This window comes from Zingiber officinale, chromosome 5A (assembly GCF_018446385.1).
Source record: "Zingiber officinale cultivar Zhangliang chromosome 5A, Zo_v1.1, whole genome shotgun sequence".
Taxonomy (NCBI): domain Eukaryota; kingdom Viridiplantae; phylum Streptophyta; class Magnoliopsida; order Zingiberales; family Zingiberaceae; genus Zingiber; species Zingiber officinale.
This window is the reverse complement of record NC_055994.1, coordinates 142,202,122-142,263,069: the sequence shown is the minus strand read 5'-3', so window position 1 is coordinate 142,263,069 and position 60,948 is coordinate 142,202,122. Positions and strand designations below refer to the sequence as shown.

Below are 60,948 nucleotides of genomic sequence, written 5' to 3'. Positions count from 1 at the left end.
AACCAGTCAACTACAGACCAAACCTTCATCAACTTCTTAAAACCACACCTAAACCTTCATCCAATGACACTTGTGATTGGCTGGTCTTGCATGTCACTTGAACCCTCATCAAGCTCACCATAACGCCACTCAGGCCATTATTGATAAGCCCCATGGCCAAGTTCAACAACCACAAATACACTCAATCAATACCCATATAGATAAGAGGAAAGGAAATTTCCCTGCAATTACATAGAGAAGTTGGCATCCTCTCAATTTTTGAAGCACAATTGACCACCAAAATCAATCCATCGAAGTGGAGGAATTCCACCTTAATTGTAACCTAGGTAAACAGTTCATCCGTTGAACTATCCATGCCCTACAAGTAGCACGTATTGAAGGACCTCCACAGGTGTTCTCTCAACTGTCTAAACTCTACTAAACGTCCATCAATTGCTCCTCCAAAGATGAATTGTACTTGGTTGTCAGAGAGGAGCAAGGGCGGCCAAGAAGATGAAACCGCACAAGAAGAGTTCAAGAGAGGATGAGCTGATACATCATGAAGGGAAAAAGACTGCACTCCCAGAAGTATGACTAGTACTCAACCAGAAATTCATTTTTTTTTTTTCATTTATCCTTCATTGTAATTGAGAATAAAATAAAATAAGTGAATTTTCAGTTTTCCAAAAAAGGCACGAAAACACCAATAAACCAAATTAACATTTCTCTAATGTTTTAAAGGAACCATCCCTGAAATTTGTTGCCGATCATACAAGTTGATGGCAGTAGGATGTTCCACTCACAGGAAATACGATCCGATCATATGAACTGGTGAATTTCCAATGCATAAATTTACTTCAGACCGGCACCGATATGCCCTTACTTGTCAAATCATCAAGAATGTCATTAAATGCTTGGCATAATCCAGCAATCTGCCCAAAACAGACAAAAGTACAAAGCAAACGTCACAAATGCTAATCTCTTTTGACAATAATTGAAAAAAAAACCGACACAGATAGTAATAGAAAGCTTATAGTTTATCCATATGCAGTTGCAGTATCTAAACGTGTATATGCCTTTTCAAGGAGCAGATAAGTTGAGAATAACCTTAGTATCAAATAGAGAAATAGTATTTCACAACCATAAATATAGTTGAGGATAAACATACCGTGGTTAAGTAATATGAATAAAATTAGCCGATGTGCTTGTAAAGGATGAAAAGACATGTTGCAGAGAGCTACCTCCGCTTGAGACAGAAGAAACTAGACACCAGGCGCAACCAAGGGCCACACATGGACACTGGCTACAAAAACCAACCGGGGCCGACACCTACACCAGTGGCAGCAACCGAGGGACCAACACAGCATCACTGTTGGTACCATGCATCAGCTTATCCCACTATTACATGTCAATCACTTGGACGATGTCTTATCCCAGAGCCTAAAAATAGAGACCAGAGACCACATGCTTCCAACAATTTGGCCAACCTGGACTATATTCCAACTAAACTTGGTGCAGCCTCCAACAAGATCGTACATAAAATCTACATTCTGTTAGAAGGTCTCTAGATCTGGTAATCATACCATAACATATCGATGCGCTAAGTGTGGGGTGGTTAGACATCAAAAGACCTACAAAAGTAAGGTCTGAATTTTGAATATCCAGAATGGATGAAGATACCATGTCTTGGGGAAGTATCCAACTCCCCATTTTGTTTAGCATGGCAAACACTGAGCCTCCTAAAACGTTGGTAGTGGAAAACCAACTAGCTTATAAACTCACGGTTAAGATTTATGACAAGTTGATGAAAGAGATAATCTCTTGGTAGAAGGAAAAACTGGGGCATTGGATGATCTAATGGAATGTAAGAATCAGATGAAAAGAGAAAAACTACAAGAGCAAGAGATGGCGATAGAAGTTGGATCAAGGTGGACTGATGATAATGAACCACGGAAAGAACTACAAGCCAAAACACAAGTTTGAACCCCTTTTATCATAGAGATTCAAGATGAGTCAATCCCAATGAACTTCCAAGTGCCATATATTGTCTCTTACAACAAAGTTCAAACCAACTGGTGTTTTGCTTCTAGCATGTCCTTGTATATTCGATGCTATAACGTGTAAGGTATTCCCAACAATCTTAAGAGTCGCACACAAATCGTAAATGTATCTGCCTTCGCCCTTCGCCCTTAAGACTAGATTGGGAGTCGCAAAGAGTTGAATAAAGGTTTGAAGCTTATTTTGTACAGAGCAAACATAGAGAACAAATGGTCAATAGCTTGATGATCATAAAGCAGGAGGTCGATACACCACTATTAAATTCATGAAAAGGTCTCATTTAGAAAGAGCAGGTTGATATATAAAAGCTTCTGAATTAAAGCTGAGTAAAACAGAAGAACCGAGGGTATTTTGGTTAAAATAACTGACTTTACCAGAACCCCAGACAACCACAACAAAAGGAACTGATATCATAAGGAGCATGCATTCACCTGAAACAGGAGATCAAGTTTGAGAGAGAGAGAGAGAGAGAGAGAGGCAAAAACCTAAAAAAACAACTCGTCACTGTTTTGCCTTACATGTAGCGCCAAAATACAGTTGGTATCTGACTCTAATGAAGATGATGGGAGCATGCATCAGTTTGGACCATTAACATAGACTAGTGATTGAGCTACAAAATTCGAATTCTTTGGTGAAAAGGGTGTTGATTGATATGACTTTTACCACGACCTATATAAAGATAGGATATTCCAAACCTAGAAGAAGGTACAACCTTACAGGGTTCATGAGCAATGCCAGCCAAGCCATGGGGACAATGACCTCAACTGTGAAGGCCGAGGAGAAAATGGTTCTGAACAATTCAAATGCAGTTCCTGATGACGGACCTAGCTTCAACCTACAACGTGAGTATAGCAATCCTATTGTCAGCAAGATGAAGGTCATGGCGTCCATCTACCATTTGGCATTAAAGTTCCATACTCCAAAGGGGGTAGCTGTGGCAAAGCTCACAACAAAAATGTGAAAAAGAGAGCTGAATGTTCACTGATTTCAAAGGGTACATACCAAGGAAACTTAATTTCTCAACTCAACCACTCAAGGGTAGAATAAAGCCTACTCCAAGACAAGGGAAATGTGAAGATAAACTAGGAGGGACTCAGTACAGACTGAAGGCCAAAATATGCCAAGGCCTTTGAAGTTGGAAACCATAAGATGGAATGAAATGTTAGATTGTGTGATGTGGCTAGAGGGGCGAATAAACACTCTTCTTTTTTGGGCTTTCGTTCATGCTCGTCTCTACGATTTGTTATTACGGAACAGAAACAAATAAAAACAATAGAAGCATAGATCCCTAATTCCAACTCCACAATTTATAATCCATTAGTAGATCACTCTCGGATCACCGCTATCTTTTCTCTACAAACAAGAGAATTAGCAGGGTAATGAGATGTTGGAATGTTCAACAAAGAATGAACCTATGGACAAGCAACCGACAGGAGAATTAAAGGATGGATCATTTTTAAGGCTCATGAAATAGAAAAGAATCCACCATAACAAATTGCCACTTCAGCTTGACCAACTTAACCAGGGTGATAGTAGAAGGTTTCAGTGAGTTACCTCTCAAATCTGAAGATTAGCGTAAGCTTGTTCAACGAAGGGGCTGAGAATGAAGAACTGTAGGTTGAACTGCCCAAGGGCGACAAGTCAGTAGAAGCAGTGCAAGCAAGCTAAGATGCAACTTTGATGATCCTTAAATTGGACACGTCAAAAGAAGTAAAATAAAAATAGATCAGGGCTTACCAAACTAAGGAAAATTCATACAGGAAAGAGAAAGGCGGAATAGAATGGAATCCTCCACAACAAAGATTTGAGTTGGTTATCAACTTAATCAGGGTAATAGTAGAAGGATTTGAGTTGGTTACCTCTCCCATTTACAAAGATAAGCATAGGTTTGCTGTTCATAGATGAGGTTGAGGTTGAAGAGGTGTAGATTGGACTATCCTTGGGCCATGGAGGCACCCTCCTCCCTTCAAATCTGATCCCCCTGAGGGAGTATTGACATTGGTGTTTGCCTTGCCCAGGGCGGCTTGAACTGGCTTGACCTCTTGGCTGAAGAGGCTTAACCTTGGAGAGCTCCTGGCTTGACCTCGAGTGGGGTCTTGTTGGGGTGCAACTTTTGGAGTTGTGTGGGGGGTGTGTTGACATTGGTGATTGCCTTGTCGGTTGGAGAAAATCCCATTATTTACTCTAATGGAATTTGGGCACTGGGTGAGGCGGATGGTAAGGTCGCGCTGGCCATGGAGACACCCACCTCCCTTCAACTCTGATCCCCCACGGGGCATACTGACATTACTGTTTGCCTTGTCAGACCGGCTTGAAGTGGCTTGACCTCTTGGCCGAAGTGGCTTGACCTCGAGTGGGGTCTTGTTAAGGGTGCTACTTTTGGGGTTGTGTTGACATTGGTGTTTGTCTTGTGGGTTGATGAAAACCCATTATTTACTCTAATGGAGCCAGTAGAAACAGTTTGAGTGAGCTAAGACACAACAAGTGATCCTTGAATAGGGCACTTCAAAAGAAGTGAAATAAAAATAGATCATGGCCTTCGTGGAAAAATTGTATAAGAAAGAAGTCTAAATCAAAGAAAGAGCTGGTGATTTATAGCCTTGGAAAATTTATGAAGGATGCAAGGATGGGAGCCCACGCATCTTCTTGGAAAGAAGTGGAATCAATGAGTTGATTCTCGATTAATGACAAATATCAAGAAATCTTTTCACAGTGAATTCCACATAGAAATCAATGTAAGAGGGAGTATCTAACATGAGTAAAATTACCAAGTATACTTATGAGAGATTAAAGGACTCGTAGCAGTACCAGAGGACCACCATGACACCGGTGATGGAACCATGCGCATAACTGTCCCCACCATTACATATCAACTTCTCATGTAGGAGGTGCACATGCTAAGTCCTATGACCAGGGACCAGGGTTCCAGTTTGGTCAGAAACTAATTTCACTGATGGATATTCTCAATCGCAGCTAACCAGCTCCAACACTACTGCAGACTCAAAATCAACTCCACTTCAGACCCAAAGTCATCTCCTCTCCAAGCTGATGAACTTAGTACATCACAATTGTAGTCTTTCTAGGGCCTTCACACCTTATCTAGCTTTACACTTCAACTAAACTCCAGTTAATTAGGATGAACCACATATACTTCCAACAATATAGTGGACCTGGACTATAGTTCAATAAAAATTCTATTGCCTTCTCTAATCAGACCCTGTATGAGGTCGGCACTGACACATGTTACTAGGACTATATCTGTTGTAATCATATACCATTAAAAATTTACAGATAACAACAATCTAGAGATCAGTGAATTTGGAAATACCAGTTGTGTACATTATGGTTTTGAAAATACAATACATATGAAAGCTCAAGTTTCAAGTCGGGAAATTAACTACACTATTGATATTAGCATGAAGATCCTGGAATTGGATTAGCAATTTACAGCCAATGCTCACCTGTTGATCCCATTGTTGCAACTCCTCAGTATCATCCTCGAAATGAATGACGGCTTCTACCTGCAATAGAAAACATGGAATTCCATTTTTTTTATAGCAGCATTAAAAAATCTGGATAAACAAGACAACCTCATTTGATTTGATTATTCTACAAGTTGGTAGCTAATTCTATGTTAGCTTAGTTAATTGGGGTCACAAAAAATATTTCAGTGGAAAACTTCTTTCTGATTTTCCAATTTTTTGGCTTCACGAAAATCATGATCAACAAAAAAATGTGTTTGACCTCCAAAAAACATGATCAAAAGAACTGATCGAGGAGAGAACAAACTCTCCCCAATTGTATGCTCCTATCCACAATAGTAACTCATGGTTGCCCACTTGTCTGCTGAGACAGAGCTGAGATTGAGCGACGTAGCCCCCATGGAGAACATCACCCTTCATCACACATTAGGTCTATATTGCCCATTGTCCACCATTGCCTGGCAAAAGGGGTTGTCAGTCATGCATGATCTATGTTTGTGTCAATCTATCACGCAGATCTATCCCACCACCTTTAGTTCCATCATCACCATCGAATGAGCCAGCTAGCACCTACCGTCACCCTTTGAGACCATCACCCCATTGGTGGTTGCACCAAAATCAGGTCAAGCTCGGGAAGTAGGAGAGGAATGGAAAATATGTTACTTGTATATGCCAAGCAACAGAAAAGAAAATTTCTTTGTAAACATTTTTTTTCCAAAATTACATTTTTTTCTAAAGAAAGTTTTCCAACATAAAATGGGTTGTAGCTATTCTTCCCGGGCTATTCTTATCAGCATCGCATCATGGAATATTTGTCATAGTTTAACACTAATTGGTATCCTAATGCAACCCTCCTCCTTTATACGGACTTGAGACCGGCCATGACTGGTTCATCATGGGCAGAGCTCTTATCTACATTGCATCACGCTAATAAATCCCAGTGCTACTCCTAATATGCAGCTTATTCATGTGATGTTCTGGAGAAAGATTTTCACCTCATCCTCAAATTAAATGATAAAAGAGTTACATACTTGGTCGATTGATCCCTTCATCCTATCCTCATAGATCATCCTTGCTGCAATCTTTTCAGCCTATCAAAAATAAACAAATATGAGAACTAAATAACTAATTTACTAAATTACTCATACTTGTTGCTAACAGGAATTTGGCAACATGCAAGAATGAAGAAGCTAGTAGAAAGAAAACAAGACAAAAGAAAACTCCAAATGTAGAATCTCCTGAAGATTGCACAGCAAAGCCATACAGATCAAGGACAAAACAAAAAGATAAAGAATTCAAACATCATATAAAGATGTACACGACTTTACCAAGCCAATAAGGGACAGTGCTGGTTTGGGGTTGAGGATGTAAAGATTAGAGTTTCAATCTCCTCTTAGTTCAAGCATATGCCTTTTTTGAAAAGAATATAATAATTCCCCTAAATCCCATAATGGATCCTTGCCCTGGGCATTAACTTCATTTATTAAGCAAACACAGTTTTCATGACAATGGTTGTGAGAAACAATTTCATCCCTCTTCTTTCTAACGATAAAAATACCACCCTATAGATCTTAGATTGCTGCAAACTTCAGGAAAAATAAAAATAGCAAAGTATTACAAAGCACAGGACCTCATCACACTGCAATTGGGCATTAGGTTCATATAGTGACTACTCCATATATGAGAACACATTATCCAGCGAGGGATATCCAGAAGATAGTGTTCAATAGCAGCAAATGTACTCCAAATTCTTTCACATTAATGCAAGAGCCAAGAAATTCAGTAAGGGAGGAGAATATAATGTCAATATTTTTTCTAGGACTGTTTACATTGGAATATAAAGAAAGCAAAAGAAATAAAAAGATATTGCAAAAGGAAAAAAGATTGACTGGTATTTTTTGGTTGGGTTGAAGAGTGGAAGAAAACATATATTAGAAAGAAAATGAAACAAGAAAATATAGAAATCTGTTAGTTGCTCCAACCAACTCAAACTTCAGAAAATTTGACAAGAGAACAGATTGAGATAAATTCAGTAAGGTTGAGAGGAGTGATTGGTTCAATTCAATCAAAATTATCAGAGTTTAATTAGAGTGGGAAGAGGGTCTGGTTAGGCCCAGCGGCCACATGTCCATCCGAGTAAGTAGATTGAGATGGAGAATGATTGAAGTTGAGATTGTGTCATATGCGAACCTAGATATTTGTGAAACACTGTAGCAGGCCTTCAGATATTTTGCCTAAGTCCCCTTCCCATGGGACTTTGATATCTTTTGCATTCTCAAAGTGAGTGTTTGTCAAATAAAGATTCACCACGTGGCTAAGTTGTCCAGGTGGATCCAGTTCTCCTTGTACCCATTCCAATGGTTGGTTGGGCCTTGCTTTAGCACATGCCGACTTCTCTATGGTTAGGTTAAGAGCTCAAGGATTGAATTTCATTCTCAAGAAATTTTAATTTTCTTTTACTATGTGAGATCTCTCTCCCTAATGTTCTCCAGTTGGGCTCTCACCTACCAGTCATAGAAACTTCTATTGCCACTTAGTAAATGCTTATGTTTCTCAGTATTTACTCAAACTTGGTTCAATTTCTTTGTTTAAGTTCCTCTTGCCCTGATAGAACAGCTAGGACCCCTTTAGGGCTGTATACCACAACTAACCTAGGCTAAAACAATGAAGCTAGTAGAGAACAGGACTATTCCAAGTCTTGATGCAAAACTTAACAAAAATAAGATAATAGCAAATTTCTGGCTTTAGCACACATCTTCCCCAACTGAGAGAGCCTATGTTCCTCCAAGTAGCGAACTATTTTTGAAGGTTCCTAGATGCTTGAATTTGATTTCCACTTCATCAGCTTACATCCAACTAGTAAATACTTAGAACCTGACTATTGGCTAGTCTCTGTAAATTCATAGTATCATCACATAGTTCTAGATGAATACTATTCTGTAGATAAAAAAAGTCAATGATAAGATTTTCCAATAAGGATACCAAGTCAGATTCACCTGGTACATCGGGACATATTGCCCCCAAACTGGATAAGAAGTCAAGGGTATCTCAACTTCCATAAAAAAAGAAGAAAGTGTTTCTTTGTTACACCCATATTGGTTGACATCCACCTAGTGGGACTTATCTCGCACACTGCTCAACATCTCCCACAGATTTATTAAGAACAATACTATGCCAAAAAGTTAACCAATGGTATTAGTTCCTCGAAATAAGTGAGAAAAATTTGAAGTTATAGGTATTTGCTATGGTCACCTAATCAAGACTACCATACTTAACAAAAATCCAACCACAGGTGATTCAAACTCTAGAGCTTCTACAAGTTTAAATCTCATACCAAGATGCTTTTTATTTCTTTCCTTATTAATAACACGCCATCCGCTCCAAATATTATTAAACTATGTTGTTTACTTCTAGAGAGTTCTTTTGTACATTTCCCTGAGCATTCTCCTTAGACATTTGTGGTTTTTGAGACTCCTAAGGTGTTTTTCCATAGGATTAGGAAGTGACTCTAACCTTGATTTCCAAACTCCAAGATGAAAGACTTGTATCATTATATACCCAACAACTAGATGCGTCAAATGAGTCGAAGTGCCCATGGCACAACAAAGTTCAGCATGCTACAGGTCATGCCCAGCCCAACCCAACCCATAAGCACATGCCAAAATGCTGGGTTGTGGTCAAAGGACTCGAGCAAACTAGGTTATCTCCATCGTGGCACTCAATCAAACACAAACTAGGTGCCCTCCTTCCTCAAATTTCCCCATCTCTGATGCCCAGGTTCCTACATGCCTACTACCTTGGGCATGATATATGACATCGTGCCTTGACTTATGGCCCTTTTTAGGCTCTATTACGGACCTTGACTTGTTTGTGACATTGTGATTGGCTCTGATCTATCCTCCCTCAGAGAATGGTCCAACTTACCCTTTTGACATTGTGCTCTACCCTAACTTGCTTCTTCGGACTTGTGCAAATGTAGATGGGTCGTGTTAGGACAAGCCCTGTCACAAGTGTGGGTCCGTGTGTAAGGGTCATAGCCCACAAACTTAGGCGAAATAGGTTGTCCCAGGCATACTACGGGTAGAATTGTTACTTGAGCTCGATCATAAAGTCACTCTATTCCAAGTATTGATGTTGGCACCCACACACCTTACATCATCGCACCTTCACCTCCACCATATCATTACAATGTCATTTAGCTATAGTGTTGTAGTGCGTACCTTAGTTAGGTCGTCCATAACCTCATGCACTCGAAATATTGCTCCATGCCCCAAAGAAAATTATCAATGTCTTCAGCAACTCGCTTCCTGCATAGACCATCAACTTTAGCACATCCACCCTCATTGGTGTTTGGGCAATGGTCCCTCCTTGCCCCATGTTGCAAGCTCAAACTTAAGCTTGCTCACTTCAGTGCGTAATGCTTCAATCATGACTTCTAAAGCATCATCCCTCTTATGCAAGTTATCTGCGACAACATTAAGAGCCCTTTGTAGCTCCCTACACAATTCCTCTTGAATTGCCCCAGGGTCAAGCTTCTTCCCCTCGAAGCCACCAAAGGCCAACTCCAACTTGGCCAGGCAAGCATTGAAGGCACTGATGATGTCTCGACTTATCCTCGCGGTTCCTTGATTGCTCAGAGTTGTCTTCCTTGCGGCTCTTTGATTGCTAAGTGATGCTCGTGCTAAATTCTTTAGACGTGCAACACTTAAGACATTCCTCTTATAAAACGCCAAGTAAGCCTAACTTAAGCAAGCAAGAAACTTAGAAAAGCTTGGAAGGGAAAGATAGCACTAATGCTTTACAATACTGATAATTGGACGATTAATAAATGAAGAGTGCTAACCTATTTATAGTACTCAGCCTAGGAATGAACTGCTAAGATATAAGAAATCTAGTGGTGGAGACTCCAAACCATTTTTGAAGATATTTCTAATGGAGAATTCTAGAAACTATTCTACTACACATATCATATGCCTAGACTATTCTACAAGATTAGAGAAGAATTTTAGAGTATTCTAGAAAATCCCAAAACAATGAAGATACAGCTTGAAATGCTCCAGAACTTCTAGAGGTCACGAACCGTATCAGATAGCTCAACACTTTAAACATTGCTCTCAACTGCTTCCTCTTTCTACTAGAACCACATCTCTTTGGGAATTTTAAAAGTGAATCGATGTAATTAGGGCAAATCAGGCCACGACCAATGAAGTTTAAAACTCCAAAAAGCTACTAAAAACTAGCAATTACTCCTAACGATAACTTGGGAGACCATCATTCTACTCCAAATAATGTTGTTGGGAAAAATCAGCAATTTTCTACCAAGTTTTGAAAAGATTATGACCTCTCCAAAAACAATAAAAGTTGTTATTTCTCTTATAGGTACTCCCCATTTTCTTTTCTTTCTCTCAAAAGTAAAATAAATAGAAAGATTCATGGTTAAAGTTACATTTTACAACTCTTTTAACTAGAGTTTATGCATTTAGCAAATGTACACAGTTTGAGCTTTTCAATTTTGTAGGAAATGTCAATTCGTAAGGAAAAAGATAAGGAAAGAAATATTATTTGATTTCTCTTCTTCACACTAAACTCTCCCAGTATACAAATTGTCTATCACTAAGCTTAATAAGCAAAAAAATATAAAATTGAAAAATGGTTACTATGCTAGAAAATTTTCATGCGAGATTGAAGTATCATGACACTACACTAACAAAAGAATATATGCTATGGACCATACTAACAGAAGATACAAGAGAATATCTGCCGATGGAAGTGAGGAAAATGAGAAACAAGATATTCGTGAAAAGAAGCCCGAAAACATTGGCCATGAAAGTTAAGTACTAGCAAGATAAGTTCGTCAAAAGTTAATAAGGAAAAATATTCCTATAAAGTATAAAAGAAGATGAATGTTTATTATGAAATAGAACAAAGTTATCTAACAGCCAAAGGATCTACATCAAGAAAATTGAAAATACTAAATCTACAGAGACGCACCTTCTGTGGAGGAATTCCTAATAAAGCTCCTAATTCCTCAAAACTGTTCACAAAAGAAAAAAGACAACTGAAAAATAAACAATGAGAATAAGAAACTACAGAACACATGTGCCCTCTCCTTTTCAAACCTTATATTTGTATATAATTTGCTGGCACTCAGGAGATTGTGCTCAATCATTGCCCGATCTAACACAGTAAAGTTATCTGGTAAAAAAGCTTTCTGGTTGACAAGAAAGGCATCACCATATCAAGAAACTAGATGAGAAACATGACAGAAGCAAATGATGAGCAAAATATGATTTACCTGATGTGCTTTCAGCTCCTCAGCAAAAGCATCAATTTCTGGTTTCCTCAAAATTCTCTCAAGATTCACCTAAATATAATCACAAGAATGAAACTGTAAAACATTGAAACGCTGAGAGAGCATACCTAATATTGAGATTCACAAGAAAAAAAATAGACAAATTACCTTCTGGAGAATAGGATAAATTTTCAGCTTTGAGCACCTCTCATCCTGAAAAGGTAACAGAGAAATTATTTTTGCAACAACACATAACATTGATCCATAAGAGGCTGCCTTTGTTTAAAGCTTCTACTATGCCTGTAGAGTAAGATTGTCAACATGAAAGGTAAGAATCTCTTTGAATTATATTGCAAAACTTTATTTCTTCTTGAATTCTGATATATAGGAACTTTATTGGGTGTATAGTTAAAAATAACCAGATGAGATAATCAACTGGGTGAGGCTTCAAGTTCTTGGTTCCTTGGTCAAATAAGTGGGTCAATTGGATCAGCCAATGCAAATCAGTTTAATTATATACACTCTAACTTTTACATATTTATTCTTCACAAAAAACAAAACTAGATATTGCTAATTGTAAAAGTTGAAATTTTAAACATGTAATTATAAATATTTAAATAAAATATCAATTGATCGTTGCTTTAATGGTAATGATAAACAATAGTTCCAAATATATAAAAATTATGAATATGATAAAGAACTAATATTCATGAAATTAAAATTACAATACATTAATTTTAATACAAATTAAAATTTTAAAATACAAATACTAATTTCAACTTAAATAAAAATGTGAATACTGATTAAATCTACATTTCCCATGAAAATAAATTTCACATTTATATTAATCAATTAAAACTTACATTGATGAGAAATTAATCAATTAAAATGACATATTTCTGCATTTTTGAAATGACAAGTACCAAAATCAATGATTTTATAAAGCTAGCATAGCATCATTGCAATTAAATAAATTTTTTAATAGAGAAGAGAAATATTATAAAATAACACTAAAATCATTTTCCACAGACGATTCAAAAATTTAAAGAGAAAATAACATAAATAACAAAACTATTGAAGTGAACAAAAAATACCTCACTAATTCAACTAGACATCAAAAGTATTAAGTACAATAAATAAGGATTCATTAATTATCAATTATAATTTTAGGCTTCGATAATAATTAAAATTTTGTAATTAAATTTATTCAATTTTATAAATATAAAATTTATAAAAATATATTTATAAATATAAAATGAGTCAACATTGAAAATTTTATATTAATAATTTTTTAATAAAATTAAATTTGAACTTGAAAATTATTTATACTTTCAAATTGAACTTTATAGAGTTTAGAGATTGTTTTAAATAATCTAATTTGTTCAATGCACATATTTTAATAAAATAAATTAAAAGTAGTGAAGTAATTATTTAATTTAATTAAATAAATTTTATTTAATCAAAATGTCATATCAAATTCTAATTGTTTCTTGACATTTGAATTAACAATGAGAGAAAATACAAATGAATAAAATATTAATTTAATCTTAGTTTTCTTGTTGTTTGCTCGTGTAAAGACATTTTTAAAATCTTTATCAATGTTAGTTATCAAATTTTATATATATATATATATATATATATATATATATTATTTTTTATTTTTTTTTAAATCTCAAATTAGCTTTTAAAATTTTTAAAGCACTAAATAAGCTACGTTTAATTTATATTTTGAGTTTTTTTAGTAAAATTAGGGTTAGACGGAGCCAAACAAATAGACAAGGTGATTAAGATCAAGTGGGTCGGATTGTCATTCAAGTGGGTTGGATTATCATTCTCTCTCCATCCCTAACACTCTCTCCTGTAACTTCCCGCAGCCTGCTTGTTCCTCATCACCTGCCACCACTATCGGCCACACTCGCACCCCTCCCATAACGCTTACTTGTCATCACTGAAGTCTTCTCTCTCAGTTTCTTATTGGCTCCTATGCCAAATCCGATGCCTTGTCGGTCAGTGAGTGAAATAGCAAATTTTGCTCATGTCACAATCAGTACAACACAACACTTTAACCCATGACGTGAATCTTATTCCTCCATTAGGTTCTATTAATTATAGAACATAATTGGTGGTAAATAATAAAGATTAGGGCAGTCACTATATTAGTTTTTGGAGCAAACAAGGTATAGTTTTTAAGTAATAGGTGATATGTATTGCTAACAAGGTATTGAAGGAGGATTCCATGTGGTAAGCAATTAACCTACTACATAACACCTAAGCAATCAATATTAAAATAATGTCAAAATAAGAAAGAGAAGTATCTTACCTTAACAATGATGATGTGTATTTCTTACATGATTTTAGCATTGCATGGCATACATTCTGTTGCATTTCATGAGCATATTTCGTATTCTTGCATCTCCATTTTAGTTATTTTACTCTTTTAGTTGAGAGAATGCTCTCTGCTTGTTTTTATTGATAAGATGCATTTTTGGAGTAAAAACGTAATTATTCGAGCCTTGGAATGAGAAGTTGCAGCAAGGAACACGCTCGGGCCGTGTCGCATGGCACAGAGTGTTCCTACGGATGAAATTCATCAAAGAATGGAGTGAAAATGGAGTTTTCAGCATTAAGCACGGCCATGCTTCAGCCAGATCTCATTTCTCCCTAGCCGAAAGCAACACGTCCCGACCATGCTTCCCAGCTATAGAGCCAAACACAGCCAAGTCATGCTTCCAAAACATGGCCATGTTTGGTCCCGACGCAGCAACAGAGTCAAGCACAACCAGGTCGTGCTTTCAAAGCACGGCCATGTCTGGTCCCAGATCCAGCAACAGAACGTGACATGGCCAGGCCGTGCTTCCCAAGCACAGTCGTGTTGCATTCATCTCCCCTCAACGGTTTGAAATGTCCCAACCATTTTTAACGGTTGGGAGGGTTATAAAAAGACCAAGAAGCCTCTTAACTCGAGGAGGTTTTTCCCTTTCCAGGGAAACCTTAGAGCAACCGTCGCAATAATTCGTCTTGGAGACTCTTCCGAAGACACCGGCGACGCTTGGATAAAATTTCTCTTTTCTCTATTTCCCATTTTGAGTTGTAGAATGCTATTTTGGATATCTCTCAATTGTTTCCCATCTCTATGGAGTAGTTCTCCAAATTCTAGGATTATGAAGTAGCTCGATGTAATTGTTGACATTTAAATTAAGTATTTGTTTCTTTCTTGATTGCATGACATGTGTATTTCATGTTCTCACCTTGTTGAGCTTACACGATTGTGATACTAACTTGCACATTCGCATCTTATGAGACGTGAAGAGTCAGTAACAAAGTAGACGAGATAATCTAAGTGAACAATGGAGCCCTAGTGACATGGGTAGTCCTTCAAAGCGGACCCTAGCAATATTGCCTGAAATGTAGACTGATTTGCCATGAGGGGACGACTATCATAGACCCTAATGGGTTTGCCCCAATTCGACGTCAGGAAGTATAGGAAATACTCTAGGAGAACCATGGAGTCCTCGTGACAAGGTAGTCCATTGAAGCGGACACTAGCTAGGTCTCCTTGCAAAGAGGCGCCGAGCTTGGGTAGACACACCGATATGATTCCAAAAATCTATATCAGTATTTTCGGGGAGGTCTACCTACATGTGAATAAACATAGAGATAGGAAAGTAAATAGTACTTAAGGTGTCATCAATCATTGAAACGAAACTGAAATCCTAAAATCATTTCCACGAATCCAGATTTCTACCTCAACCATTCGCTTGCTCACAACCTCTCAATTGCTATAGACCCTCTCTTAACTTTCTCTCTCCCTATCTTTCTAGAACCTGAACAACTGTAATTCTCTAGATAACTAGTTTCACAAACTCAACCAATACTTAATCAACAGTTCTCGTGAGATCGATATTTTATTACTTGACGACAACCGTGCACTTGTAGATTATACACAACAAATAACTAATATTAGTGTATATAGAACAATTGTATTTTTAATAAATCAAATCAGAACAAATTTACAATCACAAATAACCAAGTCATAATTATTAAACACTAACATATAACTGTAATAAAACATTACATATGTCACTATTGCAACCAAAAAAAAGCAAAACTGAAAAAGAAAAAGAAATATTCTAGATGTATTGAAATTAAATGATGAAACATCAAACATAGTTGAGAAAAGTATTGACAAGAAAAAGATGTACATATATAAGAAGGATAGGGAAGAAAAAATGACCAAAAATGGTCAAAAATTAATGCAAGTTGCCTACACCGAGTGAAAAAGGGCCATAGAAGTCGTGTGGGATAGGAGGCTTAGGTGAATGGGATTATAGAGTATGGTGGAGTTTATATTATTTCCAAATATCAAATGAGCAAACTACTATAAGAAAATTATTTTTTTCCCTTAAATCTCCTAGATCACCTAGATAGTCTACCTCGGTTGTTAAGAAGGATGATCTACCAACTAGGAGAAGCAAACCCTTGCTCAAATGCTCTAGGTGGCCCACCTTTTAAAACAATGATGGCTAACAAGAAAACAGCTAATATGTAATAGGTAAAAAGATGTTGAATCGTTAATGAATAATAATTAGTAATATTTCAAATTTTTATAATTAAGAGCTAATTAATAGTTAAAATAGTATAAAAAGGTAACTATTTGATAGACCATAAATTAAATTTTAATTAATTAATTAATTATTCGATTATAATGCAACTGAAATTTCATGGTTATCTACATAATTATTTAGAAACTAAAAGTGAAATTATTATACAATAATATATCAACTAAATAAATACATGGTTAACATCACAAAAAAATATTATTATTTCATCATTATTTGGCAAATAATATTCACTAAGTCATATAATTTATAAGATTAATTAGCAAATTAATAATATAACTAGATATAAAAAAGAATTACAAAATTTTTAATTATTAACATTTATTGATTTTACTAATTACAAATATAAAATTAATTACATTAGTTAATGATTAATTTGTAATAAAAATAGCAGCGTGGTACACGAAGCTTTTGTTAATGTGAAGTTGGGTCTATTGTATGCAACCTTGCCTGCTTTGCAAGAGGTTGTTTTTGAGATCTAAATATGTGACCTCTAGTTCACAAGGCAGCAACTTTCCTGTTGCTCCAAATTTGTAATATTCATATTAATATTAAATAAATATTTTAAATGATATCATGATTAAAATGGAATGAATTATATAATAATTTATTTCATTATATAAATTATATATTTATTTTTGCATAAATATTTAGTTAATTTAATTTAGTGATAAATTAGACAATATCAAAAATTAATAATGAATTAAATTACACAATACCAAAGATTAATGATGCTACCTGCTATAAACAGCAATCTAAATTAGATTACTTGCTTCACTTAATATTAATATTTATTAATCTTAGTTGATATAAATTATAACAAATAATTGATTATTTACGTGATTAATTAGTAATTTTCATATTTTTATATTTGATTAATATTTTAACTAATGCATCATCTCCTAATATGAAAATAAACTAAATATTAATTCTATTGAATAGTCATTTATTTGATTAATACGAGAAATAATATCATCAAATATATAATTATTCAGCAACAACATTCAACAACAATATTCAATTAGAATTGCATTAATAATCTAATTAATTAGATTATTGATTAATCAATCTAATAATTCGTTTTTTTAATTTAGTTTTTGCCAACAATTTTTTTTCTTCTTGAAATTCAAGATACAGATATTGAATGAAAAATAAGAGCATCATTCCTAGATTATGATCTTACTTATCTGGTATATTAAAGATTTTAACATTTATTTTATTTTGGCCTTACAAGTAATTTATCTGTTATAGTAGATTTTGGGCTTACCAGTATGACTTTTGGGGTTATATGTCGCATGCTACCAGTGAATCACTTATAAAAACAATATTTGAACCACCGGAAAGCACTAAACATGATAATGACTATCAATATCAAATATGAACTATCAAGGAAAAAAAAAGGATATTTAATACATAATCAGCAGATTTTCATAATTGGAGAAAAAATTCCATGGAAAACAAACTAGTTAACCAATAACTGTGGCAAGGAAATGTGTGCCGAAGTAAATTTAATATAGGTGCATGTATACCTTGTACAGTGTAGCAAGAACACGGGATCGCTGAGGTCCAGCAGCAGCCAATATTGTGCATGTCACAGCAGCACTAAGAGCTTGTTCCAGTGCTTCCTCATTGATCTCCCTGTGATCCAAAAAAGGTAACAACTCAACACCACATGAAATATCAAATATGTGCAATACAAAAAAAACAAGAATGGAAAAAAATGATGAGACTTCAGATCAAGCTTCAAAATTTCGCTCCGTGCCGGGCGGAACGGGCGAAACATACCGTTCCGCCCGCGCACCGAAACCGGCACCAATCTAGGGAAGATTTCGTCGGCGTCGTGCGTCGCTCGTCGTTGCGCGGCAGCATGGACAGCGTCGCCAGAATCTTCCCGTGCCTCCGGAAGCGTCGCGGGGCGGCAAAAAGGTCGGGGGCTACGGAGGCGTCGAGATACGACGTTTTTGGCGGCGCCGAAATTTTGCAACTTAAATAAATAAAACAATTCCCATTCCCACTTAATTGTGAAATGTTAAAGAGGCTTTCACAAATCCTAATTAAATTATCCTAATAAAATATAAAAATATATATTTAAATTTTTTTTAAAAATAATAAATTTCATTAAATAATATTCTAAAATTATCTTTACTATTTTAAAAATTCTAAAAAAATCTTTAAAATTCTAAATAAATTTTAAAAATTTATAAAAATTCTAATAAATCAAAATTTTATTCTTATATATTTTTAATTATTTTATATTTTTTGCTGTTTTGATATTTAATTGATATTCTAATTTTTTTACTATTTTAAATATATATTATTTAAACTATTAATTAATTAAATAAACAAATAGTTAATTTATATGATTATTATATATAAAATAGAATTTTATATTAATTTATATAATTATGATTACTTAATCCGGACATTGGAGAACTATAAAGATTATCTAAGTAAAATATTACAAGAATCATTGCTTCCATTTAACATATTATATTATGATGTACCAATTTTAATTAGAGTTATTTATGCATCAATTGTTTTTTAAAAAAAAAACTATATTTAATTATTTTTTATAACAATATTAAGTTGTTTAATAATGAAGAACTTATATAAAATCAATATATAACTTATTTTTAAATTATACACAATAAATATATTTATCTAATAATTACTATATATATAAATAAAAAAATGCCGAAACTGTATCGGCACGGCACGATACCGAATCCGTATCGTTCCGGTCTGGGACCGAAACCTCGGCACGGGTCGAAATTTTAAACCTTGCTTCAGATCATGAAACTTGAAACAACTTCTACCATTTCAAACCCTTGAATAAAATAGGCATTATTCACCTGTGTTGTATGCTAGGTTTCATGAGAGCAACACACCAGGTAAACCGTTCATATTTATATTATGTCACTATCTTTCCAGGACTCAAACATAGAATTCGATTATACATGCAGAAAGAACAGTTACATCATTGAAACAAAGTGCTCATCTCATTACTTCAGTAAACCTTCCTCTTATAAACTGAATCAAAATCATAAGCATTAAAAACTCTAAGAATTAAGAAAACAAATTAACAGGTAGAATAGTTCTGATAATTAGGAGATACAAATTAATATGAAAAGCATATAATAGCATAAAGTAAAAAAAGGAAGCCCATATATCATTAGTTTCAAACTAACTGATGCCTGTAAATCAGCTAAAAAAAGAGAGACAAAAATGATGCCTACTAATTTGACAGTTAAAGGAATTTTCTACTGCAAAATTTCAATCAACAATATTACAAATAAACTTACTCATCACCAATTTGGCGTTTCTCAATCTGGGAAATATCATAATAACGAAGTGCAGCTTCCAAAAACTTTCTCTTCAAATCCAGTATCCTAGCATAACAAACCTTTCAATCAAAAAAATACATAAAACTGACCATCAGATATCCAGTGGATGAATAAGGGGCAACAAACTATTCATACTTGGCTTACCTTGTACTGTAAGTTCAGCACTTCATGCTGACTATTGCTGACTAGGAAAGAAGCTTTGTTAATAAAAGCCTCAGCATTAACAGCATCATCATCCTAAAACATTTCATCAGAATTAAACAATATATAAATATTTCAGGGCAAAAATCAGAGGAGCGCCCATCTTTTTCTAAAAGATGTTGTTTTTTATTTATCATCAGAAGGTGCTCCTGCTACAATGTCATGCCAAAAAAACACCAAGTGTTGGTTCATATGAGTCATTTGAATAACCCGATTCAGATGATCTACAGTTAGATCGCTTTTCTGTCAACTCCTCCATCGATGAACCCACAGGAAGGCAACTCTGTAACACATTGAAGGGTAATAGTGTGACCTCCTACTCCTTCGTCAGCTCACCCATTGAAGGCCAACTCTGTGATTCAACAATGCACTCACTTCCAAAACACACCCACTCAATCCCAGATTGTGCCTTCACAGTCGTTCGTCCACCCCAACCTTCCCCCCCCCCCCCCCCCCCCCCCTCTTTCCCACACACCACAATAAAGCATTGGTTACTCAGCGCTGTCCACCACCTTCCCTCTGCCTTTGTTGTTCATCTTCCTCTGAGCACAATAAACATAATCGGCATAGGCCATTAGCTAATATCGTCACCATGATGATCTTGTGATTCTACTAACATTGATTATGTTGAATCTGATTAGTTTTCTTAAATCTATCCAATTATTAGTTTTGACATAATGAACTAGGTTTAATTGTGGCTCTGAGCATGACTACTAGTGACTACTAGGTTATTGCACAAGGGGCATGCATCTAAGCCTCCACAATTAGGTGAAGTATCGCACTTAGTAAGTGCTCAATAATTGTGAAGGAAGCTTTTGCATTATTTTTTTAAACTATTTTTTATTAATTATAGTTGAACAAGAATCTTTTAATGATACATCTAGTGGTTTGACACATTCTCAAATTTCATACCAAATGTGAGGAACGAGCTGCCCAGATCATGTGAGATAGTTGCTCAGCCTTTCTACTAGAGTTCAGCGAAACAAGGCTTCAAGAATGTCATACTATTGTTTTGAGAACTCTTTTTGGTAATTTTGTTGAATTACCTAATATCACATTTTCTAGATCTATTCTTTCTCTTATATTTTAATCCCAATCAAATTTAAACTTTGAGGTGAAAGGAGTAACATTTAGCTTTTCGCCAATTGATGTGTCCCTAATTCTTAGCTTACTCCTTCGCAGATCCACGATAGGTACCAATGCTAAAGCAGAAGAGCATATGTATGATAAACACTTTCAAATGGACTCTTGTAATACAAGTAGATTAGAGGAGTAACATCATAGTCTTCAGGCCACATGATGAGATAGGGCACATGATGAGATTGATCACGATATAAATTTTCATAGGCTTTGTATGTTTTTGTTTTTGTTTTATTTTGCATGATTGAACATATGCTAGCTAGCTTTCGAATGATTTCGACACGATAGTAAGTTATAATTGGCCAAAAGTAGTGTATGCCATCATGGCTACTAAGATTCCAAAACTTAGAGCAAAGGCTAAGACTTTGAAGAATGGAGGTTTGCAAACCATCTTGGCTACTACTTATAATTTAAAATCATATATTTTGACTAACAAGGTTGTTTTGTTCTCCTTATATTTAGTTTTTTGGACACTAACATTTTGAAATCAAAGTCTTTAAGAGATGTGCCTAGGATTTGGAGATGGGACCAATCTGCATGATAATTCACCGTTAAAAAACTTGCGATATGAACATTAGAAGACACAATAATTGAATGCATTAGTTATTATATATTCAATATTTGTTTACCTATAATATGTACACATGAGAATTACTAAATTGGCATTATAGATCTGTTATCACAAAAGGAAGAAAAGATTATCTTCGTCGTCACAAGGTACCATACAATCATCTTGTATATAACATTTTTGCAACAAAATTAGCACATTTTTACCTAGGATCCTGAACAACCATCATAATTCACCAAATGTGCTTCATGCCTAAATATAGTACAAGTACCATAGGAGAAATGACAGATTAGTGCTTTAGTAGCGTTTTTTTAAGGGCACATGTGCATTCTATAGTTGAGTCTAATAAGAAGGCATTGAAGTAAAGTCATAGGTACACAAGAGCTTACAAGGCCAAAGAGCAACAAAGGATGAGAATGGAGCTTGAAAAGACAAAGAAGATAAAAGAAGTTAAAGAGAATGAAGCACATATAAAATTCTCTTCTCCCCAAAAAGAAGAGATTTCAGTCATATTAAAATTTTAAGAGAAGCATAAAAAATTAAACTATACAGTTTTATCAAATTATGTAGTGCATCATTGCTCAACTTTAATTTGTCCAATTTCTATACTCGCCATATGTTTTGGGGAGAGGAAAAAATATTTATACACTATAATAAGATAATGCTAGCATGAGAATCTATGAAAGTTTGAACTATAATTGTAGGCAAAATTATAATCTAGATAATTCACCAGAAGGGAACAATTTCATTCTGGACTATTGAGCACATATACTATCATGAGTGACTACTAATATGAGTTATATGACAATTTTTTTTTTCTAGTTATCGAGATCTTACCATCCGACTAATCCTAGAGATGTTGAGACCGGCCCCATGGAAGTTTCCGCCACCAGGGTAAATCGGAAAGCGCAAATGGATCCTAGTGGATGGCTAGCATCACAAATTTTTCAAACTTCCTTGGGGTAATGTGCCTTGGGTGAGATTTGAATGAACCATTATTAAGTAGGAAGTCCGTCCCACCTCTTACCATCGCACCATAGCCTCGGAGGCATATGACAACTTAAACTATATATGCAAGGTAGTTTCATCAAAATTATTTGATTTCATTCTATAGCCATTATGACTATTTTTTTGGGAGAAATGATCATCGGGCATATATATACTATCATAAGAAAATGCTAGAACAAGGATTTACAAATATTTAAACTGTAATTATAAAGAAAATTATAAAATTAGGCAATTTCAACAAAAAAAAATTAGCTACATATTGTCCAATTTTCATAATGGCCATTATGCCATGCTCTAAGGAGAAATGATTATTGAGCACATATGACATCATGAAATGCTAGCATGAGCTACAATTATGAAAGTTTGAGCTATAATTATGAGCAAATTTATAAAATTGAACAATTTCACCAAACTTGTTAATTTCATATTGGCATTACAACAAAGTTAGACATTTTTGATGAAACTAACAAGTTCTATCTTATAAATTGTCACAATGGCCAATATTAATCTAATTTGATAAAATAATATATATAAACAATACTAAGGAGACAAAAAATTTTGAGAGTAATTATATCCGACTTCCAAAAGACAATACAAATTCAATTTACATAAGCTTTTAAAGTTTTGATCCTCCCTCTCTCAATGAATATCCTTTGTGATACAATATATAGAAAAAAAAAAAAAGGACAGTCTGGCGCACGAAACTCCCGCTAATGCGAGTCCCGAAGAAGAGTCTATTGTACACAGTCTTAACTTACATTGCAAGAAACTATTTTCGCGACTCGAACTCGTGACCTCTAGTCACATGGAAGCAGATGCACCGTTGCACCAAGGCTCACATTCTTGATAGAACATAGCAAGGGAAAAAAATGCAAGCTTGTTTTAAGTTTTATAGATCTTTACCATAAAAAGATCCAGGTAATTAACGGTAGAAGTTGTCCAGTCCAGGTATCACATTGAACTGAGTTGCTTAGGTAATTAATGGACAAAAAATCAAGTATGTTTTTGGCATGACAGAGTAAAAGAGGCACTCTTTAGATAATAAATCAAAAAAGAGCACCCCTTTGATGTTTTATAGAGGAAATCATAAATAGAGTAATGACACCAACAAACCTCAAGATAAAGGCGAGTAATTTGGACACATTTTGAGAGCTTATAAGTATCATCAAGCATCCTGATAGTTTCAAGCATAATGATGTGATCATAAATTAGCCAACAAGATAAATAACTATGTGGAGTAAAAAATGGATTTACCTAATTCCAGAATCGAGATCAATCCCACTCAACATTTGTGCTGCTTTTGACCACTGTTGTTCAGACTCGTAGAGTTCAGCCAATTTCTCTCTGATGATCAACACCTAAGCATGATTCAAAAGTAGACAAAAGCTCTAAGAACGATTTCTTCAGCTCATTATCCAAAGGATAAAGAGAATTTCATTCAAACAATGATATTCCAGAATTTAGGATTAAATGAAGAAAAGAAATATGAACTATGCAAATGCAGGACAAATTAACTAAGTAGGTATGCACAAAAGATAGCATATCATTAAAAAAAATCATAACTTATGTCTTCTAACAAAATAATTGGAGTCATGTATTCAAATTCAGATAAATTTAAAAAGGGGCAATTGAGCTATCATGGATTACTGATTGTAAAGACTCGATAAGCAAAAAAATATGAACCAAAGTTACACCCCCCCCCCCCCAAAAAAAAAAAAAAAAAGGCAACAAGAATCAACCAGTCCATTATGATTTTTTTTATCAATTAAGTTTTTCCCCACTTCACAAGTAAAATATTTTCTTCCCCCACACCACCTACTAACCACGTGTTTTCTTCTCCATTGTCTTGTAAGGAATTACTGTTTATCTTTAGCATCTCCCTTCTTAATGAATATTGGAAATCATAATATTACACACACCCCCCCCCCCCCCCTCAACTCTCAAATCCTGTCCACCACTGGTGTTAAAAAAGATTTTTATGCAAATATGTCATTTTAATGAAAATTTGTAGCAAAGATATTTCTGAAGAGATCCCATGTTCTTAGAACTTTATTTTAGAAACTATGATGCTAGATGCATCACACACCACTTAACAAGCTTTGGAAAAATCTGTTAATCAAAGAATTGGTGCTTTAATCATGTGTTGGTTCAAGCAAGCTCGTCTCTCTTTGATACAATTTAAGTTTTAGGGGCCATAATAGTACTGAAATCTTTTGTGAATCGCCTACAAATGTTGTTAGGCCATGAAAACTTATGACTTCTTCTGGTGTCCTAGGCAATGAGCACTCTTGGATTGCTTTTACCTTGTCATGATTTGCTTCTAATCCTCTGACACCAGAAAACCCAAGAATATCACATAGAAAGTCATAAAGGGGCATTTCTTTAAATTTATGTAGAGCTTCACTCAGCAAAGACCTCTCTTTCTCATAATTTATTACAAACATGTAAGACGATCCTTTTACTTTTGTTATAAATTAAGATATCGTTAAAATAAACAAGAAGAAACCTTCTAATAAATTATCGCACTACCTGATTCATAAAGCACAGAAATGTGATGGGAGCATTAGAAAGATTGGAAGGCATGACAGCCAATCACAGAGGTCATCTTTAGTCAGGCTGTTTTCCATTCATCTCCAGGTCGTATGCGTATTTGATGGTACCCACGTTTCAAATCAATTTTTGAAAAGAAACAAGATGCGAAGAGCCGACCCCACCTAGTGAGATAAGGTTTGGTGGTTGTTGACTTGTTGTATACAAGAAGCGAAGAATTGGATGATTATCTTATTGATTGCACAACTAACAACACGCATGCGCCTTCTACCATCTTTCTTTAGTGACACCAATGCAGGGCCAACATATAGGCTTAGACTTTCATGAATTAAATCCTTGGACAGCAGTTCATTCACTTACCTTTTCAATTTCGCATGACCGTTTGGATTCATCATCCAATAGGATGGTAGATTGGGTAATTCTGAAGCGATACAAAATCAATAGCATGCACAATTTTACACATTCATGAAAGATCACCAGCAAATTTTACACATTTCTAGAGGAACAGAGGAAACTTTGGTAGTAGTTACTTCTTTGATTATAAGACTATATATAGAAACTTTCTTTGGTCTACTACTAAAAATTTTCATAGTTGGAATATGATGCGGAACAACATAGCTTGAGTTTTAGGACCGTTTTGAGAGGTCGTAACTCTTGACTTAGATTGAATCACGGGGTTCATAATATATCAAATTGAAACTCGTTCAAAGATCGACATTTGTTACCGGATTTACTCGTGAAGACCCGTCTTAAGTCCAAAAAACATCATTTAAAGACTTTTCGGAAGCTCAGAATAATTTTAGTCTTTTTATTATCTTTTAGGATTTATAATTAAGGTTATTTTCATCTTTTGCAGAGTTAAGGTTTTGAGACTTTTGAAACCATTTGCTTAGTTGATTTTAAGGAAGTTTTTTATCATCAATAATACTTTTTGTTGTTCCTTTTCTCAAAGTTGCTTGTTTTGGATGCCTATTTCCTCATATTCTAATGAACAGGTCTTTACAAGATTGTTTCCGGCGTTCGTGTTTGAATCAAAAGATTCAATAGTTTCCACTACGTCAGAATGTAAAAAAGAATTTGCACTATTAGTAGCATTTTTTTACCTTCTCAATTTCTTTATTTTAACAATCTGCATTAATTAATAATACTTTCTGATTGTTGCCCATGAAAGTATATGTTCTCCTTGCCACAATGATGCACATCTCAATCATGTAGCCTATGTTGCATGGATACCAATGCGGGTATTATATCAAATACGATACAGATACGGCGATACGGTTAGGATACGTCAATTATTAAAATATATATAAATATTAAAATATATACCAATGATGAGAGATGAGAGGAAGAAGAAGGCTGATGAATTTTTCTGTTCACACAACACAATGGCTAGGGCTAATGGGCTATTAAGCCCAATTAGTTTTCAATTATTTTTTAATTAGTCCCCCAAAGTTCAATTTCTTTCGATTTGACCCCTTAAACTTTTAATTTTTTGCAATTCCACCCAAATGTGTCATAAAAACATATCACTCCCGTGTTCAAGTCGTATCCAAGTGGTCAAGCCTACATAAAGTCAACCATACTGATTTTGTCATATCCGACAGCCATATAGGTGTATGGCGTATTGTATCCGTATCGTATCCACATCCATATCCAATGCTTCAAAAAAAAAAAAAAATCAGAGTATCCACGCTACCTAGCGTATAGCTAAGTTATATAAGTTACTTTCATAGGGATAACGTCACACTAAATAAAGTTACCATAATCTTCACGAGAAAGAGAAACAAGGCAGCATTGTGTCACCAAAATAGACGCACTCCAACCTTGTACGGTTAAATATGTGGTTGTGTAGAAAGTTTGAGGTGCTCTACATAAATGTTGAGACAACATTCATGCAACTTCCTCCATCAATGATAAGCTTGTGTATTTGATTCCCACAATGAACCAACATTTGAAAAATAGATACCTGCCAATCTTCACCTTTGACTTTTGGATTAGTAAGAATACATCTAACGATAGTTGCCAAAGAAGTATCTTCATCTTCTTCCAAATCATCTCCATTATAAACTCCATAATAATTTTTTAAAAAAATCATCCCCTTCATTTATTTGGTTTTAAGCATCATGTTCATGCTTTACTCTAATGTGTAGATACTTTTTTTTGGACAATTGTAAGCCATACGGCCTCGCTCTTCCTCCATCATGATAAGCTTGTGTGCTTGATTCCCAGTGAACCAACATTTGAAAAATAGATGTCCATCAATCTTCATCTTCAACTTTTGGAGAAGTAAGAATACGTTTAGTGACAGTTACCGAAGAAGTGTCTTCATCTTCTTCCAAATCATCTCCATTATAAATTCAATAATCAAAAGAATTTCCATCCCCTTTATCACTTTGGTTTTCTACATCATGTTCATGCTTTACTCCGATGTGTAGATACTTTTTTGGACAATAGTAAGTCGTGTGACCTTGTTGTACACACTTGAAACATTTGCTACCCTTGTTCTATGACTTGAATGATTTTGAAGATGATTTAAAGTCACTATGCTAATTAAATGGGTTGTTAAATCCTCCTCTTGCAAGCTAATTAGGTTTCATGGATCCTTTTATTCATTGTTGAAACTCCAAACTTCTTATAAAATGAATAATCCAAATGATTCTTCATATCCAATGCAACTTAGAAAGCTTGTTCCACGCTGTAACGTAGTTATCTTATTAATTTTGTTCTAATTCCATACCATAAACCTTGCAAAATTTGTTGTGGATCTTCGATAATTTGACTCCTTATCTTTAATTCATCGTACTCAGCTATAGACAAGTTATTCTACTTTAGATTAATAAGTTGATCCCATAGTTTATCTTAATAATTTGTTGGCAAATACTTCTCTTGTAGCTTAACATTCATCTTCTGCCATCAGTTGATTGGTGCTTGCCCCATTCTCCATATGTTTGCTTCAACACCAATTCACCATATTTTTGCTAAACCCACGAGCTTTACTTGAGCAACCCTTACTGTTCGATCATCTATCATGCAATATCAATTGAAGTATTCTTCTATTAATGCAAGCCAATCAATAAATAAAAAGGGGTCAACTTTTCCTTCGAAATATGGTCCTCAGTTCAAACCTTCTTTGTGATATCACCAGGAACATCTTGGTAATTATTTTCTGCCTTCAAAAATCCTCTAGCCAACTCAAAAAATATTGTTGTTGTTGAAATGTTGGAAACCCTACTTGAATCATGTTCTGGTTTGCTTGAGATGCTTCTCCTTGCTCTCCTTTGGCTTGATTATCTTTAGAATGAGAAATCAACACTTCAACACCGTTTAGACAAATTTGCATGGCATAAAGTTGCTTCATCATGTGAATGAGTCAACTTCTATATAGGAAAGTTCCTCCTGGATCTTATAGACATGCTAGCTTAAGCTCTAAATATCAAATATGATGTAGCATAAGAAGAGAGATTGAGTGTTAGAAGGTTTGTAGGAATCTGAAAGAGAGCATAGGAATCTAAAAGTAAGTGGTAAACAAGTGTAGAAAGATGGAAGAAACTTAGGTATCACACCTAAGGGTTCCTAGGCATTACACCATAGGGAGATTGCATTACACAACCTAAGAGAATGTTCAAAAACACTATTCCTATTCCATATTCCAGCAATACAACAACATAAATATTTATACTAGCATGTAAACTCACAAAATCATAAAGGCATAAAAACTAATATAGGAAACATAAAGAATTCATAAGCGCTCATGTAGAAAATATAAAGACTCATCAAGACTGGCATAAGAAATATAAATATTCATAAAGACTCATAATTGACTCATCAAAATTTCAAGTATTAGAAGTTAAAACACATTGGAATTGTAGGAAATTTATAGCTGACTTTGACTTTCAAACTTTGACTTCAAACTTTTAGAACTGCTGGACTTTATATCATTTCCCAAATAGGCTCATCATTTTTTGAAGTATGCCAAATTAAAAGTTGGCCATTGGAATCTTTATTTCTGCATTTATATGCCTTTGATGGAGATTGTCACTTGTCTCCATCAGACTACAAAAAGGATCACCAGACTTCCACTAGATTCAAACCAGGGGCTCATTTAATAAGTAGGGTAGAAATGTACTCTAAACCATGGTTTTCATCCTGAACCAATCAAATGCAATTTGATATTTCCAGATTAGCAATGAAGTGCATGGATATAATATGCCATTTCATCTAACAAAATTATTTTCAAACTAATAAAGTCTGTTCTGAATATTAATAGAAACAAAGGAAGAGATATTATTCATAACAACAGCCACTAAAGTTAGGAGTAGCACTAGGAGTTGTTGATGATGAATAAGCAAAAACTAGTACTAGTAGATGTTGATGATAAATGATGTATAGAGCCATGTTTGCAAAATCATGATCTTGGATCGTAGAATCACACGATCCTACGATCCAGAACACCGAGTCGATCCTGGATCATGCAAGATCATTTTTTTGCATTTTTGCAATTTTGCATTGGAGTACCGTAGTGCATGTTGTTTGCAGATGATATTCTTTGGTAGATGAAACACGTGAAGGAGTAAATGCTAAACTAAAATTTTGGAGAAAAACACTAGAAGGGAATGGTTTTAAGCTTAGTAGATTAAAGACAAAATATATGAAATTTAAGTTTAGCAATATTAGAAGTAATGAAACAATTGTTAAGATAGGACGAGTTGCCCGGAACCGAGAGATTTAAATATTTAGGATCATTTTTGCAAAACGATGGAGGGATTGAGAGATGTCTTACATAGAATACAAGCAGGATGGGTGAAATGGAAGGGAGCGTCGAGTGTTTTATGTGACTGTAAAGTACCTCTTAAACTTACCTCTTAAACTTAAAGGTAAGTTCTATAAAACTGCAATTAGACCTGCTATGTTATATGGAGTTGAATGTTGGACTATGACTCGAGCACATGAGCAGAATATGAGAGTTGCAGAGATTAGGATGTTAAGGTGGATGTATGAATGTACGAGGATGGACAAAATAAGAAATGAGAGCATTAGAGAGAAAGTCGGAGTTGCATCTATTGAGGAAAAACTCCGAGAGACGCGTTTAAGATGGTACGGACATGTAGTTAGACGACCAATAAATGCTCCAGTTAGGCGATGTGAAACTATGATAAACATGTATATCAAACGAGGAAGAGGAAGACCAAAAAAAACTTGGTTAACAACAATAAAACAAGATAAAATTTATTTAAATAAAGATGATGATTAATAGGAGATAGAGCTATGGCGTAAAAAGATTCATAAGGCCGACCCCAATTAGTGGGAAAAGGCTTGATTGTTATTGTTGCTGCATTTTTGCATTGGAATTATAGCAGGATCGGTGGGATCAAAGTAGAATAGAGCAGGATCGGTAAAAGCTTTGAGAGGTCATAAATTTTGACTCAGATTGAATCACGGGACCTATAATATATCAAAATGAAGAATGTTTAGAGATTTACAGTTGATTATTGGGTGAAACCCGTAACCGCCCAATCTCAGGCCAAAAAACATCGTTTAAAGCCTTTTCAGAGGCCTGAAAGATTTTTAGTCTTTTTTTATTATCTTTTGGACTCTTTTATAATTTAGGTTATTTTCATCTTTAGCAAAGTTAGGGTTAGGGTTCTGAAATTATTTAAACATCTATTTAGTTGTTTTGAGTTAGTTTTTGATGAATATTATGTCGTTTCTTTTTCGTAAAACAATGAGTTTTTGAATGCATATTGTCTGATATTTTGTGGAATCAACATGTTTTTAGAAGATTGTTGTCGGCGTTCGTGTTTGAATCAAAGGTTTTGTTAGCCTTTAAATTGAATAATCTTGTGAACCAAGGGAGCATTCTTGAGGTTGAATGTGATTATTGTTATTGTGTTAAAAGAAATTTTATACTCTTTTCATTTTGTGATATGAAAATATAAATATTATTGAGTGTTATTGTACTAGAATGTAGTTAAATTACTAGTTAATTTAAATTTGTATGTAATAATATCATTTGTGGTGTCGAGTATCGACGATGGCATGTATACGGAAAATTATTAATCTATTTATATCTAAATGACCTTTTAAATCATTTTTCTAATTATTAATCATGTGCCATAAAATTTCAGACATTTTTGGTAGGATCGTACAATTTTACAATCCGATCCCGACCGATCATGATTTTGCAAACTATGGTCCAGAGGATAGATAGATCCTTTTGTTCCAAATTAATTAGGCAAATAGCTGAAAAAACACTTAAATTCATTGCTCTCTAATAGGCAACAGTGACAAGATGTTATGTACCCGGCAAGAGACTGAGTCCAGGCTTCGTTGCGTGATCCTCTTTTTCCCTTGAAAATCCACCTTCTATAGGGAGGAAGTGGTTAAACTAAGAAAAAAAGGAAGAGTCAGGTGGCAGACAGTGGTGTGTTGGTGGAGCGACGTTCAAGATTAATCAGAGCAGAGAGAGAGCATAGGGAAGAGAATTTTTTAACTACTTTGATGCCATTGCAAAGTGTAATTTCTCTCCTTTTATAGACTCTCAATTTCAGTGATATAATAACTCAATCTTTAATGCGAACATTTCTCTCAACCAGAGCATGTTCCACGTCTCTCCTTTCAATTCCAGTTTAGACTAATTCCAAATTATTTGGGTTTTAACAAAAGGAACCACAATAAAATCGAACAAAAAATTACCAGACACTTTCTTTCGTAATTATATCAAACAATCAAATGATCGAAGTGCAGAGTCAAAGATGAAGTCTTAACATAATACCTGTTCCTCGAAAGACACAACCCTCGGCTGAATCTGAGCTAGAGCATAATGAGCGATCTCCTTCTGGATGTCTGCCTCTAGCCTTCCCAACTCCTGGGCGAAGGTTTGGAGCAATTGCCTGGAGACCACCAGAGGAACCTCGTCCGACACCACTAACGGGCGGAGGGAAAATCCCCGAAACCGATCAAAAATTGCAGAGTAAGGGTAAGTAAAAGGAGTACTTAGCTACAAGGTATTACTATGATCGATGAAACGCTTGGCTTGTGAGACGTCGTTGGAAGAGGAGAGAACTGATGCAAGAATGAGCTTGTACTGTTCAATCTTTTGCCTTTGGTCCGCAATGGAAGCGGCGGTGGCGAGGGCGCTCTCCATTATCGCTCCTTTTTCGAGTTCGTCTCGACCTGAGAGTCCGATGAGCCGTCTCACGGGCAGGCCTCAGTGGAAGTTAGGGTTTCATTGTACTCCAGTGCTTCACATTTTTTATATTAAAAATTTATTTATAAATTATCAAAATTATTCAAACTTTTAAGATGATCAAATTCACTATATAATAATAATAATAATAATAATAATAATAATTAGTTGTTATAATATATTATAACAATCAATTAATGACTGTTATAAATATTTTACCATAAATTGTTCACCATATTAAAGTAATTTTGATTAATTTGGACTAATTAGTGATTGTTATACATCCTTAGACTAATGTTATCGTATTAATTATGAAATACTTATTATGTAATAGTTATAAATTATCTTTTACCGATTATTTGGATAAATTATTCTAAATTTCTTGCCTGAAAATAATTATTTTCACTTTATGTAAACTTTCCTTACTTTAACTTCCTAATACAGACCAATTTATTTAACTTCTATTTAACGGTAGAAGTTAGGATATTTTCTATATCACATCTATTTTTCCATTTTAACCAATTGATTGATATAGTTTTAGTTAAATTGTGCTAAATTTATGATAAATTATACCATTATTTTTATATAACATAATCTAGCATTATTTTTTATAGGTAAAAAATTTTAAAATAAAGTATAATTCCTCCTAAATTTAGTATTATTTAACTAAAATCGAATATATCAATTGATTGATCAGACGGAAAAAGAATTATACTCAATTTGATAGAAAATATATTAGATTATAATTTAAATATGTTACATTTAGGATAAATTATATCTCATTTTAAATTTTTGTTGCCTAAAAAAATTAATGATAATTAGGTAAATTGGTATGCAATAGGGAGTTGAAATAAAGAAAAATTTACATGTACATAAAGTGGAAATAAATTTTTTCTACTGTAAGAATTAAAAAAGAAGTTGAGTTTGTTATTAGAAATTTTAGGATAGTTTACCGTGATTTTATATATAAAAAATCTTTATCAACCTAATCAAAATTATTAACATCATTAAAAATCATTTCGATATTATCGAATTCACTATAAATTTGTTATAACAATGATTAATTGGTTGTTACAATATTGAAACAGTCAGTCAGTGGTTGCTATAAAAATTTTATGATGAATTTAATCATGTTAAAGTGTTTATTTTCATGAAGATGGAGTGATTTTGATCAATTAGTGGTTGTTATATGTCCTTATTCTAATGTACATTATTGTAGTAACTATGTATAGCATGTAGCAGTTATAAATGTAAAAATAAATAAATTCAATTTGGTTAAAAAAATTATATATAACACTTTTATATCAATTATCTTTACCAACTTATCAAAATTCACTATAAAATTCAATATAATCAAATTCACTATAAAATTATCATAATAATAATTTATTAGTTATTACAATGTTATAACAATTATTAATTGGTTGTTATAATGTGAAACAACCAATTAGTGAGCAGAAATCGTTGAATAAGTGAATGAAGAATAAATGGAAGAGGAAAGAGGTTCCATTGTAAATGGGACTTTAGTCTTACATTGGAGGTTTCAAGGTATTTTTGTTGGTTTATATTGATTCACATACATTAAGGATGTGAACAAATACATGGAGAGTGACTCTCTCTCATGTATGGGTACGCAGGAGGGTGCAAATTCAGGACCCGGATTGCACTGAACCAAGTTGACTCGTGTGCGAGCGCGACCTATGTACACGAATGTCGGATCGATTGAGACAAAATTTGTTCAAGTGGAACAACTAACATTTTGTCACAATTCAATATTAATGCAGAATATATATTAAAGTAGAATAAAATCGACTGAGTAATAATGAGTGAAACGGTGGTCGTTTCACTGTTCGACTAATAAATGACCATTAAGATCATTAACTCTGGACATTGAGCTGAGCTCCTATAGAGGCTCCGATCATAGGCAGAAGAAGAAAATAGAAAGCAAGCAAAGGTTCTCCATTTTTTTTCTTCCTCCTCTGTCGTGCAACTCCTGCTCGGCGGAGTGCCTGTGATAGCAATCGGGTGCGGGTGCCACTCAGTTCGCCGTGACTGCCGGTGCTTGGTCGGATTCACGGTCGACCGTTTTATCCTAGGAAACAAACGATCCTTGTAAGCCTCGAAGCACAGCCGGAGGTGGGCGAATTTGTTTCAAGAAAACTACGACTCTCGCAGGCCTCGGTCGTTTTCCCGGTCGGTCTCTTCGTCCGCTTGGTTGGCCAGTCTACTCGCCCAGTCTGTCTTTTGGCATATCAAGATCTGATCTGTCGATCTAGTCTACTGCCCTGCCGCTCTGGTCTACCGCTCTGCATACCTGCCTTGTTGATCTGGTCTGACGCTTTGCAGACCTGTCTTGCCGCTCTGGTCTGTCGATCTGGTATGTCGCTCTGCAGACCTGCTCTGTCACTCTAGTCTACTGCCCTGCCGCTTTGATCTGTCGCTCTAATCTACCGCCCTGCAAACCTACCCTGTCGCTCTGGTCTGTCGCTCTTGTCTACCGCTCTGATCTGTCGATCTGGTCTGTCGCTCTGCAGACCTGCACTATCGATCTGGACCGTCGCTTTGCAGACCTGCCCTGTCGATCTGGTCTGGCTACTCAGTAAATTAGTCTGATCTTCTGCACATTACAGAAATCAGCCCCTGCTGGCAGCCTGAGATTATCCGCTCAGGTCATTTCGACTGTAAGTTGAATTTAATTCAGTGTAACTTAAATTCAACTAATATCTGTAAATCTCTGACAACAGATTATTTATATCCAACAGAAATCTTTTGGTCCGCGTGACAACAGAAATCGTAGGACTAAACGGGATAAATCTTAGTGGGACTAAGTGGATTAAGTTTTTGTGGGACTAGACAATTTTTTTAAATGTATGTATGATTTAATTGTCATACTTCATTTTTTTACTTTAGTCTATTTCTAATGTTTACTTAGAATTTCTCTCTTTTTTTAACATATTTTTTATTGCTTAAAATACACGCTTCCTTCACTTAATTTTTATTTTCTATTTTTATGTAAAAAAAACTAGGGAGAGAAAAGAAAATGTTTTAAAGTTTTCTCAGATATAAAATTCTCTGTATTTTTAAAATATATAAATATATAAAGGGAGGGTGTTGCATTAGGGGAGAATTGTTTTACTTAACTTAATGCATTAATGCATAATTACATATTCATTTTCTTATTATTATCATGCATAAAGTGCATATTTGTTTTTCCCAAAATTAGTTTTTGACTAACTTTAAACTTAGTTAACACCAGTACGTGAACACCATATTGAACTAATATTTTAATATACGATTGATTTTAAGGTTAAATTTGATTGTGATTGAAGGTGCAAGTAATTTGCCAGGATGCAAAGATCTGATTAGGAATTAGGAAATGACAAAGGCATAGTGGGACTAGGAGAAGTGTTGAGTTCTGTGTTTTTAATTCAAATTATTTTTCATGATTTTTATTGTTATTCTAGTAATATATACGTGTATGTATTTAGTCCCATATTACTAAGCTAAGAAGGTTGGAAGACCTTATATATGGAGTCATTTCATCCTTGCTTAGCAAAGTTAAGGGAACTTACATACATGCGCGGGCTGAGCCCAAATCAGGTGGTTTCGGGGGGTTCGAGCCGGAAATCCATAAATCGGGCGTGACGCACGTGATCATCGCGCGTAGGGGGGTGCAAATCTCGAGCTCGTGGGCCACACGCTTGCAGGCGACCTAGTTGATTGTTTTTGTCAGAACCGACCGGAAGATAACAGTTTCTAGACCGTGTTAGTGGAATGGGAATGCGAATCATTGATTGCCATTAACTAAGAATACAAATAAGGAAATGAATCCTTAAAATTAGATAATAATTCATTCCCATGTACCTCCCATTCAATGAGTCATTACCATATTTTCATCAATCAAAATATTCCCAAATACCCTTGACCTAAAACTAAAATTTTCTCCCTTAATATCAAATATCAAAATATATTTATTTATTTTTTCTTTCATATCACTTCTCTCTCTTTATTCTCTCTTTTCATATTTTCTCTCTCATCATTTTATCACACATTTTTTCTCTCCGTAATCTCTCCTATCACACTTTCTTTTATTTTTTTTTTCTCATTACATTTTCTCTCTTATAATACTTTCTCTTTTCTCAATCTCTTCCATCGCACTTTCTTCCTTTTTTTTCTCATCATACTTTTTCTCTCCTCAATCTCTCCCATCATACTCTCTTTTCTTTTTTTTCTCATCACACTTTCGCTCTCATCACACTTTCTCTTTCCTCAATATCTTTTGTCACACTCTCTCCTTTTTTTTCGCTCAACACACTTTCTCTCTCATCATACTTTCTCCCTCATCATACTTTTTCTCTCCTCAATCTCTCCCATCACACTCATTGTTCTCTTTTTTCTTATCACACTCTCTCTCCTAATTCTATCTCATCACATTCTCTCTCCTCAATTTTTCTCATTACACTTTCTCTCTTTTCATCATCTTCCATCATACTTTTTTTCACATCATATTTTCTCTCTCATCTTCTCTCATCACACTCTCCTTTCTCATTTTCTCTCATCACACTTTTTCTTTCTTCATTATTTTTCATCACACTTTCCCTTTTTTCATTCTTTTTCATCACATTTTCTTTCTCATCATACTTTCTATCTCATCATTCTCTTTCATCATATTTTTCTCTCACATTCATCATTCTCTTTCATCATATTTTTCTCTCACATTCATCTTTCTCTCACATCTAATTTTTTCTCTTATTTTCCTTTAAGGGTAAAAAAGAAATTTTTGATTTATTCCAATAGAAAATATGCAACTAACCAAATACTGCTTTTAAAAATGATATCCATGCTCATACCTATTTTCATTTCACAATACAATGATTCAAATTCCGATTCATATTTCGAGGAAAGAACCAAACACCTCTTATGTGTAAGTTAAAGAAAATCAATTGGGAACTAAGGTATTGGCAATGGACATTAAAGTGGGTCAGTTGAGAGTTTAACATCGAGTAAGGTTAAAGTCGTAGAGGTACTGGGTAAAGGTAAGCTAAGTTTCGGAAAATCGATGTTATTCAAAACTTATTATTTTATTACTATTATATTTTTGTACTAACTCCTTATCGCTTGAAGTGACTTGGTAATTCTATGCGATCTGATAAGATTGAGATTACTAGCTAAGGGATAAGTTTTGACTGATGAAGCTAATAACTTCCAGGGCACCATAGCAAGATGTGGGTAATCAGAGTAGCTTCCAAGTGATCGGTGTAGGAGTGATCCAACGATCTGGAGAAGACGACCAAGATAAACGGTTTAATGATGCTTCAAGCATCAGGAAGAAATCCAGACAACCAAAGTCCACTTAATCATTAAAGACTTCCAATATGCTTAAATAGTGTTAGATCAACATTCGACTTAGACTCTATAAAAAAAAAAAAAGTGTCAATGCACTTATTTCCACAATACTAAAGTGCTTTGCTCTTATGCACTTATTTCCACAATACTAAAGTGCTTTGCTCTTGTGCTAATCTAAACACCCATAGTTCGATCCTTAGATATAATAAATTTATAAAAAAAAATTCTTCAAATGAAACGCGTAATCAAAAAATACTGAGTTTCTTAAATCGTCTATCATAAGAGCTTCTCGATTTACCTGGTGGCAGATAGAAAATTTTCATAAGATCAAGTTCATCATTGCTAATCAATGACGGTAACTAAATTTATTATTATTATTATTATTATTATTATTATATTCTTGTGCTACCCCACTGCTCTCATGACTTACAAAGTTCAAACCACAACCATGACTGGTAGCTTCTTTCTCTTTTATTTATTAGTGTTTAACTTTGCCATTCTTGTTAAAGAATTTCTCCATCTCCAGAATTTTATGGGAAAAAATATTTAATAAAATCCTAATTTTTGTTTAATTTAATATTGCATATTAATCTTGCTTAATCTTCTATTAAATAGTACATGTTAATTGAAAGTGTTTAATTAAATTTTGTATGCTAGTCTTCTTAAGTATTTTACTAAATATTGCATGCCAGATAGGCCCAGACTTACATTCAAACTATTCGTAACCCTACTATGATATTTGAAACTTTTCTTAATTTTACCATAAATCCATTATTACAATTATTTTTTTAATTTTATTACTGAAATAAAAACACCTAATCCTTGTTTTCATAAAAAGGTTTGGCCAAGATGTATTTCAGCATTTCAAGCGTCCATTTGAACTGGAAAAGAATTGATGTATCAACCCACAACCCAGTATTGACCACCAACCATTAAAAAGAAAAGATATATTACTTGCTTTATCTAGCATTCACCAATCGCATTATCATAATTCATGAACTGAATTGCTAAATTTAGGATGACAATTAGCACAGAATTTAATAGACACAAAACTCATTCTATGAGTACTAGAACTATCAAATAGACGAGTTATATGAACAAAGATATGGAGCAACTTACAGCACAAACTCCATGATTATGGGAAATAGAGAATTAAAATGAGCAATAAACTCCTTGCCTTGAAAGCACACGCGATTTTGTTGTAATTGCTCAACCTTAACACAGTTAAGACGCACAAAAACAACAATTCCTTTTCCTACATTAACAGAGCAAAAGGAGGGATATGTGGAAAACACGATTAGGACATCAAAACTGGCTCCCTCTCCGACCACCCATCCTACCTCGTCCACCACCCGTCATCCTTCCTCGGCCATTTCCATAACCCCTCCCACCGGCCCTTCCACCAGGCATTCGGCCTCCACCATATGCTCCACCTATCATTTTATATGACATATTTAGTCAATGAATTTCAAATCAACAAAATACATTTCTTTTCCTAAAATGATGTTGGAGGGCATGCCAGTTGCAAGGAAATTTTCTATATTGGCAGTAGTTTCCAAGTTGCGACATGGAATGTTTATTAAGGTTACACATTTAATCTATACAAAGATTGCAAGTATTTCAAGTTTCTACAAAAAGAGAAGTAGAAAGTATACTTACCACGATAACTCCAATTGCCTCTACCACGCCCTCCACCTCGACCCCAATTAGAGTTCCAACCACCATTATCTATCATATGGAAAGTTTGAGTAAAGGTAAATTGCTCTTTCTGCGGTACAAGCTCATTTAACAATATAAAGTGTAAATCTACCTTGGTTGTGGCTGTATCCACCTTGGTTGTATCCATAACCACCATATCCACCCTGATTGTTTCCTCCATAACCACCATATCCACCCTGATTGCTTCCTCCGTAACCAGCATATCGACCTTGATTGTTGTCATATCCACCATAACCACCACCACCATATCCTCTTCCCCACCCTCTCCCTCTACTTCTACCCCTTCCTCTTCCCCGTTGAGCATAAGAATCTTTGTTGAGCATTAACAAAAATAAATCAGTAAATTTTGGTGAATACTTTAGAAGACAATACTATCCAATGAATATTATGATACAAGATTTGTACCTTCACTAAGCTGACCTGGTGCTTGGTTTGATTGAAGTTGTTGTTGTGGTTGAGACAGTTGCCGTTGTTGGTATCTTTGCTGGTGCCTTGGTTGTTCTAGATGCGAGGGAGCTTGATACCTACCAATCAAAATAAAGTCAACAAAAAGTCAGTCATTACCACACTCCTGCATCCAAGACACCTTCTTCAAGATAAACAAGTAGACTTATGAGAGAAATCATAAAAAGCAACAGATATGTACCCAGGGGAATTCTTGTTAAGCTCTCTGGTTGACAAAGAGATTGAAATCATTGAAACATGTCGTGTCATCTCCAAACTGAACAAAGACAAATATAAACTGCCACTTGTCAAACATCTAGAAAATGTTATCCATGAACAGCAAAAAGAATAATAAACTCACGGCACAAGGCCCTCTTCAATTGGTTCCCAAACGTCAGTGATGCTAACTGAACTGATTTGTGTTTCCTGATATAGCCCAGGCATTCTTTTCTGCACTCAATGTATAAGGAAATTAGAGTGAAGCCTGATGCAACTTTAAGAAACACAAAGGGATAAACATTCAAGGAACCTTTATAATTTCTGCGATAGCTACGGCTTTGCTTATTGCTTGCCCCATTGCCTTTAAGACAATCTCCCTTATATGTTTCTCCTGTTTGAGATGTCACAACTTGTTAAGATTTTTTTTTGGAGGGAATAGATATCAAAGAACAGAAGTATAAAAGGTACACTAAAACTCAATCTGAATGAAAGAATTTAGAAGGCAGCAAACATGATAGAATGAATGTACACCGTATAGATTTGGTGATTAAACACCCTGGTTATATTTATTTTCTTTTGTGGAAATATGTAATGAAAAAATATAACTTAAGGTAAACTATTAAGATGACAAGATTCAATAACCAGCCATTCAGTAGGATTATTAGAAAAATTATATATTTTATGCAACTTCAACAAAATTTACACCCAGTGCAGAAACTGATTTTTTGGATTATGAACTAAATTAAGGATCTGTGTTACTAAGTATTCTATGGATGACATTGAGATAAAGCACAAAGAAGTGATAACAAGAATTACGATGGAGTTTTATTATGTTGATCTAGGAGGTTTTCCTCACTATCATGCATGTCTTGGCAAATGTCAAAGAGTGCCTTTAGTAACCATCTCAGCCACCATCAAGAATGACATTCATATTACTAGATTAGTCAGAAGTTTGTTGAATTTCCCTGAGCTAATGATGCCACTATGATTAAACAAAGTTTAACTTCCTAATATTCTCTATCAAAAAAAGTTTAGCTGACCAGAAAAAGAATAGAAAATTATAAACTAAGGTCAAAAGTAAAAAAAAAAATAGTAATAAAAAAAATCAGAGCTAGAAGATATAATAAAATATGGTTTCTTCTTACTGGTTAGTTGAGAGCGTTAATCTCATTCTTCAATGAAACTATAGGTGACTAAATGTACCTAGAACATTAAGTTGTGAACTTACTGAATGACATCAGGAGACATTTCTTATTCTTTACTAAGAGATTCCCTGTAAGCATGTTAATAAGACTTATTTATCTAGAGAAGATGATGGACGTACAGTTCGTCATGATGGTTCTAAGAATTTGAGATTCATTCGTTTAAACAGCTGACATTAAAAGTGTAGGTTTTTTTAGCAGTCCTTCAGAAAATTAAAAGTGCAGTCTTTAGAACATTATAATGCATTACAATATATATATATATAGAATGCCCGTGTGTGGTTCATCAACGGTGAAACAGTGCGAGGTCGACAAAATTTGCAAACTTCAAAAAATTGGATTGATGCCGACCAGGTAGAACGCGCAAGCATCTGGAACAAGACACACAGTGAAGGCAAAGGAAAGAGAATAAAAGTCACAGATCCGTACCTGGAGTAGACTCGTGGCATAGCTGACGTAGTTTCGGATGACACCCTGGCCAGTGATTCGAATCTCGTTCTCATTGATGGTCGACTCAGGCCGGGGCTTCTCCACCTTCTGGTATCTGTCCATGTCGGGGACTAGGGGAGGCGACGCAGAGCAAAATGGATCGATGTGGTTAGGGTTTTGATGGGATGCAGTTTGGAGCGCTGGTGGCTAGGGTTCTGCGGCGGGAGCAGAGGAGAATGCAGGGCCAATAAAGGCAGAGAAAAGCCTCCGCTGCTGGTTATTTATCTTTAAATAGTCATTTTTTGGATCAGGTGTCTGGTGTCATTGGGTGGACAGCGGATGGATTATTTGTGGGCTGCATCCCCCGTCCAATTCACGCCATCAAGTTATTTTGACCACTTGCCTTGTTTTCTGTCCGTCAGATTAGAAGACAGTTTTTTTTTTTAAAAGTAATTTAGTTATCGTGACTAATGTATTTACGGTTAGATTCCTATAGACGATGTATGTAAAGAGATTTTTTTCTAATAAGATTCACAATCAAGAGATATTAAATTTTTAGTTTGTAAATATTTTTAAATGTATCCTAATGATAAATAACTCATAATCAAGAGATATTAAGTTTTTAGGCCGTCTATCGTGAATATTTTCAAATTTACTTTAATGATTGGTAAAATTTTTTCATAAAATCAAATTGATCACTCTAAGTTCGACGTTACTTGATCAGATTAATCATTTATAAATCTCAAATAGGATTCATGATTTATCTCTTTTGTGTTAATCTAGATATAAATTAGTTAGTGTAAAATTGTATTGTTATCATAATATCTGTGGATCAAATTTCGATTAATAACTGAATACCTATTCTTCCTATGTACTATTTGAATCCTTAAAATATGATTTAATCTTATAAAAATTTCTAATTTATTATAGCGTACCATTGAGATTCGATCGCTTTATATTTGATTAACCACATGAAGACCTAATCGAGATCCTACAAGACCCTATAGGAAGAATTATGAATAATACAATAAAAAATGAATTCAAATTCTCGACAATTAACACACACAAATAATAAATGCTTTTAATAAAGAGCACATGATAAGAAATTGATAAAGGAATTGTTGCAAAACAAAAAATCTCTTGGCTGCGTACCCTAATTTAGAGAAAAATTATCTATAAATATACTTTAATTAAGAATTAAATCATGGATGTGATGTATACGTGACAAATTAGCAATCTTCCATGCATCATGATTCTAAGAGTGTATTTAGTTGGAGATTATCTTTGATAATTTTAATTATCCATTCAATGTTATCAACGAAAACCCTGTTTGATTAGATAATCAATGATTCCCGAGTAATGTTCTATGTCCGACACGTCAGTAAAATGGGACATGCAATCTGGAATCGAAAAACCTCAGAAAACTAAGGTTTTTTTGATTCCAGGGTTAACGAATTTTTTTAACCCAAAATATCCTCGGATAAGATAAACATGTGAAAAAAATAGAAAAATGTAAAAAAATCAAAAAATATAAAAAATAAAATAAAATAACTTTAAAAAAGGAAAAAGACATTAAAAACCCATAAAAATAGAATAAACATAAAAAAATAATAAAAAATGTAAAAAAATAAAAACATAAAATATATATTTTTTTTAAAATAATAAAATGTAAAAAATAAAAAATTAAAAACATAAAAAATTAAAAATAAATAAAAATAGAATAAACGTAAAAAATGTAAAAAAAATTAAAAAATAAAAAAAGGTTAAAAATTTAAAAAAACAAAAAATAAGAAAAAAATAATAGAAAACATAAAAAACATAAAAAAATGTAAAAAAATTTTAAAAACGTATTTTTTTTTAAAAGTAAAAAAATAAAAAAGGGAAAAAATAAAAAACTAAACAACTAAAAAAATTTAAAAATATAAAAATAAAAAACAAAATTAAAAATGGAAAAAATAAAAAACAAAAAATGAAAAAATAAAAAAAGAAGAAAAAAATGTAAAAAATAAAAAAAATTAAAAAACACATAAAAATGAAGAAAAAGAGGAAAAAGAAAAAGTAAACAAATTAGAGTTTAAATAATAATAATAATATTATTATTATTATTATTATTATGTATGGTTAGTTTTGTAAACGAGGGTAATATAGTAAAATATTAAAGAAGGTTATTTATTAAAATTTTTAACAAATAAATTTTTGTTACATTATCTATGCTGAACCAAATAAGATTTGGCTATGTTTTATTCCCGATAACCTTAGTTATGTAATTACCTGGTGACGCATCGATAATACACTATTATTATTATTATTATTATTATTATTATTGATCAGAAAGATTATGTGACTTCCGTTCTATGAAGAAGAAGACTTATAGGAAATGAGTTAGAATGACGGCTAGGAAAGCCCTCGGTGAAACCACTCCGATGCTCAAGTCATTTCTTTATGAAAAAGAAAGTCGTTGTTGGAAATTAAGGTTTAAAAGTATGAGCATGCGTACCTTTGCTCATGAGAGGCAACTACCTTTTATAGAACCGAATCTCTCTAGCACATTGTTTTGGTGCTCCCTTGTTTCTCACTGTCGTGGCCAAGTTATCCAAAATAAATGTCCATTACGACTCATTTATGCCAGAGTTAATACATGCGCTTTCCACCTTCTCATGATAACGACTGTATTATTCATTATCATCCAGGAATAACGTAATGCTTCATTGTTCTAGATCTTGATAGTCGAGACTGTTTCAATTTAGTTTAAGGGAGCCTGAACGTGAGTCGAGAGTCGGGAATAGCTAGGAGTCAGGAATAGCCGAGAATCGGGCATTGAACATTTCTAAGAGTTCGGAGTCGGGAATAGGTGGGAGTTAGACACCGAGCATAGTGGGGAGTCATGAGTCGAGGGGTAGTCGGGAGTCGGACACTAATCATAGCCGAGAGTCGAGGTAGCTGGGAGTCGGACACCGAGTGTAGCTAGGAGTCGAGAGTTGGGGGTAACTGGGAGTTGGCCACCAAGCACAGCTGGGAGTCGAGGGTAGCCGGGAGTAGCCAAGAGTCAGCCCTTGTTGACCCAGCATGCCATTCTGGTTTGATCATTGACTTTCTTGACCACGTGGCACTTAGAAAATACCCTTGCATCACTAATCCCCCTTTAAGTCTAGTCGAAGGTGGAGGATCATTATGCACGTGAGAGTGGGGGGAGGGAGGGTGAATCACGTGGTTTTAAGAACTTATCTTTTTAGATTTATAAAATAAGTACGCAGTGGAAAAACTAATATGAAAACAAAACAAGCACAATAACTCAAGGAGTTACTTGGTTCGGAGTATTCGGCGACTCCTACTCCAAGACCCAGGTTTCACGGATCTATCGATGGGTAATCCATTAAAGAGCTCTTCCAGAATCACCATAAGGGGGAATCGAGTACAAATAAAAGAATAGGAAAGTGTAACAAGCTATAATTTTCTTTATGCAGTAATTAAGTACACAAAGAAACTTCGTTACCCAACACTTGTAGATTTAATGGATTGAACTCGGTGTTGGACGACTTCCTCAGTAGCAGCTGAACGCAGCAGCGTCATAGCGGAATAACATCATGAAGTTGGAGCGATTGGAGCGCCGAACGAATGTGCAAAAGCTTATAGAAGAGTTGTTTATGAGTTATATTGAAACCTTGGCCGAGTAGCCCTTTTAAAGGGGAATAAAGGCGTCTTCAACGTTAATGGAGGCGTCTTCAATTCAAAATTTTATCCGTCAAAAGCCGGCTCTTATCATCGATGAAGTCTTTTGCCTTATTCGATCAAAGGTACCTTTAAGTATCTCCAAGGCACCTTCCATTACTTAACTCAAGGCACCTTTAAATGAGTTAAAGGTGCCTCAGATACTGTTCACCCTAGATTGAATTTTCTCTTTTCATCCTGTAAAATGTGTTTAGTCCAAAAACCAAAATATGCCCTGTAAAATGAAGTTAACACAATAATAAAATAGTGATATTAATTAGTTCATATCCTTTCAAGACTAGAAACTAGTCATAGTCTCAATTTAGATTTCTAAAATGGATCTAAATTGGACTTGCACCTAAAATTCCTAATTGAGACTCGTCTTTATTGGAACACTCTCCTCCAGTGACTTACCTTACTTATCTTGTAGAATCACTTGACTCTATCTTGGTCCACCAGATCTTCCTGCCAGTTGTTAGGTCCACAGATCCAATTAGACTTCCGCTAGTTGTTAGGTCTCACGGATCCAATGGGACTTCCCGCCAGATATCGGGTCACTCCTTGACCTATTTGGATTTCTATACTAATTATCAAGTCCTCCAAACCTAACTAGATTTCAGCATGGTGTCATACCAGTTAAGTCTTGTACACTTGGTAGAAATGTTAGATCACACAACACATCTAACTTTAACTTATTTATCATTCATCAACACTCAAGTTTGATTATTGGTGCCAACTACACCAACAATTTTTCCCTTTTTAATGTAAAAATAAGCTGGGTTAAAGTTAGAAAAATATGTAAACATAGCAATAAAACTGATGTAAAAGAAATCTAAATGAGCAAACTTTTTGTCTTGATAATTTCAGGGTTAAGTCTTTCAAATTTTATTAGTTTATCTTACTTAAACTCTTACCCTCTCCCTTTAGCATTCATCAAAATATGTAACTAAGTATGGCAAAGTTTAAAATAGGGAAATAGAGCAAGTGAGCAACTCAAGTATTTGAAAGAAACTATGCTTAAAATTTCAAGTCTATATTAGGGAGGATGTTTTTCAAAACAAGTCAAATGTAATCAAACATTTAAAGACAATTGTTTTTAAAGACTATTTTTGAAAAGTAATTTTTAAGGTAGTGTTGCAAAGTAATTTTTAAAATTTGATTTTCAGTGCAACTTTTAAAAGTTAATTTTTCAAAGTGAATTTTAAAAAGTGTTTTTCAAACTAAGTTTCAAAGAAATTAATCAAATTAGTTTTGGAAATATTTTTAAAATATTTTTCAGAATAAAGTGAACAAATTTTACAAGGTTTTTTCAAAGCAATTTTGTAGTATTTATTACTTTTTAAAACATTTTTCAATAAAAATTAAGTAAGTTTCAAAATATTTATTTAAACCTCCAGTTTGCAAACCGTAGCAAGAAAAATAAAAATTTTGAAATAAGACACTTTGAAAATAATTTTCAAATGCCCTCCCCCGAACTTGATATTACTTTAAAAATAATATTCATCTAAAAATTTTTCTTAAATGTCTACCCTTCAGTTACTAACTAACTATCAGAAAATAGTAGTGTTCACTTAGGTAGTTAAGTTAAGTAATAATATCCAATTAGAAATTTACTGAAAAAGGACTACTTAACTTGATCAATGTACTATTATATTTTTCGCTCAAACTTATGTCGATGTACTGAAATAAGCATCTAAAGTCCAGGAAAGAGGCCTACGCATCTTATGTCATTCTAAGTTTTTGAATACACAATCAAGGTAGGTCTAGTGTGCTTGTGAGATGTTCATTACCTAAATCTATAGGATCATGCTTTCTAGGAGTTCGTCCTAGACTAAGGCCGAAATAAATTTTAAAACACTAGAGAAATGAGATTTTTTAGAAAATAGAATTAATGAGTTTTCCTAAAACTTGAAAGTTGTTTAAGATGAAACACATCCTAGCCTTTAATTAGATTTTCAAAAAAGGATTTACTAGATTATCCAAATAAAACAGTCAATAAGTAACTAAATAGATAGGTCAAGCCAAGCAAACAAGTAATATATACAAATGTATTGAACAAGATAATGTCTAATCATCGACAGGTGGAGGTGGGAGGTAATCAACCACATGTAGAGCCTGAAGTATGGCCTACATCTGTAGGTTTAGCTGCCTAAAGCCAATAGTCATCTCACCGCGAAGAGAGGTGAATCCCTCTGAGACTGACTATTGTCGGATCTGTGGAGAAGACTACTTAAATCTAGCAAGGTGATCCTTTACGAAAAGCGAGGTCGAGGGCTGAGTCAGGGTCGAAAGAGGTGCAAATAGCTTGTCAATTGTAAATGTTGGCATCTCCTCCCCCATGTCTACGACTGCCTTGTTGATCTCATCCGGAATAACTGGTGGGATAGCCTCATTGGCCTCGTCCAAAATGGCTAACTGAGGATCCACTCTCCAAGTCAGTCCCCCCTGAGCAATAACCTCTATATGTACTAATGCAAGCTGATGCTGACCAATCTCATCATATGCGCTAAGGGAAGTAAGTGTTGTTGGGACCGAAAAGTAGCTAGAGGAGGGGGGGGGGGGGTGAATAGCTCGTCGCGTGCTCGGTGCTCGTTGTAGCTTGCTTCTTCAAGGATGTGCAGCGGAAATATAAAGAAACAAAACATACAATGCTAACAAGGATTGTTTACTTGGTATCCACCTCACAAGAGGTGACTAGTCCAAGGATCCACACCTACTCACGCACCCTCCACTATGAATAACACTCCTTTATGATAACTACCAAAGGCGGAGAAGCCCTACAACACTCTCAGTACAATAAGAAAGAAAGGGTAGCAAGATATAAGCAACAACTTACAAGATGTGCAATCAAAACCCTAACCCTAACTTCTTGTTGTAGCTTTTGATCCGTCTCTTGACTTGGAAGAAACTCTAAGAATCTTCAAGAACTGGCGTGGAGAGCTCTGTGGAGTCACTGGTGAAGATCTGAGATGAATCGTGAAGTTCTGCGAAAGCTCTTCAGAAGGAATCGAGTGCCTGCAACCTTTATCGACGCCAACGGTCGGATCCCGATCGATTGGAATGCTCCCAATCGATCGGGGAGGCTTTGTATCGATCGGTGGATCGATCCAGAACGCCTCTGTGCTCTAGAAATTCGCCTGGATCGATCAGCTGATCGATCCAGGGCTTTTCGCGACAAAACGCGCCACCCCGATCGATCCACTGATCGATCGGGGTCTCTGGATCGATCACCTGATCGATCCAGAGGCATTCTGTGCTCACGACATTTCTTCCCAATCGATCGGCTGATTGATTGGGAGGAGCTCTGTCACAGGGACTCACCCGATCGCTCGGCTGATCGATTGGGAAGCATCCAATCGATCAACTTATCGATCCAGATGCTGATTTTTGCCCAAAACCAAGTCCCAAAGCCCCCAAACCAAGATCCGGTCAATCCTTGACCTGTTGGAACATCATGCCTAGCATCCGGTCACCCTTGACCTGCTAGGACTCCCTCACCAAGTGTCCGGTCAATCCCTTTGACCCACTTGGACTTTTCTTCATCTTGCCAAGTATCTGGTCACTCCCTTGACCTATTTGGACTTTTCTTCATCTTGCCAAGTATCCGGTCACTCCCTTGACATACTTGGACTTTTCTTCATCTTGCCAAGTATCCGGTCACTCTCTTGACCTACTTGGACTTTTCTTCATCTTGCCAAGTATCCAGTCACTCCCTTGACCTACTTGGACTTTCACCAGATGTCTGGTCAACCTTGACCCATCTGGATTTCCCCCGTGCCTGGCTTCACTCATCAGGACTTCCATTCTGCCTAGCTTCACTCAGTAGGACTTCTCTTCTGTCTGACTTCACTCACCAGGACTTTCACCTAGCTTCACTCACTAGGATTTTCTCCTGCCTAGCTTCACTCACTAGGTCTTTCACCTGGTTTTACTCACCAGGATTTTCTCCTGCCTAGCTTCACTCACTAGGTCTTTCACCTGGTTTCACTCACCAGGATTTTCTCCTGCCTAGCTTCACTCACTAGGTCTTTCACCTGACTTCACTCACCAGGATTTTCCTTCTGCCTAACATCCCAGTTAGGACTTCCCAGTCAAGTATCCGGTCAACCTTGACCTACTTGACTCTTCTTCAACCAACCTGATCAGACCCTGATCAGAGGGGAATTGCACCAGACAATCTCCCCAAATGCACAACTGTATTGTCAAACATCGAAACCCAAACCAATACTCAAGCTTGATCAACCAGGTCAACCTTGACCTGAGGGATATTGCACCAACAATCTCCCCCTTTTTGATGTTTGACAATACCATATTTAAGTTAGGCTAATCCCATAGCCTCAACCTCCTTCATGCCACTAGGTAATGAAAGCATGAGTTAAACCCTTCATTCTCCTCCTAAGAGGGCAAACTCCCTCTAGGTAATGAAGTCCTAACTTAAACCCTTCATTCTCCCTCTATTGGCACACATCAACCCCACCTTTTGGCACACATCAACAAATTCACTTGTTGAAAACTCTCCCCCTGAAGCGTTGCTCATCGTTGTTCACAACTTCACTCGTTGTTCACAACTTCACTCGTTGTGATCAACACGATAATGAAAGTCCCATACCCTTCATTATCCTTAACCCTACATTCTCCCATTAATGTAGTCAAATGCTCACCCTTGAGCATTTTTAACTTAACCACTTGAACAATGAGAATATCCACTCCCCATTAAAGTTCAAACACTCAACCTTGAGCATGGTCTGAAAAGAAGGTTAACCACCTTCCAAGGTTCATAAAAAATAATTTTCATGTCTTTAAAGAGTCCCTCCCCCTAAAGACATGGTGGTAACTTCTGTCATTGCACCAACAATGACTTGGAAACCCTAAACCTTTAGGAAACCCAAATTTAGAAGTTTTGAGGTTCAAATGTTCAAAATTTGAAACAAACCTCAACCTTAACTTCAATTTAGTCTTCCTTAACCAATCCATTCTTGTTTTCAACATGAAAACACCCTTTTTATGTATATAAATGTATTTTGAGGGGTTTGGAATGGTTACATAGACTAAACAAGGTTCAAGAATGCTGAAATCAAGCTTTACCAGCCAAAATCAGCAACTTCGATCGATTGGAGTTGAGTCCCAATCGATCGGACCATGCTGAATCGATCCACTGATCGATTTAGGAGGGCTGGATCGATCGGTGGATCGATCCAGACAGCTTCTGTTTGCGAGAAACCTGTTCTCAATCGATCGCTCGATCGATTGAGACCCTTCAATTGATCGGGTGATCAATTGAGGTCTGATAGTTGCTGAAATTTCATTTCAGTCAACTTTAGAAACCCCTAGAAAATTCTACAAAATTCTAAAAATTATGAAAATTTGTGTAGACATTATTTAGGGTATACTTTATCATGAAAAAATAGTTTTCTATGAAAATACATCATATTTTCAAAGATTGACACAAACTTGAAAACTTGCAAAAACTTTAGTGTTTTCTTCGAGTTTTGTGTCTAACTATTCAATGATGATTACTATCAAAAGATAGCCTTCACCAAGGTTTTCCAAAAGCATTTAAAAACTTTTTCAAAGCCAATATCCCACCATGTTCCTTGGGATTAATGCACATGACTTTTACATTAGCTTTCCCAATGATGGGAAAACACATAACTATGTGTTTTGATGAAACTAAAACTCAAAAGAATGTACTAAATCAACATTTTGAGTTTTGTTCATCATCCTAACATCTCACTTGTATTTAATGTGCACAAAACACATACAAGTCATCTTATAAGTCTTTGTAAGATGTAAATTTTGGTTTTGCTCTAATCTAGGGATCATGCATATCTATTTAAGCATTTTGAGTGGGAAACATCCACAAGGATGTTACTTGTTGATTCCACTTGTGTATAAATACCACTTGTCCTTAATTTTTTTAAGGAAATATAATGCATGATAATGTTATGGCATACATCAAAATGAAATAGCTTTCGAAAGAAAGATTCCTATAACTACATGATGTATGTATGACATGACATGATATTTTTGTATTTTTCATAATAAAAGATGAGTGCAAAATATAAAATTAAATATGATGTCATGACATATAGTGAGCAAACAATCATGGCAAGATTTAGTATAAATAAAATGTTAGATCGAGAAGCGCTAGAGGGGGGGGGGGTGAATAGCGCTCGCGGCTATTTCGTTTGATTCGTAAAACACTAGAGTAAAAACACAGCGGAATAAAGAAAACAAGCACACAGAGACAGGATGATTTACTTCGTTCGGAGCCTTGATCGACTCCTACTCGAAGGCCCGCGATCCTTGATCGCTTTCCGTGGGCAACAATTATAAGCTCGTATAATTATTACAAACTAATTACAAATGTAACTGTAATTAAAGTTATACCGACAACAGTAGTAGAAAAGTATGAGCTTCGGATCGTCGGAATGTTGCAGCAGCACTTCGGAAGCAATACTTGAGCAGAACACAGCACGAGGAAGCTTTTTCTTTTGTTATCTTTTGCTGCTGCTCGAACCCCTCTTATAAAGGGTGTTCAAGGCGCCTTAAACCCCTCCAAGGCGCCTCCAGGCTGGCCGCGTCACCCGCGTGGATCAGAACTGACCTGGTCGAACTTTATCTTGTTCAAGGCGCCTTCAACCTCTCCAAGGTGCCTTCATCAACTTGTTCAAGGCGCCTTCAGCCTCTCCAAGACGCCTTGAAGCTTGCTTCGCAGCCAGCTCAGGTTTTGCACCCGAGGCGCCTCCAAGTTCCATGGAGGCGCCTCGGACACTGTTCATCCGAGGTTAATCTTTGCACTTTGGTCCCTGCAAGATACATTAATCCCAAATATACTCTGCAGCACAAAGTTAGCACATAAAGCATAATAGAAATGATAATGACAGTCTCCGAACTGTCCGAGTCTGACTTCGGGTTTCTAACCGGAAACCCTAGGTCGACCCGACGCCTACTGTTCCCTCTGCGGAGAACGCGTCCTCACCTACTCCACTCAGGAGATTTACCTGATGCCAGTTCGGTCCTCCAGACCGACTGGACTTTCCGCCTAGGGTTACCACCCCCTAGGACCTAGGGTTACCACCCCCTAGGGTTTTTCTCCACCTAGGGTTACCACCCCCTAGGACCTAAGGTTGCCCCCCTTAGGGTTTTTCTCCACCTAGGGTTACCGCCCCCTAGGTGTAACGACCCACCTTCTACACTACTACTACTCTCTAAAGGTGGACGCTACTTAACTACTGACTCTACTTAACTGGTGTGATTAAAAACCACATGGAAACCCTACCGAAAAATTTCGGCAGAATCTCCCCTGTACCGGTGACTATATTCAACAATACATGCAATATATATACTCAGCCACAAGCGGCTGGAACACATAACATTCAACCACGCAGTATAATAATTTTAACTCAGCAACAATAAAGGAAAACTAATCCATAACCACAACTGAATAGCAAATATAGTATTAAGTGTCCTTATAAACAGTTATCAAATTTCCTTAACACATAAAGACTTAATTAACTCAAAGAAACAAATCATAATTTATTTTATTCGCAAGGATCCCTAGGACTTTCATAGTGCAGACATCACACACCCCTCTTGCATCTCCTTGTCGCCTTCCTTCATATTAGCTTTCCTTTTTCTTTATCTGCAGTAGGAGGAATGCAAACTATAAGCAAAATGCTTAGTGAGCGCTATCTAACTCACAAAATCTCGATATGCATGTATATAAATAAAAACATGCTAAAACTGAATGCTAACATATAAAGCTACTCATGCTCATAAATAGCAAAGAAATCAACTAACTGAAAAGCTAACATATAAAGCTAAACATGCTCATCAACTAGCAAATAAATAACATGTAAGAAACTAAACATGTAAAAGCTGCTAGCATAAAAGAAAGCAAAACTTGCTGATCTTTAAAACAAAGTGAAACTTACTTCATTTACTCTAAACTTATTCTTTTATTTCACTTGTTTAAAATTTATACTTTAATACTTGAAAATAATAATCAACTTCTCTTGGGCCCAGGCATAGTACCATTTTATGCGCGTTCCCTAATAGGTTGGGGTAGCAAGCCGCCAATCCTAAAAGAGCAGACCTTGGTCTACCAGGGCCAAGACCTTGGAATTGGACACCTGGATTTGTTTAACGACAACCTTGGAAGTCGGGTACTAGCCTCTTCTTAAAAGTAAAATACTTATTATCTTAATTACTTCTTTAAATGCCTTGGCATATTAATAAGCACCTTGTGTGCTAAAATCCCTAAAGTCTTGACTTTGGGATCTACTTAAGGCCTTGGCCTTTTTCTTTCTTTTCTTTACTCATACTTCTCATACTCCTTGATTAAAGCTTATTAAAATCCTGTAGATATATCTATCAAGTGTAGAATTACAACCAACCAAGCATGCTATATAAAAATAACATAAGGGAAACAGATCTGAACTCTCTAAGCATGTTATAAAACAAAGCAAAGGAAAGCAAATCTAAACTTACTAATCATGCTATAAAATAGAGCAAAAGAAAGCAACTTTGAACTTACTAATCATGCTTTAAAATAGTACAAAAGAAAGCAACTTTAAGCTTCCTAAACATGTAAAATAGGGCAAAAGAATGCAACTTAAAACTAGAAAATCTGTTCATGTACATCTATTGCTACACAAACAGAAATGCAAATAAAGAAAGGTTGTTCTAGGCCCTAAAGGAAATTGTTCTTGCTTGCGAATATGCGATAAAAGAGAAACTGTTCTAAGCTCTAAACAGAGCTGTTCATGCTTGCAGAAATGCAAATAAAACTAGTATGCTAAGACTGAGATGCTAATTAAGGTAACAAAGAAGTCTAAGATTGATATGCTTAATTTCAAAGCTGTTCTTTTATCGCAGCAAGGAGAAAATCCAACAAGAGCTATAAATCTACAGCATTTCATGCTCTAACAATTCAATAAAAGGTCTATAGCTAATATGGATCCAAAACATGCTTGTTCTTCTTGTTATGTTCCCCGGCACAAACCAACCAGAAAGTACTGCTGTAACTAAAATCTTTGCAAACATGTTCACAACATAAAGCAACAGAATTCTTCAAGTTTACTTCAAAACAACCCGGAACCATAGTCCATTTCCCTGTTTAGTGCCACGGTAGGAACCAATAAGAGTAAAACACTCCACTTACTTAATCCATAGATTAACATGCTTAATATGTATGCTACAGAAATGAAAGGGAAACCCTAGCTTATAATTCTGTTCAACAACAACCCAATCTTACTCCAAAGGAAAACCCTAGCATAGAAATCCGAAACCTATTGCCCTAACATGGCAAATTCGGCCCAGCACCCTTAGGACAACAAATTAACACAGCAAAATCGAAAACAAGAAACGAAAATCCCGGAGCTATCCTACTGCAGGTGAGTAGCAACTCACCTCGCTGTTCTTGAACTTACAACCGGAGAAGAAAAAGAGGCTTCTAGGGCTTCGGGAGATGTGGCTGTTTCGGCTCTTCCTTGTGCCCGCACGCCCTCCTTGCCGAGAGAAACTCGGACTTGTGAAGAATCCGCGGAGAAGGGAGCTCGCCGGCTGCCGGAAAACAATCCCTAGCCGCTGCTGCGTTTCCGCCCGAGAGAGAAGGCGCCGTCGCGAGGGAGGAGGAAATGTTCGGGTGAGAAACGTTTAGGGTTCGGGAAAACTTAAACCCCTTTCTTATAACTAAGATTTTTATTAGTTACCATACCTTAAATATATTTATTCCCATATTTAGTTAACAAAACAAGCTTAGCTTGATTGGTTGGGCCGGTTGTGCTTGGGTCCGAGGAGCTGGGTTCGAAACCTAGCTTCTACAACTTTTTTTTTAAAACTTTCTCCTCTCGGTAAAAATACCAAACGAACTCCAAAAATTGCATAAAAATACTCTAAAAATTTCTAAAAATCTCTAGAATATTTTAAAAGCATTTCCAAATATTTTTATGGATATTTGGAACTCGAAATAGGTAAAATTGGGTCGTTACACTAGGACCTAAGGTTGCCGTCCCTTAGGGTTTTCCTCCACCTAGGGTTACCGCACCCTAGGACCTAAGGTTGCCGCCCCTTAGGGTTTTCCTCCACCTAGGGTTACCGCCCCCTAGGACCTAAGGTTACCCCCCTTAGGATTTTCCTTCACCTAGGGTTACCACCCCTCTTTTTGATTATGGCAACCGAAATTCAAAGTTAAGTAAAAATGCAATAAAGATACGCATAAATAAGCACAGACATAAATAAAGCATAGGCACATTCACAACAAAATTTTCGTTTTAATTTTCTTTCGTTTTAATTTTCTTTGAATTTCTTCCTACTCTCCCCCTTTGCCATATATCAAAAATACCCAAGAGAGTGAAGAAAATCTAGGCCTTAGCTTAACTTTCAAAGATAATTTTCGATCTTATCTTTCAAAGAGAAAAATAGAGGGTTAAGCATACTTTTGATAAACACATAGTTTTTCTTGTAAGACTTTTAGCTAGGTGAAATCATAATTTTGAAAGCAAAATTCTTCCTTTAGTTTGAGAGATACTTTTAGCTAAGATAAAGTTATTTTGTTTTTAAACAGTAACTTAGCAAATTTTTGTGATTTCAAAAAGATTTAGTTTTTCAAGAAGACTTTTGATGAGATTTTGAGAATGCTTTGGAAAATACTTAGCATTTTCAGCAGAACTTAGCATTTGAAAACAATTGCTTTGAGAGACATTTTAATTTTTTTTTAACACTTTAAAAAGTACTTAGCTAAATGTTTTTGAAAAAAAATATATTTAGCTAAATTTGAAATACCAATTGTTTGAATGGATCTAAATTAATTTATCCATTTAGCGCCTTCAGAGCGTTAGCTTAAGACATTTAGATAAATATATCTAAATTTGAAATATAAACAAGAGGATCTAAATTAATTTTGATCTTTTCACCATTCAACTATTGCTTTGAAAAAAAACAATTGCGTTGAGAAAATATCTTGCCAAGTAGCTAAGTTTAGAAAATAATTTAACTAAGTTTAGTTAGAGAAAACTTAATTAAGTACTTAGCTTTGAAAACATTTAGCTTATAGAGGAGTTATAATTTAAAAGTCAGGTCATAAATAATTTTAATTTTAAAGCTAAGTTAAAAATAGCTTGAATTTTCAAAGATATGCCAAAAATAGTTTTTAATTTTGAGGTCAAGTCAAAAATTTTTAAAGAAAAACTAATTTTAAAACTGACTCAAAATCACTCCCCCTTAATTTATGCCTTAATAAATTTTTGAGTTCAGGAGTTCAAGCATGAGAGGTTAAAAAGTTATTTTCCTAATTTTCCATCTCACTCATTCTAGATTAACAAGCATGTTTAGCATATGAGTGAGTGTGAGATGGAGTTTACTTTAATTTATAACATTGAAAATATCAGTTAGAATTCCAAATAAGTGACCATTATTTTGAAGATTTAAAAATTAATTGAGTTTAGAATTTCAAAGAATTTAATAACTTCTGAAAAGGTTTTGAAATTAATTTTTCAGAGGATATTTCAAATGATTTTTCAAATAATTTTTAAAAGAATTTTAAAAGATTTTGAAATGATTTTGAAAATATTTTTAAAACAAATTTTAAAAGAATTTTAAAATTAAGTTTTAAAGATTTTGAAAAGATTTTTCAAATAATTTTTAAAAGAATTTTAAAAGATTTTGAAATGATTTTGAAAAGATTTTTAAAATAAATTTTAAAAGAATTTTAAAAGATTTTGAAAAGATTTTTAAAATAAATTTTAAAAGAATTTTAAAAGATTTTGAAATGATTTTGAAATTAATTTTGAAAAGATTTTTAAAATGATTTTGAAATTAATTTTGAAAAGATTTTTAAATAATTTTGAAAGTAATTTTGAAAAGATTTTAAAATGATTTTGAAATTAAGTTTTGAAAAGATTTTAAAATGATTTTGAAAGTAATTTTGAAAAGATTTTTAAATAATTTTAAAATTAATTTTAAAAAGATTTTAAAATATTTTTGAAGTAATTTTGAAAAGATTTTTAAATAATTTTGAAGTAATTTTGAAAAGATTTTTAAAATGATTTTGAAATTAATTTTGAAAAGATTTTTAAAATGATTTTGAAATTAATTTTGAAAATATTTTAAAATAATTTTGAAAGTAATTTTGAAATTGAGTTTAAAAGGCTTTTAAAGTAATTTTGAAAATAATTTTAAAGTTAATTAAATTTGAAAGATAATTTTTGAAAGATAATTTTAAAGTTAATTAATCTAAAAAAATAATTTTAAAGTTAATTAATCTTTGAAAAATAATTTTAGACAATTTAGAATGATTTAGAAACTGAGTTTTAAAATAATTTAGATTTGAAAATAATTCAAGTTAAGATAATTTAATTGCTAATTAACTTGATTTAAGTTAAGTCAATTTTAATAATTTAATTTCCTAGTCATCTCACCCGATCTAAATTTTCAATCAGGGAATCCTATAATTTTTGTGAGATGAATTGAGATTCAATTTAAGGGTTTGGTTTAACTTTGTGTTAGATTCAGGTTTAGCTTTGGGTTCAACAAGTAAGCATTCTTTGGATAAACTTCTAAGCTATGGTGAGTTACAAGGAACTCATTAAAGTAACCATGCCTTCGAGGTTTTCCAAATAGTCCTACCCATTGAACTTAATACTAAACCTTGGTCTAACTGGTTAGGATTCATTTAAGGGTAGCTTCGGTCAGTTCCACTTGGCCAAATGCACCAGGTCGAAGCCATATCTTCCTAGACATGCGATGCCCAAGCTCCTAACGTACTATCATCCAAAAACTTCACCAGTACTGTGGGTCAAGTTAAACCTAGCCCGTTTTGATCTAACCTTAATTACTCTGCCGAGTAATCTACTCTTGTTTTACCCATTTCGGGTAGATTAGGTTCAGTGACCCTGTCGGGTAGTTCAGTTAGGGGTGCCAGCGAGTCTGAATCCTCAATCTATTTTTATTTAACTTAAGTTGAAATTTACTTTTAATTTTGAATTAATTTCGAATTGAATTTCGAATTTAATTTAATTTCAAATTTTTAATTGAATTTTGAATTTAATTTTGAATTTTTAATTTTGAATTTTTAATTTGAATTATGTTCTTAATATTGTTTTTCTATTAGCTCCCCCTGGATCATAGCCTCGATATGGTCTATCAAGGTAATAGACTTAATCCTTGGGGACTAAATAGTGACCAGTTCCAACTTGATTAACCAAGTTGGATTTTGGCACCCATGCTTAGAGAATTTTTCTATTATTTCTATTAACTAGCGATAAATATGATTTGTATTTTATTTTAGTTTTAAATCCAAGTCCAGTTTTGTTGTAAACGGCTAGCTGTTTTCCAAGAATCAGATCCAGATTCTTGGAGCCCAAGGTGAATCGTTCCAATGTGTCCTTGAGTTCTTTAATTTGAGCTTTCAAATTGGAATTTTCTTCCTCAAGTTGTTGGACTTGAGTTGAACTTCCAATTTGAACTGACTCAGTTAAAGAGCTCGAGTCAGTCGCTTCCTTAAGGGCTGTTACCTCCTTTTGGAGCGACTTAACCCGGACGTTGGATTTAGCCAACTTTTTTACTAAGTAAGGTAATAATTCATGCAAGTTATCTAATTGAAATTCTGCGAGTAGTGAACTTACAGTGGGTTTTGGTCCTTCGGAAACGAATGTGGATTCGTGGCTTCGATCAGACTCAGTCTCGGATTCGCTCTCGGTTTCTGACTCATACTCGGACTCAATTTCCGCCATAGTTGCTAGTACTGGTAGAGCGAGGAAGCTCGTCGGTTCTTCTTCGTCGGACCCGGATTCATCTGAAGACTCGGACCATATCTTTTCCTCTGTCTTACTTTTACCTGCAACCATCGTAATACCTTCCTCGACCGAAGTAGTATTATTCTACTCATCTAATTCAAATAAATCATTTATTAAATTATGCTTACTTACTTGAGCGTCGGAAGTGCCCTCGTGTAGTTCCATCAACTTTTGCCACAACTCTTTTGCACTTGCGAAGGGGCCGATGCGGTTCAGTTCTTCATTGGTTAGGCCACATTGTAGCATGCAGGTTGCTTTGGCATCGACTTCAACTTTTTTCATTGTGCTAGAATCCCAGTTGATGCATGAGATAAGTTCTCCGGTGTCGTCACGTGAAAGTTCGAGTCCGGTCTGGATGATGATCCACATCTCGACTTGCGTCTTGAGGTGGTATTCCATCCGGTTCTTCCAGTATCCAAAGTCCTCGCCAGAAAAGAGTGGCGGTCGGACGGTGCAGAATTCTTCTTGGAATGCCATTTTAAAAGAACCGTGCACACAAAAAATAGCAAAAAAAAAGTACCAGGACTTAATCCTGGATTAGCAGTGCGGTATAGAAGGATAGAAATAGAAGTTCACTAGTTTCGAGAAAAAATAATAAAATATTATTAAAAATATTTAAAAAATATTATTTCAAATTTTGTCAAATTCAATATTTTATCAATACTAATAAACCGTGAAAGGATGAAAATGAATTTTTCGAAAATAATTTTGGAGGGAAAAAACGAAAGGCGTAAGGTTTTATTTTTACCCTATACAAACGACAAAGCCACGAAAAATGCTTGAATGGTGGTTGCACCAGTTCAAAGCGACCCTGCTCTGATACCAATTGTTGGATCGAGAAGCGCTAGAGGGGGGGGGGGGGTGAATAGCGCTCGCGGTTATTTCGTTTAATTCGTAAAACACTCGAGTAAAAACACAGCGGAATAAAGAAAACAAGCACACAGAGACAGGAGGATTTACTTCGTTCGGAACCTTGATCGACTCCTACTCGAAGGTCCGCGATCCTTGATTCCTTTCCGTGGGCAACAACTATAAGCTCGTATAATTATTACAAACTAATTACAAATGTAACTGTAATTAAAGTTATACCGACAACAGTGGTAGAAAAGTCCGAGCTCCGGGTCGTCGGAATGTTGCAGCAGCACTTCGGAAGCAATACTTGAGCAGAACACAGCACGAGGAAGCTTTTTCTTTTGTTATCTTTTGCTGCTGCTCGAACCCCTCTTATAAAGGGTGTTCAAGGCGCCTTAAACCCCTCCAAGGCGCCTCCAGGCTGGCCGCGTCACCCGCGTGGATCAGAACTGACCTGGTCGAACTTTATCTTGTTCAAGGCGCCTTCAACCTCTCCAAGGTGCCTTCATCAACTTGTTCAAGGCGCCTTCAGCCTCTCCAAGGCGCCTTGAAGCTTGCTTCACAGCCAGCTCAGGTTTTGCACCCGAGCCGCCTCCAAGTTCCATGGAGGCGCCTCGGACACTATTCATCCGAGGTTAATCTTTGCACTTTGGTCCCTGCAAGATACATTAATCCCAAATATACCCTGCAACACAAAGTTAGCATATAAAGCATAATAGAAATGATAATGACAGTCTCTGGACTGTCCGAGTCTGACTTCGGGTTTCCAACCAGAAACCCTAGGTCGACCCGACGCCTACTGT

At 35.1% G+C, this 60,948-nt stretch overlaps 2 protein-coding genes across 4 annotated transcripts; both read right to left on the bottom strand.

Annotated features, from left to right (window-relative positions):
• Positions 1-574: 574 nt before the first annotated feature.
• Positions 575-32,480, bottom strand: LOC121982168 (COP9 signalosome complex subunit 4-like). 2 transcript variants are annotated; one of them, XM_042535111.1, is made up of 14 exons: positions 32,253-32,480; positions 32,014-32,165; positions 23,946-24,049; positions 23,805-23,865; positions 19,919-20,011; positions 19,733-19,833; positions 17,960-18,068; positions 11,980-12,024; positions 11,815-11,883; positions 11,639-11,730; positions 11,511-11,553; positions 6,551-6,610; positions 5,499-5,558; positions 575-911 (listed from the first exon to the last, which is right to left on the bottom strand). In XM_042535111.1, the coding sequence occupies exons 1-14, from the start codon at positions 32,383-32,385 to the stop codon at positions 837-839; spliced, it is 1,197 nt and encodes a 398-aa protein (XP_042391045.1). In that variant the 5' UTR covers positions 32,386-32,480; the 3' UTR covers positions 575-836. The 2 variants fall into 2 exon arrangements, with proteins under 2 accessions (XP_042391045.1, XP_042391046.1); XM_042535112.1 differs by lacking the exon at positions 32,253-32,480 and adding an exon at positions 31,542-31,626 and having other exon boundaries at positions 32,014-32,156.
• Positions 32,481-38,809: 6,329 nt separating this feature from the next.
• LOC121982167 (TATA-binding protein-associated factor 2N-like) lies at positions 38,810-42,049 on the bottom strand. Of its 2 annotated transcripts, none has more exons than XM_042535109.1 (8): positions 41,787-42,049; positions 40,466-40,546; positions 40,298-40,386; positions 40,139-40,213; positions 39,898-40,016; positions 39,584-39,802; positions 39,433-39,501; positions 38,810-39,206 (listed from the first exon to the last, which is right to left on the bottom strand). In XM_042535109.1, the coding sequence occupies exons 1-8, from the start codon at positions 41,907-41,909 to the stop codon at positions 39,079-39,081; spliced, it is 903 nt and encodes a 300-aa protein (XP_042391043.1). In that variant the 5' UTR covers positions 41,910-42,049; the 3' UTR covers positions 38,810-39,078. The 2 variants fall into 2 exon arrangements, with proteins under 2 accessions (XP_042391043.1, XP_042391044.1); XM_042535110.1 differs by having other exon boundaries at positions 39,913-40,016.
• Between the last annotated feature and the right edge of the window lie 18,899 nt (positions 42,050-60,948).

Coding starts and splice junctions, on each gene's coding strand:
- LOC121982168 (XM_042535111.1), bottom strand. CDS start 32,385: ATGGAGAGCGCCCTCGCCACCGCCGCTTCCATTGCGGACCAAAGGCAA. Junction 12,025..17,959: donor TTCTTGCTACACTGTACAAG/GTATACATGCAC, acceptor TTACCTTTTCAG/GATGAGAGGTGCTCAAAGCT. Junction 6,611..11,510: donor TAGGAATTCCTCCACAGAAG/GTGCGTCTCTGT, acceptor TATTTTTGATAG/GCTGAAAAGATTGCAGCAAG.
- LOC121982167 (XM_042535109.1), bottom strand. CDS start 41,909: ATGGACAGATACCAGAAGGTGGAGAAGCCCCGGCCTGAGTCGACCATC. Junction 39,803..39,897: donor ACCAGGTCAGCTTAGTGAAG/GTACAAATCTTG, acceptor TGCTCAACAAAG/ATTCTTATGCTCAACGGGGA. Junction 39,502..39,583: donor TGGATACAGCCACAACCAAG/GTAGATTTACAC, acceptor TCCATATGATAG/ATAATGGTGGTTGGAACTCT.